Source organism: Chenopodium album, chromosome 1 (genome assembly GCF_948465745.1).
Source record: "Chenopodium album chromosome 1, dcCheAlbu1.1, whole genome shotgun sequence".
Lineage (NCBI taxonomy): Eukaryota > Viridiplantae > Streptophyta > Magnoliopsida > Caryophyllales > Amaranthaceae > Chenopodium > Chenopodium album.
The window spans coordinates 36,487,769-36,559,857 of NC_137834.1; the positions used below are offsets into that span (position 1 = coordinate 36,487,769).

A 72,089-nucleotide genomic window follows, 5' to 3' on the forward strand; every position below is an offset into this window, starting at 1 on the left:
TCAAGTTACAGTCTGGATACATATTTTGTCTCAATGGAGGAGCGTCTAGTTGGAAGAGTGCTGTAGACACCTAAATGTGTCTCCCCAAAACCAAACCTAGTGATTAGTACCTTTCACGTCATTTGATTATCGAATAAAGCGAAAGTGTGAAAAGTCTAGTGATGAGGATGTTTTTATTAACATATCTCTTCTTTCTGTTTTTGAAAATATTTCTTTTCTTACCTTATATTTGAAAAACGTGCATTTTAGTTTAGTTTGGTCCATGATAAGGGTCTAATAATGGTTTAGTTGGGTAGGGCTTGAAAAGACATTTCCAACGATATATTATAGGCCCAATTTCGATGAATAATGAGGAAGTTATGGCCAAAATACTAAACTCGCCCCAAACCGGATTTTACCTACGACCCAATGATCATGTGGAGGGTCCAAAGGTTTAATCCTATTCCTAAACTAATAAGGATTAATTAGAAGCTTCTATATGTTTCTAAAAGATCTTAACTATCCTTTTTGAAATGATAAGATTAAAGAATTTGAGTTAAATAAAAACTTTCCTTTTTAAAACTTTCCTTTTTCTTAAATCCTAATTTATTCGAATTTAAAGATGTTCAAAGACAGTTAGATATTATTTTCGTGCCTCATAATATTTATCCAAATTTTATATGGTTGGATAGATCTTGAAATTATCTTTCCAATGATATATTATAATATTAAATTCGAGCTATAACGAAAGAGATATGAATGAGATGTGAAACGCTATCCAAAATTGACACCCTTCCACTTTTTCGGCCATATCTTTTTAATCTGATTCTAATTGGGTTGGAAAGTAGACTTCAAGATATTTCTAACGACATATTATATGCCTTATTTGGACTTTTGGATCAAAAGATATGATAAAAACAAAAAACGCGTGAAACTGATTATTAGCGCATGACGACAAGCATTAGCGCCTGGCGCTAACCTTCAGCGCCTAATGACCAGCGTCTGGTGCTAATCGTGTTTTATTCTCGTTGAAACTCTGATTCATTTTTTTATCCATCCGACTGATTTTCTCTATAAATAGCCTCCTAAAACCTCTGTTTTCAATCATCAATTCTTCTCATCAACTCTCATCAAGAATTTCTTTTATGTTAGTAACTTCAAGGATTAAACTATTGCTTTTATGTTAGTCAGAAAGCGCACATAAATACGATCAGAACAAAGTAGAGGCTTATTATTAGGGCATGTTCAATATCTTTTAGATTGAATTTGTACCTTCATCCCCGAACTACCAGTCATGGTTCTAGACCTATTGGAGTTGACGATCTCCTGGATCGTTAAGGGGTGTAACCTTCACCTCGTGAACGGTTTACAAGTTCCTAAAACTTGTTGGCGACTCTTTTGCTCTATCTTCTTTCCCTTTAGACGCCACCGTACTTTAGTGTATGATCACAGTGGGGTTCAATTTTGGGGTAATGCTTGAAATATTCCCTACAAGTGCTAAGCAAAGCACAACTGCTGATTCTACAACTGAAGCCGAATACTTAGCAGCATCTGAGGCAGCTAAAGAGGGAATTTGGATTCGCAAGATCATTAGGGAACTTGATGTTGTACCCTCCATCAAGGGTCCAATAGATCTCTATTGTGACAACAATGGGGCTATTCCTCAGGCAGAGAGCCACGAGAACATCAGAAGGTCAAACATGTCAAAAGGCAATATCACATGATTAGAGAATGGAAATCAAAAAGTGAAATCAGAATTTGCAAGGTTAGAACGGATGATAATGTAGCCGATCCACTCACTAAACCTTTATCTCAAGTGAAGCACAACAAACACGTTGAGACAATGGGAATCAAGCACATTGGAAACTAGCTTTGATATCCTTATTTTAGTGTTTTAATTAAATTTTGGACAATATTGATGTAAAACACTATTGTAAAGCATTCAGTTTAAAGTAATTAAATTTTCATGCAATTTAAATCACTTCGTTTCTATTTAATTGAGGTTTAGAATTAAATAATAAGTATGTTTGATTTAAAGAATATTCAAAATAGGGTATCAAGACCAGTCTTGATAAGGAAACACCTATTAAGTGAACGTTGAATATTTTCATCAAAAATTATCCCTAATCGAGGTCATTTAAACAATGGACGATTATTGACCATTTGAGATTAGTGTGTAGTTAGATTTATAGCACCGTTTCATGTGCTACAAGGACATGATTGTCATGAATCATTTACACAGGTATTGGTTTAGAACCATACTAGATCGACCTATGAGAATACTTTAGGAGATTCAAAATCGTTATAAGTATATTTCTCATTATTGTTATCGGATTTCTTTTCCTTGACCATAAGTATTGTGAGGTCTCTTGTTTGAGTACTAGTCCGTTTTTAATGTCGGTCAAACATCTGCCGTAATTGGGGATTGTAACGACGGCTATCAGGCGGCTAGGCCCTCTTAGTAAGAGAAGCTACATTACAAGACAGGGAATGTCCCCCTACTAATAATAGGGAACATGTCTTGTTGCTTACAAGGCCTCTCGAAGAGCGAGACTATGAAAATACATGGTCGTGCTCAGATGGATTTTGGAAATCATCTGCTTATTGACAGTCAAACTTGGATTTCAAGAAACACTTCTGGACGTAACAGGGATGACGAATAACCTTACCCTGTAGTTCATGAAGAGCATAGGAAAGGGCTATACATTGAATGCTCACTTGTCCGGAAGGACAAGTTGGAGATTGAAAGGAATGGTGTCCTTCAAACAAGTGTATTATTCTAATAGTGGGTTTAGAATTATTAGAAAGCTAATATATTCAGTAAGGTCAAGTGATCGGAATTCCTAGGTGAAGGTCGTTTTCGATCAGTAAAATTATTGTATAATTAATATTACAGCTTAATCTTGACTGAACCCTTCGGGTCACACCCAAGCAATGAACGAACCGACTCGACGAATTAATTCGGAAGAAATTAATGAGTCTCCCGAGTATTAAATATTTAGACGTCGGAAAATCGAGCTTAGAGCGTCAAAACTGAGCGTCGGAAGTCGAGTCAAAAATAGTAAATGACAAGACGCGCAAATAATAATAAATCGACAATATTTCCCAAAATACCCCTAGCATCGGTATGCCCCAAGCATCCGAGTGCTAGGGGTATAATGCGTAAGCATGGTGGCTATCATTCACACCAAGCAGAGCCTAGGCTGGCTGGTGCGTGCTAGCAGCCGCGACATCCAAGGGCAGCAAGCATGCTAGTAGCAGCCCGCACTTGGAGTGCGTGGATTGCTAGCTGCAAGCAGCAACCCGCATCTCCAAGTGCGGGGCTGGGCCGTGGCTGGGCATGGCGCAGGCTAGCTAGGGCCGTGGATATAGGGAAGCATGTGAGGGGTGAGAGACATGTGGCACAAGGAGAGAAAGGAGTGGGGAGCAAGTTTGGTCCCCCCTCTCCAAGTGCTCCTCACTTCCCTTTACATGTATTAATTACACTTGTAGATTTATTATTAGTTTGCTTATTTATTTTATTTTAGCTTTAAAATAAATTGTGGAATTTCTTAGTCCCACATTGATAGGATAGAAATTCCCACTCTCACCATTCCCTATAAATACCCAACTTGGGTTTTTGGGAATGGTGCTTGAGTAGGAGTTCAATAGAGCATTGCATTTGCAAAAACTCTTAAACGCATATAATATTCGGGTTTTGGTCGGACCTCTCTAACCTCGAGGTAACGGACCTAAAAGTTGGTAGTCGTTTTTGCCGGTGGATCTCTGTCGGAGGATCTCATGTTTTCTGGGCTAAGTTTCAAGTAAGAGCCCATTCGGTCGGGCGAAGCACGCTCCAAAAGGTAATCGTTTTATCTTAATCTTAAGTTTAATTTAATTATGTTTATGGTTTTATTTTTTGCGAGTGCGGTCTTGTTTTCGGGTTTGTTTCCGCGGTTGGTCGAACTCACCAAACCCCAAAAATTGGGATTTACTGAAGTAGGGAATGCGCTTTCCCCTTCACCCTTTTGTCAGGACTTTGTTACGGGAGTACAACTTAGCCATTTGCAATTTGATGCCTAACTCCTAGCTAAAAGAGTACTCTTTTTTTGCGGTTTGTTCCATGATAGGGCAAACTCCGACTTTGAGGCTTTGGGGAAACTTGTTCAAATTGATTCCCTCTAAGGAAAATTTCGTTGTTGGTTGGTGGGCATTTTGCATCCGCAATAGCTTCAAAGTGGTGTAAAACCAAAGATCAAACGTCAAAAACTGGCGTGGCCAGTTTTTGTTTGTTTATTGTCATACTTGGGACATCCCATTGGTTCCGACTTTAGAGGAACTCAATTTGAGTTTGAATTACGACATTCCTTCTATGACGACGGAGGAGGATGTAGTTGCCCTTTGTCTGGAAACTAAGGGTCTCGTGATCAATGGCGACTCGGTTCAATTAACCATGACCTGGATACCCGACCGGGCCTTTCTAGAGGATGAGAAGAAGCTTTGTACAATTGACCTTGGCTTCCACTCAGAGGGTATGATTGAAGGGGTATTCCGCACGTATTATAATTATAGATATCTTTGCATTGTTGTTCTAACTCTTTTCTAACTTTCGTGCAGGATTCATGGATACAGATGCATTGAACAATCAGAAAGTCCTGGCCCTACGAGTTGTCGCGATGAGGAAGCTACTGAAAAATGAAACTAGGGAGATACCTCCTCCACCTTTGGTAAGTTTTCTTTCTTAACTCCAAATGCAATTGATGGTTTACATCTCATTGATCCGTAGGTTTTGCAGAGGACCTAGGGAAAAGTTACCTCAGCTCAGGTCAAGATACCAAGGCAAAGCTCTACTATGACTCATGAAGATCAACAATACCATCCTTCAACAATGCAATAAGGCAATGACCAGATGGTTCCATCCCCTCAGCGTCCGCCAAGCCCCAAAAGGAAGAGGCGCGATGACGGTAGTAGTTCATCTAGTAGGGCCTCTTTTTGGGACCTAGACAACTCCGGTAAAGAGGCGCGTGATGGGTCAGCCTTGAGTTACCTTTATTCGAGTGTTGACGCGGATCATTTTAAAGACTTGGATCACGATAATGAGTTTAAGATCATGCAGCAGTCATGGGCTGAGGTTTGTGACCCTCTTTTTCCTTATTTTTACTTTTTATTGTTGTGCTGCGACTAATATGCCTTTGCTTTAGTATTCGCTACGGGCCGCCGCATTTGTGCTACGTGTGCTTACTTTGACACATCCCTCTCGTGATTTTTCTATCAAATGAATCATCCCATGCTGGAAAATTGAGAAGATGGTTGGTGTCAATAAGCAAACCTTATGTCGTCTTCCAATCCTATCCAAGATGACATTTTATTACCCCTGCAGAGTATAAAGACAGTACGGCCTTACTCAAACAATTCCTTCTGGAGATCTTCGTCGTCCTTATGAATTCCCTGTTTCACAAAAAGTAGGGAGATTTGACCCTTATTGGAGTGCTAGGCCTTTATGGGAAGTGGTTAACCAAAAGGTTACACCTTCTTTGTCCAAGGATGGGAAGCATTGGCTACGTAATAGGGCTAAAACGGACAAGAAGAAAGATCAAAGTAGAACCAATTTGAAGAATTGTTTGGGAGACAAGATAGCTCCTATTAAGGAACTCTTAGGTGAAAGAGTTGAGTTCAAAACACCTATGATGCCTAAGAATAAAGACACTATTAGAGGCAAAGAGAAAAGGAAAGCTGACTTTGCAGAAAAGAAAATTTGGGTAGAGAAGAAACATGGTGTACTAGCTAAAGGAGAAACTATTTACTCCAAAATTGAGTGTAGATCCTCTAAAGGATGCTTACTAGCTAAAGTAAGGGACGATGAAGAAGACGCTCACAAGAATTGGAAAAGAGCAAAGAAGGAGAAAAAATATTAAAGCATTGCTTAACTTTCAATTTATTAGACAAATTTAATTTTTTTTTAAGTCAATTTATTTTCTATTAAGCTTTTATTTAAATTCCATCAATAATGTAATTTTACTTTATTTTATTAATGCAATTTTTATATTTTTAAATTAATTGTGGATAGGTTAGCCATGATTTGATATTTGATTGCTTGGATGCCTTAACATGAGTCAATTTTGTCCAACTACTTGTGAATATAGTGCTTGACTAGTTGATTTGGTTAGGAATTGTGTGTTAGTTCCTAGTACGTCAATGAATTGAGTATTGGTTTGCAAATTTGAGTAATGTTTGTATGACTCATTATTATGCACATTGAGGAGGATGAAGGCATTTGTTCTTTAGATAGCCTTCAGATGAAATTAGATACATTTGTTCCCTTCTTGCTACCAATGTTGTTACCTTGACTTTTTGTTGTTTATTAGCTACATTACAAGCCGATTTGCCCCATTAGTTACTAGTCCCAAGCTTGGCTTGGGAAGAGCTATTAGTGAGTGAGGTAAGGGAGTTTTATGGTGTGCTTATTATTTGCACAATTTGGGTGGTTATGAGGAGTTGTTTTGTTCTTAATTGTCTTTTATTTTTGATGATATTGAAAGTTAAATTTTCTTGAAAAAATAAAGTGTGATGATATGAAGAAAAAAAAAGAGAAGTTCAAAGGTGACGGAGGGAAAACTAGGTCGTTATCTAATCTTCCCTTAGTCAAACTAAATTTATAAACACTTAACAAACCTAAATACGAGTATAGAGGCAAGTCAAGGGTCGAACCCAAAGGAACGCTAATGTTCAAGCACTTTCAATTATGCGCCTAAGCTAGGTCGAAGACGAAGGTATGAGGGAATACTAACAACTAACAAAACAAGTAACCTAGGAAATAATACACTAGGAACGGGGATCAACAAGTAATCATGTCAATTGCAACAACTTGGGAAGAGCATGCCAACCAAAGGTTGTGAAGACTAATGATAGGAGCAATCAATTGGAATCAAAGAGCTATCTCCTAATTGTTAAGCTAGGGTTCACTATGAATAACAAACCAAGAGAATCACAATCAAAACCACTCGATAATTGCGATTCCTAAATCAATTGTTCGTGTCATTAGCAATTACAATGCAATCTAGCGAAATTCTCAAGGCCTAATCGAATTACACACATGTAAACCTTCATTAATCACTTTAATCTCAACAATCAATCAACACAATTCCCAAATAAATCACAATTAATCAATCATACAAGTTTCACCCAATTCCTAGCCAACAACTACTCAAATATCATCATCTATCAAAAAACAACAAAGGAAATCAAGAAACAACAATATATCAAGAACAATTACACTAATCAAGCATCAAACATCAAAATTAAACCACACAAACATGAAATTAAACAAATCTATAAAGTGAGATAGAGTTAAGAATGTTCATTGATAATAGAGATGATCCTCAACACAATTGTTACCCTTGTATCTTTAATCTCTCAATCACCATTGAAATCCTTCACTTTCTCTGTCTAAAACTACTCCTAATCTAGAGAGAGAACCTCCTAATCTAACCTAATCCTCCTTAGAGAAGAGAGAAACTACTCTAAACTAAAGTATTTCATGTGTGAATAATAAAGAAGGTCGTACACTAAATATACAAAAGGAGGAAATAAAAGAAATTGCGAGTAAAACCCTAAAAGCCGCGCCCGCGGAGAAATCGTCGCGCCCGCGGAGGAGAATAGCTGGAACAGAGCAGCTCTAGGCCGTGCCCGCGGCCAGCCCTCTCCAAGTTCCTGGTCGAAAATGGGGAGAAATAGGTTGCAGCAACCCCGCGCCCGCGTGTACTGTAGCCCGCGCCCGCGGCAGATTTACAAGGCCAACTTCGGAAGGCTGTGACTCACAATCTAGGAATCGTATGAAGGTGTGCGACCTATCATTGGAAAGCTCTTCAAGTTTAGTTTCCAACCTGTAGACACCCATTTGTGTCTCCCCAAAACCAAACCCGGTGATGAGTACCCTTTCACGTCGAATCATAATCGAATGAAACGAAAGTGTGGAAAGGTCTAGTGTTGCGGAAAGTTTTATTTCTTTTCTTTTCTCTTCTCTCTGTTTTTGAAAACTTTATTTTAAGAAAATAGTCAATCCAGTTTGGTTGGTCCATAATATGGGTCCAATAGTGGTGTAGTTGGATGGGGCTTGCAAAGACCTTTCCAACGATATATTATAAGCCCAATTCCGATGAATATTGAGGAATTTATGGCCAATTTACTAAACTGGGCCCGGTTTGAGTTTTAAGTACGGCCCAATGATCTAGGGGAGGGCCTAATATGATTTATCATTCCTAATGTAATTAGGAATGGTTTTGGTCTTCTAGAACATTCTAGAAGGTTCTTATCATTCTTAATTCAATTAGGACTCTTCAGAGTTTTAATCAGATCAAATAGCATTTTCGACTGAAATTATATTATTTTATCTTCCAGTACGGGAAATTTATCAGATTTTCGAAAACGCGTTGAAATCCAAATTGGCGTCCAACCCCAGGCCTTGGCGCCTGGAATCAGGATTGGCGCCTGGCGCTAGCCACTGGTCCTAGCGCCAATGAGCCAGGGCTGGCGCCAAGGTGGTTTTGTGGTCTTCAGACTCTGTTTTGTTAAATTATCTTTTTTGGATGATTTTCTCTATAAATATCGTATCAAAAACTCCGTTTTCATCATCATCTACATCTAAGATTCACCAATTCTCTTTATTCTTAAGTCTTCATCAACTCTTAATCATTCATCAAATTCTTTGAATTCATTCATCTCTTTTCATCAACTTTCATTAACATTCATTCATTCTTCCTTTAATACTTTGCTTTTTCATACAAAATTCCGCATTCGCAAGATCTAGAAACACCTAGCCATATTCGAAGTTGCCTTCGCCCTAGACGTGAAAGGTTTTAATTTCTGAGGGTTTGGTCCCAAATCTCTCTTTCAATTATTTAATTTAATTGTTTGTTTATTATTTTCCTTGAAGTTACTAACGTGTGTATTTTGTTATTAGAAAGAGGTACGAGGCATCCAAGTAAGTACTTTAATTGATTTATTGATATTATGATGTAGATATCATGTCTATATTGTTATTATGATATTCCTAGTATCATGTCTAGGGTATTTTTAATATTAAATATGATTGCTATGATGCCTTTTATTCTCTTCCTAATATTAATTCATGTTAGTATCATGTTAGGGCTAAAGATTTGATTTTTATTGTTTAGTGACATGCTAGGGTTTGTTATTAATCTTGTTAGTATCATGCCTAGGATCTTGCTATTTTTATTATGCTTTAATATTAACATGAACATGATTATGATTATAATCGTTATAATTTTGATTATGAATATTATTATTATTATTATTATTATTATTATTATTATTATTATTATTATTATTATTATTATTATTATTATTATTATTATTATTATTATTATTATTTTGATGATAATTATTTTATTTATGATGATATTATTATTATTATAATTATTATTCATGATATTGATTATTTATTATGTTGCTTGATATGCATTATTTTTATTTATTGCTTGATCACCTTTATTGCATGTTAAAGGCAATTTGTACTTGTAATCGCGCTTAATAAGATAATTAATAATCTTGTTAGGTTAATATGATTATAATTCAAGTGATCGCCAATGATAGTTTATTTGTGCATTAAATTCAACCAACATAGATTAAACAGGTTTAGGGTTAATCCTATTGATTGTATGTTAATCAGAAAGCGCACATGAATACGATCAGAATAAAGTAGAGGCCTATTATTAGGGCAGGTTCAATCTCTTTTAGGTTGGATTTGTACCTTCATCCCCGAACCCTTATTTGGTTCATGACCTTATGGAGTTGACGATCTCTTGGATCGTTAAGGGGTGTAACCTTCACCTCGTGAACGGTTTACAAGTTCCTTAAAAACTTGTTGGCGACTCTTTTGCTCTATCTTTTTCCCTTTTGGACGCCACCGTACTTTAGTGTATGATCACAGTGGGGTTCAAGCTAGTGGAATTTTAAAGGCTTGAAATTATTCCCTACACAACCCAACTTAAATGTTCTCAATTCGATCAGTAGAACTCGAGATATGTCTAAAACACTGCACAAAGGTCCTTTTTGATACTTTGCAAGCCTTCAATTTCCTTTGTTTCTAACTCAAATTCAATTCCAAAAATTGCATATCAATCCTAGTGGATTCTATTTTCAATTCCCATGCATACAGCTCGCGACGCACCTACAAAACAAGACAAAGAAACGGAGAAGCGAGAGAAATAGCCGAGAAATGAATAAAATAATAACAAAACCATTAAAAGCATGCATTTCTCTAAACTAACACAAAAACACTCAAATCGAGCATTATTCTCTAAAAACACGACACAAACAACTAAAACAAGCAAAGAAATATAAAGAAAACATAGCCTAAAGGTGTCATAAATGGCACGGACCAAAAGGAAAAAAATAGGAAAAAAAAAAGAGTAAAAAGAAAAAAGACCTTGGGTTTTATTAGGATTTGGATCCCTAAAGCATGGCTTTACTCTCACATTTTCCCAAAGTTATCCTACTGATGAGTGTCATTTATGGCACTCATTTGGCTTCCTTTAGGATGATTTTCATACTCTTGTATAGCTTTTTTGTTAGTTTTCCTTAGTTTTGTTCTTTATTTCTTTAGTTTGTGCTTTCCTTAGTTAGTTTTCTTTCTTTGTGAATTTCTTTGTTTATTTGGTCTTTTTCCCTTTTATTTGCTTGTTTTCATGTATTTTCAGGTTATGATCGTTTTCCAAGGATTCCCGAGCCTTCCTCTCATATTTCTCATCATTTTGGATGCCTCTTGCTTGTCATTTAGAGCTCAAGTTTGAAGGAGTGCAAGGAGCAAGTTCATGAGATCGGTGCATGCATGCGGTGGGGGCATCATTTTTGGTGTGAACCCACCAAAGAAGCCATTTCAAGACTGCATACCTTAGTGTTCATCATCATCACAAAGACGAGCGCACGAGGATGAGCTAGGACGAAGAAAAGGAAGCCTCCAAGTGCGGGCGCACCCGACTGAGGTGCGGGCGCACCACCCCTTGGTGCGGGCACACCACCTTGTGCCCCTGTTTCCGTACCCATTTTCTCGCGGCCGCGCTCTTCCGGGTTTCTTTTGGACGATCTAACTAACTCTTCCTTTGTAATTCTTCCTTTATATAGTTTTTCCTTCTATTTTTAGAAAGAGGAGAATGATTAGAATAGAATGGAGAATTAGTTTTAGATCAAATTAGAGAGATTTTAAGAGAGGAAAACTCTAGGTTTTAGTGAGAGAATTTCATGGTGGATTGTTGATGATTGAAGATTTCTCCATTTCCTTTGATCTTTGATCAAGTTTGTAAGGATTCCTTTTCTTTAATTCAATCTTTAGTTTGATCTTTAGTTTGATTTCAATTGTTTTATTGAATGTTCAAGTTTGATTGAAGTTTGATTGATTTGTGATTTTATTTTAGTTTTTTTAATTTGATCATGATGAATTTGTTGTTTAACTTTGTTTTGATCTTGATTTCTATGGATTATGAGTAGTTTGATTGCTAGGGTAATGGTGAAGCATGTATGAGTAATGGATTGATGTTAATTTGGGGAAATTGATGGAGTTGATGACGTGATTAAATTGGTTAATTGATTATGGGCATGTGTGTGTTTGATTTAGGCTTGATCACCCTAGTTATTCACACTAGATTGCATTGTAGGTTCACATTGATGCGGACCATTGATTTGTGGCTTGCATTTAACGATTGAGGTGTCTTGTGACGTTCCTTGCTAGAGTTTATCGTAGTTGACGCTAGTTAGACCTCTAGGAAAATAGCTTGATATGCTCTTTTGGTTGCACGATTGGTTTTCCCTCGCATCACTCGACTTAGTCAACTATTTCCCAATTAGCGGAATCCGTTACAAGTATATGTGGATCCCGAGCCCTAATGCTTATTACATTTGTCCCAACCTAGCTTGTTAAGTTGTTTAGCATTCACACCCTTACCTCACCTTTCCGGAATAGCTTGACTTGACAATATAAGATCGCCCTCCATTCCTTAGTGGTTCGACCCTCGATGTACCATTATAATTGTATAAGGGTGTGTTGAGAGATTAAAAATTTTGTTTGGCCTAGGGTAGGGTTAGTTTCAACGACCTAGTTCGACCCTTGTCAAAATGGCGTCGTTGCCGGGGAATGGCGTTGTGATTGTATATTGTTGTTGAGTCGATTCCACCTTATTCAAAAACGCAAAAAGATTTTCCTTTAGGCTACATTTTTAGCTGTGCTACTAATAATTTCGTTTGAGATTGTGTGTGCAAGAGAACATGGGAGAAGCTCAAAGGATCACATTGAAAGAGTTGGGCACTCCGGGTGCTTACAAGTATGAGAGCGGGATTGCTCCTTTATTGATTCCGGATGGTGCTTTTGAAATCAAGCCGCCAATGATCACCTTGATCGAAAGGAAACAATTCGGTGGTACAAAAAATGAAAGCCCTCTCAACCATCTCAAAGATTTCGAGAAGTAGTGCAATACAATAATGGAAGCTGGAGTTGCTCAAGAGAATATAAGGCTCAAGTTGTTTCCCTTTTCTCTAATAAGGAGATCCTTAGAGTGGTTGGACAAGGAGGTAAAGCCAAGGTCCCTAAGGACATGGGATGAAGTTACCAAGGCTTTCTTGTCCCGTTTCTACCCACAAAAGAAGACGGCGGAGGCTAGAGCCTTAATCCAAAGTTTCAAGCAATTGCCTAGAGAGAACCTCTATGAAGCATGGGAGAGGTACAAGGATTACCAAAGGGAATTCACTCACCACGGAATTCCAATCTATCAAGTCATACAAATTTTCTATGGTGGTTTGAGCTCTCAAGGTAGATCGAGCCTTGATGTCGGAGCCGGAGGGCCAATTATGAACAAGACGGAAGAAGAGGTTGTGGATGTAATAGATGATGTAGTAAGGAACTACATGAATTGTCATGATGTAGAGATGAAATCGACAAGCACAAGTGGCTCAATCGATCAATATAATGTCGTCAATAATTTGTCCACATTGGTCTCGGAGTTAGGAAAGGAGGTGATTTCTCTCAAGACCAAGCTTGAGAGTCCTTCACAAGCTTCTAGTCTTCCCTCCCATTTTACGGGGAGAGGTACATCTTCCTACTCTAACCCTCTTTTTGCTTCTTGTTGCATGATAAGAGAATGCTTGGTTTGTGATTTATGTGGAAAGAATGATCATGATGCTTCTATGTAATACCCTAAAATTTTCTATTTTAAGTTTCGGGGACGAAACTTGTTTTAAAGAGGATAGATTGTAATACCCGTATATTTTGTATCTTATATTATATTAAAATTAGATTTTATATCATATCTTTTATATTATAAAATATTTATTTGATAACATATTTTAATTTATATGGACTCCACTTATTTGTTTTAGTATATAAACTATGTTAAACCCCAATAATCTCTTTAGTTATTCTAATATTATTATTACTTAAAAAAAAAGAGGGAAAAAAAAGCAGACGTTTGTCGTGGTCGTCATTAACCAAACCCAAAGATTGGTTTCTTGAAAAACTTTTCTATTTCATCTTTAATCTCCATTATCTTCTAATCATTTTATAATGATGCCCACCGTATGTTTGTATATGAAAGGCTGCGTATTGCTACGTTGATCATCATACTTTTAATGTAATTTATTGAAAGGTAATCACACAAACTTATTTTGGAATCGTTTGTATTATATTTCTTATTATTATATATGAATTTTATGATTTATTATTTGTAATCTTGTACATGTATATAATTGATTATTATCTGGTATTATATGATTTGATTGGTATTGAATAATATTGTATTACTTTTGTTGTACTGTATTATATGATTTAATTGTCAAATTGATTATTGTGTTATTCGTGTTAGGGTTTTTAATGTTGTTGTTATAGGGAGTATTGTTCTATCAAGGTTTTAGGGTTGTTAATGCAGAGTATTATTTTTTTTGGGTTGAGATTTGATTACATTTGGGTTACTAGTATGATTATCCTATAAGAGTTGAGATGTTTTTGAATCGAATTGTTATGTTATTTGGAAACCGTGCCATTGTTGAGATATTATAAATTAATTTGTGAATAATTATTTGATCGATATATGAGATCAAAAGGTTGAGAATTATTATTTTGTTATTGGTTTGAGGCTCAACGTTATAGACCTTAGTCCTTGGCATGTTGGTAATGAGATAATAATCATGAGTTAAGAACGAGGTACAATCTTTATTATTTATTTTTCTATGGTCCCCTACAGTGGGAATTGACCCGTATGTGGTCTGGTTCAAGGTGTTTTTTTGGTTATTGAGATTATTTAAGTTTTTATACTTGTTGGTTTTATTCGAATTACCCATGTCCAAGGCTAGGTATAGAACAACGAGCATGACACACTTATGGGTTATATGAGTTGATTGAGTAAAGGTTCGTATTATTATTCGAGGTTGAGTTGATAAAGGTTATTTTTCAGAGTACAATGTGTAATGTAGTTTTGAACTACATTGTTTAATTGAGCTAGTATGGTCTATTATTCAATTATACTCTATATTCTGATTTGTGGTGATTACTCAGCTTTTGCTGACGTGTGTGTTATTTTGTTTTGCTACTTGTGTTTGCGGCCATGTCTTTTTCTTATGGTGGCCCTGCGACGATCTATTTTTGGAATTTGTCCTTAATGGTGGGCACTCAAGTTTGTCTAGATAGGTTGATCAAGTGGTTGTAGCTAAAGGAGCTCAAGTGTTTTGATTAGTTTGCTATAACAAGTTTGTAAAGTTGTATAAATAGCTCACTTAGATTTATTGGGTTGTAATTATTGGGATTTTTGTAAGCCTTAACACTCGACAGGTTGTTGAGTGTGGCGGTAATACCTGCGATTTAGGTGTATGCTTCCGCAAATTTTATTTAAAGGTCGTTTATTTTCCTTAAATTCTTGTTTATTATTAATTAGTAAATCGGAGGTGTTACAATGTAATTGCTCCAATGTTCCTTGTGATGGATATGAGAATGTGCATGGGAATAGTGTTGATAATAATGATTTTGGAACTAGATTTAATGCTCAAAAGAATGTTGGGAATAGGAATTATCACAATCATGGGACCTATGATAATTATAACCAAAATAGTGGTTTTGGTAACCATGTGACCCAAGAGTTTTGTGGTAACCATAACAACTTTGGTTGTAATGATCAAAGCCATGGCAAAGATTATGGGGATCATAACCAAGGTTATAGTAACCATAATCAAAATTCCGGCCAAAATCATGGTAGGGGTAATTTGAGTAATCAAAGTAGGGGAGATTTTCAAAATGATGTTCAAAGAGGTACCCCACCCCAATTTACTCCAAAGACTCAAAACCAAGGTGATGATTTCTATGCTCAACAATCTCAAAAGAATAGGCTAGAGAATTTCATGATGGCTCAATCCGAGAAGTTGAATGAATTCACATTGTCTTGTAACAAAATGTTTGAGGTCCTATTTACTCATGGAAAGATGCTTGAGAACCAAATCATTTAACTAGCCAACCCTTTTAGAGATTGTGCTAGTCCTCCTTCTTTACCATCACAAGAAGTTGACCTTAGGGATCCGATGTGTGCTATCACCACTATGAGTGGTAAGGTCCTTAAAGAGAGTGTTCCTAGGAAAAGTAAGGAGGGTGAAAAGGAGAGTGATTTGAGTGAAGGGAATAAGCATGAAGAGTCTAGCAAGATGAGTGAGAATTCCAATGATAAGCCTAAGGAGAAAGAGAGGAAGCAAGATGAGGTTTACAAACCTAGACTTCCTTACCCCCAAAAGCTCAATAGGCACAAATCGGATGAGCAATTTGGACAATTCATCGAGATGCTTAAGAAGATTCATCTTAATATTCCTTTCACCGAGGTCTTGGAACAAATGCCAAACTATGCTAAGTTTCTTAAGGATATTTTGAGCGGTAAGAGAGATTGCAATATGGTGGAACCGGTGAATTTGGGGGAATGTTGTAGCGCCTTTATTCATAATGACTTACCCCAAAAGTTGAAAGATCACGGAAATTTTTCCGTACCTTGCAAAATCAAAGGAAAATTGTTCCAAAATGCCCTTTGTGATCTTGGTGCTAGTGTTAGCATCATGCCTTATTCCGTTTTCAAGAAACTTAAGCTAGGTGAGCTCCTTCCATCCAACATGACCCTTCAATTGGCCGATCGGTCTATTAAGTTTCCAAAGGGGAGAGTTGAGGATGTTCCCCCTCAAGATAGGAGAGTTCACCATTCCCGTTGATTTCATTGTGCTTGAGATTGCGGAAGATGACCATATCCCTATCATTTTAGGAAGACCTTTCTTAGCCACTTCGGGAGCCTTAATAGATGTCAAAGAAGGTCGTATTACCTTGAGAGTTGGTAAGATTGAGGAAATTTTTGAGCTAAAACCAATGCATGAGTCTTTGTCTCTTGTGAAAGGAACTATGTGTGTTAATTCCCCTCGCCCTATTGATAATGCATGCATGATTTATTCTTCAATTAACAATGTTCTTAATAATTGTGATGATGTGCTTTTGAGTTGTGATTGCAAGAAGGTTAGTGAAGAGAAAACGAAGCTTCCCAAGCTTATGGACGAGGAGGAAATTGACATTCCTCATTGGTTTGAGCTCTACCCTCAAGAGGAGGACGATGACCCTAAGAGTGTGGATGATGTGAAACCATCTACAAAGAGGAACAAGACAAAGAAAAGAGCACGAGCTTCTTGGAAAAAGAGAAAGAGAATGAGATTATGGAAAGAGAAGCTTGCTTTTGAGGAGTTATTGAATGAAGTCTCATCAAGCAACAATGAGAAGTTGCTAAAATTTGAAGAGGAATTCGCTCCTTCCGCCACTTTGAAGAAGGTGGTGTTCTTTGACCCTCCATGATTTGGAGGAAGGGTCGAGCTTAGGACCATAAGCAAGTGCTTCCCGGGAGGCAACCCGGACATTTCTAACCCTTTTCTTTCTATTTTCACTTTTTCTTAATTTTCTTTCTTTTAGTTTCTTTTCTTTCTTTCACTTGTTTTTCTTTTGGATTTATAGGTTGGATTCTTGGAGTTGGATTTCATCAAGTGAGCACGAGCAATGGGAAGGTGCTTGCGGCTTTTGATGTGATTGAGCTTCTTTTGATTTCCTTGTTCTCACATGGCTTTATGATGATGCTAATGATTTTGGAGCGCAACAAAGGTGGTTCTTTCTATCGCCTTTCTTTATTAGCTAAGCATGGATAGCCCGGTGAGACCTTTCTAATTTTTCTCTTTATTTTCTTTGGATGCATAGATTAGGTTTAGTTTAGGGGAAATTGAAGGGTTTGAGGATGATTGCTTGTTAACAATTAATGTGTTTGGGATCGATGACGATGTTGTCATTTGATCAATTGTATGTCGATTAGGTTTAATGTGTTTAACTTGTTTTCTAGTTCCTTTCTCCCTTTTCCTATTCTTCCTTTATCTATGGCTTTCCTTTTCTTTTCTTTTCTTTTTATTTTTCTTTTCCCTTATTTTTCCTTTCCCTTATTTTTCCTTTGTTCTTGTCTTGGTATGTGGTATGCTTTTGAGGCTTGTTTTTCACCCTTTATTTGTTTTTCTTATGAATTGGACCTTGTACATTGGACTTTGTCTTTTGAATGAATTTCTTCCTAGGTAGTAAAGGTATGTACGGTTTGAGAGTATGCTTGGTTGACTCTAGGATAGGTGTATGATAAGGAAGTTGGTTTGAACTAGGAGGATCATAAAGCCGGATTCTACTTGTTTGTGGCATGCTTGGTAGTTGCTCCCTATAGTTAATTTGATACCGCTAGTGAGTTTTTGCTACATCCATGTGAGGTTCATTGTTTTTCAAGCCTTCAACCTATTTTTTATGAGCAGCGTGGATCCTTGACTATTGTGGACCTAATCTATAAATCTTGATTTATGATCCTTAAACCCGAGACCGAGCTATCTAGGGAGGACAAAAGCATCTTTTCGGGGTGGTATTTTTTATTTTTAGGATAGTTTGTTTCATCTTTGTTTTTGGGTTTACATTTTCCTTCTTGCAACCATTTGAGCCTATTACCTTCTTTTCAAGCCACATCTTTAGATCTTTGGTCTTTTGTTTCATTTTCTTTCTTTTCTTGTTTTTGTGAAGCAATTGATCATTCTTGATGGAGTTTGTGGTGGAGAAGTTGGGATATTTGGTTTCTTTGAAGCAAGTTTGTGTTATGTTTTCAATGTGAATAATGGCAAATGTGTTTGAGTAAAAGTCGTCCTAAGTTATAAAAGGCATGGACTAATAAGTGCAAAATTGAAAAATCCGTCCAAAGTTAAAAGAGGCGAGGACAAAGCACTATTAATAAAAAAAAATCCAAAAATATTTTGATGTGAGTATTCTCCCTTTTTGAGCATTGAGGACAATGTTCCATTTAAGCTTGGGGGGAAGCATTCTCACGCTTATTGTGTATATGTTTGTGATTTATAGCTTTGAATAAGCTTGGGGGTGTTGTTGTTTTTGTTTGGTGATTACTTGGTTATGGTGTAAGGAAATGCACAATCTTTGCTTCACAATTTAGGTAAACCGCTAAATTTTAAATTTTAGCCTACCTTCACCCTTCATGCCTTACGTTACAACCTTTGGGAAAGCCCTTTCGACCTAGAAGTTGAGTCACTATTCGGGGGAGGGAATCATGGGTCATTTCCTAAGGAAAGGGGATTCATAGTCAAGATGTCGAGTAGCCTAAATAAATCTCTTTTTCCGGTTCCTTCGAGGAATCATTGGGATGCTCGCTAAGGGGAGATTTGAGACTAGTGGGGAGAACGCGGTAAGATTTATTGGGATGAACGTGGATTGAGATGTCTAGTTCCTATGATTAGCATACCCTATGTTTCAATCAACCTTGGATATCTTGAAACGTGCATACCTTGATTTCTTGAGAAAGATGTTCATTCATTTGTAGTGTAGTCTCTTTGTAAGTCCATTTCGCAAAGGTTTTGTTTTCCCTTTTCTTTTCTTTTCATAATTTTGCCTCTTGGATGTTGGGCGAGAGTTATGGGTAAACTCTTAGGATACCCTTACGAGAGCATCACTCATCCTCTAGGGCGATCTAGCATCACTCAACCGTGATTCCTACGACAGTGAGTCTTAGTGTATATTCTCATCTTGTGTCTTTCTTTTTCTTTTTAAATAAGTCTTTCATCCTTATTCTTTCTTGCTTTGTTTTGCTCGAGGACAAGCAAAAGTTTAGCTTGGGGGAATTTGATGAGTGTCATTTATGGCACTCATTTGGCTTCTTTTAGGATGATTTTCAGGCTCTTGTATAGCTCTTTTCTTTAGTTTTCTTTAGTTTTGTTCTTTATTTCTTTAGTTTGTGCTTTCCTTAGTTAGTTTTCTTTCTTTGTGCATTTCTTTGTTTATTTGGTCTTTTTCCCTTTTATTTGCTTTTTTCATGTATTTTCAGGTTATGATCGTGTTCCAAGGATTCCCGAGCCTTCCTCTCATATTTCTCATCATTTTGGATGCCTCTTGCTTGTCATTTGGAGCTCAAGTTTGAAGAAGTGCAAGGAGCAAGTTCATGAGATCGGTGCATGCATGCGGTGGGGGCATCATTTTTGGTGTGAACCCACCTAAGAAGTCATTTCAAGACTGCCTACCTTAGTGTTCATCATCATCACCAAGACGAGCGCATGAGGATTAGCTAGGAAGAAGAAAAGGAAGCCTCCAAGTGCGGGCGCACCATTCCATGGTGCGGGCGCACCACCTTGTGCCCCTGTTTCCGTACCCATTTTCTCGCGGCCGCACCCTTCCGAGTTTCTTTTGGACGATCTAACTAACTCTTCCTTTGTAATTCTTCCTTCATATAGTTTTTCCTTCTATTTTTAGAAAGAGGAGAATGATTAGAATAGAATGGAGAATTAGTTTTAGATCAAATTAGAGAGATTTTTATAGAGAGAAACTCTAGGTTTTAGTGAGAGAATTTCATGGTGGATTGTTGATGATTGAAGATTTCTCCATTTCCTTTGATCTTTGATCAAGTTTGTAAGGATTCCTTTTCTTTATTTCAATCTTTAGTTTGATCTTTAGTTTGATTTCAATTGTTTTGTTGAATGTTCAAGTTTGATTGAAGTTTGATTGATTTGTGATTAGATTTTAGTTTTTTTAATTTGATCATGATGAATTTGTTGTTTAGCTTTGTTTTTATCTTGATTTCTATGGATTGTGAGTAGTTTGATTGCTAGGGTAATGGTGAAGCATATATGAGTAATGGATTCATGTTAATTTGGGGAAATTGATGGAGTTGATGATGTGATTAAATTGGTTAATTGATTATGTGCATGTGTGTGTTTGATTTAGGCTTGATCACCCTAGTTATTCACACTAGATTGCATTGTAGGTTCACATTGATACGGACCATTGATTTGTGGCTTGCATTTAACGATTGAGGTGTCTTGTGACGTTCCTAGCTAGAGTTTATTGTAGTTGACGCTAGTTAGACCTCTAGGAAAATAGCTTGATATGCTCTTTTGGTTGCACGATTGGTTTTCCCTCGCATCACTCGACTTAGTCAACTATTTCTCAATTAGCGGAATCCGTTACAATTAAGTATATGTGGATCCCGAGCCCTAGTGCTTATTACATTTGTCCCAACCTAGCTTGTTTAGTTGTTTAGCATTCACACCCTTACCTCACCTTTCCGGAATAGCTTGACTTTACAATATAAGATCGCCCTCCATTCCTTAGTGGTTCGACCCTCGACTTACCATTATACTTGTATAAGGGTGTGTTGAGAGATTAGAAATTTTGTTTGGCCTAGGGTAGGGTTAGTTTCAAGGACCTAGTCCGACCCTTGTCACCTACCTTTTACCCTAGCCTTACATTATAAGCTTTAAAGACCTTTCGACCTTTGTGCATAGAGTTGTGTGAATGTAAAAATAGTTATTTATCAATGCGAAGAATAACTTGACATATTCCGAGTCGACTATTAGGTTGAGTGCATGTTTTCTTAAACACACGAGAGTGTGAGTTGGGAGGGCATTGTTCACATAAAGAGGTTGGGATGGAGAGCGATTGAGTACATCTTTTATTCACCGCATAAATGAGAGTTAAGTGTGTGAGCACTAGTATTGAATTCTACATGCTCTTGTGGTTTGCCCTATTAGACAATTGTTAGGGAGCATAAGTGATTAGATGGATGAGATTGGTTGATGTTGATGCATGCTTGTTAGATTTGCCTTGAAATGGTTGTTCTTGATTTTGATTATTTAGGGTGAGGCATGTTTTATTTATTCATTGATGAGCTCTTTGCTTAGGGACAAGCAAAGGTTTATCTTGGGGAGTTTGATATGTCTATTTTATATAGTGTTTTATCCCCGTCCCTTGGTCATAATTAGTAATGTTTTTGGCTCTTTAGAGCCACTTTTATTACTAATTGGTGTTTTCTAGTGTTTTCATAGTTTTGGTTGAGTTTTGTAGGGAATTGCACATTTGGAGCATTTTCCCGGGATTTTATGGAGCAACTACGAGCATTGGGGAGCACGACCACCTTTCGTAGCCTAAGGCCGGTTAGAGTCATTAAACCGGTGATTAAGGGCTCAACATATGAGATAATGAGGCATTGGACCGAGTATTAAAGCCCCAAAAGATGAAATCCGGATTGGGCCGAAGAATCGAAGCCCAATCAAGAGTCTAAGAAATGCCCAAGTGGCCTTGCCCGACTCAAGGGTCTCCTCCCGAAGGCGCGCCCGGCTGAGTGGGGCGAAAGAAGGAAGGGAGTTGATTCGCCCGATATCGCGCCCGACCGGGCGCAAGAGATGCTTCAAGGTTCAAAAAGGCGGGCCCGGTCCGGTGGTGCCTCTACCGACCGGGCGCGTGTTTTGGAGGAGTGTTTTTTGACGATTTTACTTAGTTTCTAATTAGGATATTTTGGAGCTTTGTATAAATACGTTTTAGTGTTTTTGATACAATTTACCTCTTCTCTTAGTTTTTCTCTCTCTATTTAGTTTTTAGATTAATTCTCTCTTGTTTTTCTCTCTCTACAACTCTAGAACTTTGTTCTTAATTCAGTCCATTATTTCCGTTAACTTTGGTAACGATTTCTTCCTTATTAGTTTCAGAAATTAATTTCTTTAATTCATCATGTCTTGTTTATTTGCTTTTATTAGTTTAGATTTAGTTATGTGTGAATAGTTTTCTTTCTAGGGTTTGTGGGGATCCATAAAATATGAAGGGGTAATTTATTATTGTTGATTGTCAATTCTTGATTAATTTCCTATTGATTGATTTAATGCTATGCAATTAGATTAGGCCTGGTTTAATTAAATGAGTTATGAAATATTGATTCGAGATTCGAGAGATGAGAATTGATGTTTAGGCTTAGTTTCAATAGGCGGACTAATTTATCAATGGTTAAGTCGAGATTCGAGATATGAGATTTAATGCCGGTAAATTAACTCTGTGATTGTAATACATAGTAAAAGCCCTTTATGATCTGATTAATTTGATGCATTGATGATTAATTATTATGTTTTACCCTGGAATATTATTTATTGGTGAACCTATACCCCAGGCTTTTATTAATTGATTTCTCCATACTTTTATTCTTCCCTACTTTTATTCTCCTTAGATTAATTCCTTGATAATTGATATCACCCTACTTTTACCTCCCTTAGTTTGATTTCATCATATCTATAATTAGTTTCTTTATAATTTAGATTATATTTACTAATTAGGAATAGGAAGAATTGTTTCCCTGTGGTTCGATCCTTCTTACCTATCTGCATAGTTAGAGGAACTTAGGAATTATTTTTTACTAGGTGATACGACTTTATCCTATCAATTAAGCTAAAAATCAAAAAATTAAACTAAACTAATCTAATCTTGTAAAACGTTCTAAAAAGGGCCTTATATACCCCGTACAAAATTGGCTTAAATCGAGAAAAGGTCTGGTCGGCATCTAGGTAAGTTCGGCCGAACCAAGGGTAGGTTCGGTCAAACCTCCCTGCTCCTAGTCTGGTCGAACTTTTGGGGTTCGAACTCTCCTACAAAAATGTTGAAAACAGATATGACTCTGCCAAAGTTCGACCTCTCCTACAAAAATGTTGAAAACTGATATGACTCTGCCTTCGAGATTCGATTGGACACTTGAGTAGCTTCGGTCACACCTCAATTTGACTAAACCTTTGAGAGGTTCGACCACACCTCCTCTTGAACTTGCTTCCCTTCTCCTCTTTGAAGACCCCGGTTCCTACAAGACACAAGCAAGGAAATCAAAGTAGAAAATAGGCAAAGGAGGTAAAATCTAGGAAATAAGACAAATAAAAGAAAAGAGAACTAAGTATAAGAAAGAGAGTGCAAACAAGCCACAAGTAGGGGAAAAAGCCGTTAAAATGAGCCTTAATCGTGGCATAAATGCCACTCATCAGCTGCTGCCTAAAGGAAGAAGGCATCTTACCCTCAAGCTCCTTTCGGAGCTTGCTCAAGGCAAGCTTAAGTTAACAACAGTAGCTGGAGGATCCTTGGCCTAAGGAATGCTGAATAGCAACCCTCTCTCCAAGATACATAGCCGCTCCATAAGTCCCCAAGAAATAGCGACGCTCAGCAGAATACTGCGCGGCTAACCCAGGGACTGCCAAGTCGACCCACGGTCGGTACAACACCTCAAGCTCCTGCAAAGAGCGTCAATCAGGAAAGAATCTATCTAAGGCATCACAAAATGTCAAATAAGAAAAGAATCATACCGAGATGATCCAATCTCGGACATATGCAGTGGACATCCCCACACGGCGGCTTCCCCAGGAAGCACTAAATGGAAGCCTGCGTGGCGACGGTCTCGCCAGCGCAGCTTAGGGGAAGTACTCGTAGAACCAGATCTACAAGAAGCTAAAGTTATCAGTAAGTGCTAACTAAAATGTAGAGCTAAACTTTATAGGAAATAAAGTATACCTCTACGACCCTCCAAAAGCCGGACAAAGCAACATTCGACCCAAAGGACCGATGTCGACACGAGTCCCGCAGCGCTCGAATGAAATCAGCATAGGCCAAGCTGGCCCAGTCATAAGTCCCGATCCGGTGTAGATCGCGGACGGCAGGAAGGTAGTAAAGCAGCGCCCTACTACCCTTGTCAGGGGAGAACGTCCCTGACAGCAAGATAAGTGCAAAGATGCGCACCCGCTGCTCTCGGGTAGTCGCATCATCGTCAAAAGCCGCTACTAGAGTCGAGCGGCGAATCCCCCTAGCGCTGAACTGAGTCGACTCTACCTCAGCTCGAGCCCGAATAGCAATCGGATCCAACAGCTCCTCGACCTCAGGAGAAAAGACGCCGATCCCGCTGTCGAACGGCAATGGCACGGAGCTAAACTCCAGTCCTGTGATGAGACTGAAGTCGGTAGGAGTGACCATCATCTCACCCCAGGGGAAGTGGAAAGTGTTGGTGGTGTCCCAAAAGAACTCCATCAGAGCACGAACTACATGGTGACCCCCGCTAGAGGCAACCATTGCCTCGAAGGTCTCGAACAACGCAGTAAGACCACAAGACTCCCATAAAAGTCTCGTCTGATCATCTCTGGCGATGTACATCTTGTACAGATCGCCCAAGCCGTCATAATCGGAACCATGACAGCGTGTCCGCCCAACAGTGATGCCCCGTCTCACCCTCTCAGAGATGTGGTGGACAGGAGAAAAGTACAAGGTCCGCTCATCCCACTCAGGGAGTCGGCTGAGCGAAGTGGACGGTTCAGCATCGTCCTCTACGGGCTCATGCTCCCGTCAAACGTCTCGGGACCGTGAACCAGAACCTCGTTGTCTAGCCATGCTACATTGTGCAGAATTATCATAAATTAAGGTTCTATGGTATCTAAGGTTCGCCTAGCCGCATGATTTTATGTTCGCAAAAAAACAGAGTACGTAGTACTAAAACAGAGCACAAATTCAAATTGAGCATGCACGACATTTTTCAAGCAATCAAACAATTTCTTGCAATACTATAGTAATTATTATGACAAATTGGACAACAATTGCTAGCAAAAACATCAAGAACAAGCCACATTGTTTTCCCGGCCTTAAGAGGTTCAACAATGGTGATTCGTTCATTTCTTCACCAAATTGAGTCAAACAAGTCTCAAATTACTCCCAAGGCAATATATAAACATAATCAAGCAATTTCATGGCATAAAATTTGGTAAACAAAGAGAATTAAGCATTCTAAATTTCGAATTTTCAAGAAATTTGGGAATAAACACATCCAAAATTCATTAAAACCGATGTGATTTTGAAGGAAACTTACATAGATCGGGAAAATGGATGGAATGAGCTTTGATTTGCAACAAATTTAAGCGAATTTGGTTGAGAAACGAGCAAAAACGGATCAAATGAAGTTCTGGAAATTCTCGAGCAAGAAACGCGAAGAACAGCAACGGAAATGAGGAAGAGAAGGGTATTTAAGGAAAACCCGACTCTAGCGCCAAGCGTTAGACCTTGGCGTCAGTCGATAGGCTTTAGCGCCTAGCGCTAGCTCCAGCGTCTGGCGCTACAGCCAGATAATCGGCGCTGATGTTATTTCAGCGGCGCCAGAACATTTAGCCACTCAGTACGGATGTTCCAATCTTTTGCAGTATATTTTGGGTTCCTTGGTACGCCAATTAGCCCCTCGAAGCAATTTGACATGATTTTTAGTAATCGGCTTGATTACATAAAGTGATCGACCTGATGAAAGATCGTCTCACTTAGCTTAAAGCGCCTAAGCATTGGCTCATTCGGAAAGGCACCGACATACTGGTTCGTAATTCAGCAAAAGGCACCAACATACAGGTTCAAAGCTGTAAAAGCGCCGACGTATAGGCATAGCGGAAGCAAAGTTCAAGTGAGCTTTTTAAAGATCAACAAGCGGGGGTCTTCGGTAATTTTCTTTGGAATATTATCGCAACAAATGAGGATAGCTTCAAGCGAGGGTATCTTCGGCAGCATTCCCTAGCTTGCGGAGAGTTGTCACAAACAACTGAAGGTGATTTCAAGCGAAGTTGTCTTCGTCGTGTTCCCTAAGATGTGGAAGATGGTCACAAAGCGGAAGAGGATCGTTTCAAGCGAAGCAATCTTCGATAATGTTCCCTGGCTTGTGGAAGATTATCATGGTGGAATTGGAGGCAGTTACAAGCGTAGCAGTTTTCAAGCGGGATGGCATTCTCTAGCTTGCAGGAGGTCATCAAATTAAATACAACAGTAAAGCAGCAGCAAATCGGTTACTTTCAGAGACGTGTGCTCGACGGTGCAAGATACGCGTTTCTTAACTCTTTTATCTGTTTAACTAACGCTAGTTTGCAGGTATCGGCGTTGCAAGAATGATTTAGGATTGCAGAACGTTCTGAATCATTCTCCGTCCCTATCGATACTTTGACTTTTGTTTTCAAAACTTGTGTTTCTCCAAACTCAGTCAAAGTGGGGGCTTCTGTAGACACCCATTTGTGTCTCCCCAAAACCAAACCCAGTGATGAGTACCTTTCACGTCAAATCATAATCGAATGAAGTGAAAGTGTGGAAAGTTTAGTGTTGCGGATAGTTTTAATTTCTTTTCTCTTCTCTCTATTTTTGAAAACCTATTTTAAGAAAACAACCAATCCAGTTTGGTTGGTCCATGATATGGGTCCAATAGTAGTGTAGATGGATAGGGCTTGAAAAGATCTTTCAAACGCTATATTATAAGCTCAATTCCGATGAATATTGAGGAAGTTATGGCCAAATTACCGAACTGGGCCTGGTTTGAGCCTTATATGCGGCCCAATGACCTAAAGGAGGGCCTAATATAGATTTATCATTCCTAATGCAATTAGGAATGGTTTTAGTCTTCTAGATTCTTCTAGAAGGCTCTTTTCATTCCTAATTTAATTAGCATTGATAAATTGACTTTTGTTGACTTTTTAGAGTTTTAATCAGAATAAAAGAACTTTTTTAAGGAAAATACGATTTTATCCTCCTGTACAGCAATTTCTATATGATTTTAAGAAAACGCGTCAAAAACTTAGTCAGCGCCAAACGCCAGCATTAGCGCCTGACGCTAAGCTTGGCGCCTGGCGCTAGCCTTAGCGCCTGATGTCAGCGTCTGGCGTTAACCTCGTTTTACGCGTCAGAACTCTGTTTTGATTTTTTATCTTTTTGGCTGATTTTTCTCTATAAATAGCTTTCTAAAAACTCCGTTTTCATCCACCAACTCTCATCAAGATTTTCTTGATTACTCTCTCTCTCTTTTCTAAACTAGCCTTCTCTCAAATACAAAATTCCGCATTCGCAAGACTTAGATACACCTAGCCATATTCGAAGTTGCCTTCGCCCTAGACGGGAAAGGTTTAATTTCTGAGAGTTTGGTCCCAAATCTCTCTTTTAATTATTTAATTTAATTGTTGTGTTTATTATTTTCCTTGAAGTTACTAACGTGTGTATTTTGTTATTAGAAAGAGGTACAAGGCATCCAAGTAAGTACTTAATGGTTTAATTGATGTTATTATGTAGAAATCATGCTTAGGTTGTTATTATGATTCCTAGTATCATGTCTAGGGTAACTTTAATATTAAGTATGATTAAAAGTATGATGTTTCCTATATTCTTCCTAATATTCATGTTAGTATCATGTTAGGGTTAAAGCTTTGATTTTTATATGCTTAGTGACATGCTAGGGTTTGTTATTAATCTTGTTAGTATCATGCCTAGGATCTTGCTATTATTATGCTTTAATATAATTATGATGATTATTATTTTTATGATTATTTTTGTTATTATTATTATTGTTGCTTGATGATATTTATTGTTATTGTTTGATCACACCTTTTATGCATGTTTAAAGGGAATTTGTACTTGTAATCACGCTTAATAAGATAATTAATAATCTTGTTTAGGGTTAATTTGATTATAATTCAAGTGATCGCCAACAATAGATTTATTTGTGCATTAATATTCAACCAACATAGATAAACAGGTTTAGGGTTAAACCTATTGATTGCATGTTAGCCAAAAAGCGCACATGAATACGATCAGAATAAAGTAGAGGCCTATTGTTAGGGCATGTTCAATCTCTTTTAGGTTGGATTTGTACCTTCATCCCCGAACCCTATTTGGTTCAGGACCTTATGGAGTTGACGATCTCTTGGATCGTTAAGGGGTGTAACTTTCACCTCGTGAACGGTTTACAAGTTCCTAAAAAAACTTGTTGGCGACTCTTTTGCTCTATCTTCTTTCCCTTTGGAAGCCACCGTACTTTAGTGTATGATCACAGTGGGGTTCAAGCTAGGTTAACGCTTGAAATATTCCCTACAATACCTCTTGCTCTCTATTACTCGTATATAGGTTTAATAAAATCTTGATGATGCTTGACCAAATTATGGAAGGCGTAATTATATAGTTCAATTTGACCACATTGATATTTATTCGAATTGAACTTAAACCAAAACCCAACTCAACACTAACCCAAACCCGAATGTACCATCTTATTAACCCATCCAAACTCAACTCAATACAATCTGAACATGAAATTGAACCCGATCTGAATTTGACTCGAATTATTGAACCCGACCTATATTCGAAAAGGTGAATGACTCGCTATAACTTGAAATGAAATTGACTCGGCCCGAACTTGAACCTGATCTAAAGCTAGATTGACCCGACATAACCTGATCTTAATTTAACCCAAGTTCTGATTTGACCTGACCCGAACCCAACTTGAATACCCGAAATAACAGCTCTAATATTGATTAACTTAATTATTTCCACCAAAATCATACCCCTTCCATCTAAATTCATACTCATCTTCATTGACAACCACCACCACCGATCTCCAGTCTCTGTTCATAAACCTAAAAATTTCTTTCTCTGTTCATCCCCCCTCAATTCGACCGCAACATTCTATGGCGACCACCACCACCGTCGGAAATCATTGTTTTTGTCCCTTTGCTTGTGGCCACCTTCGTTTTCTCTCTCTTCCTCTTCTTGTTGTTTCGTCATTGCCAATGAAGCACATATTTGAAGGTTTTATGGTCAAATTTAACCATGAAAACTCTAGATCTAGAGTTTTCATGGTTAAATTTGACAAATTAAAGCTTTAATTGATGATTGAGAAGGCAATAGTTTCGTCATTGGGTTCGTCGTTTCGTGGATTCTAGGTTCGTGGGTTCTGGGTTTAGGGTCCGTCGATTGTAATTTTGGTGCTTATGGGTTCGTGGGTTGTGGGTTTGGAGTTGTGGGTAGTGGTGGGTTGTAGTAGGTTCGGTGTTTCGTGCTGTAGGGTTATTAGTTGGTTTGCACTACTAAGTGGTGGTGTTAGGTGGTTTCATGGTGCTAGATGGTGGTGGTGGGTTGTTTCGTGGCGCTAGATGGTGGTGTTGGGTGGTTTCGTGGTGCTAGGTTGTGGTTTGTGAATTCAAGTTGCTGGGTTGTGAACTTTAATTTTTTTTTTTTTTTTTTTTTTTTTTTTTGAGGTTGGATCAACACTTAGTGTATGCCCTTATTTTTCATTAATCATGCTTTCAATATTTTTCCTAAGAGTTCAAAATCCCCTACTTTGTAACGAAGGGAGTATTATTAATTCAAAGGTGTTTGTTGCAACTCTAAACTTGGCTCTAGCTTATTAATATAATCTTATTTTAGTGTGTTACAAAAATATCAACGAGGGCAAATAATAAGTAAACAAATATTGTTTTTAGGGGTGTAAATAACCATATACTAAGAATTTGCTTAACTTGTGTCAAAAAAAAAAAAAAAATAAATAAATAAAAATAAAATAAAATAAAATTGCTCAACTGTTTTAAAGGTAGAAAACTCATTGTGGGAATATTTCTTACCTATTTTTTAAGACTCCATATTCATTTGCAATTTAGAACTAAAAGTTTCATATGTTGTGTAGAGTTAACAGATGACAATTTCTGGGAAACCACCCACATAGGCGCACACTGAAAAAAATAGAACTCTAAACACATTCATAGGCATTATAGCTGGTTAATTCTATAGCTAGGTCTTCCCATTTAAATTTCCCACCAAAAAAATGAAAGCTTTTGACATGATTCTCAAATACAGATGTATACTAGGATAATAATTTTTCACATCTTAAAATTAGTAACAAAAAGTATAACTGTACATTGACCTCTCAAAAAAACAATGCCTCAGCTACTTTTTAAGCAGCAGGTTCCTGAATTCATCATTAGATTTTGGTTTCTCATCATCTCCTTCATCTTTTGGCTTGATGGCTTTAAATCCAAGAGGCCTGACATTGCGCGGAACTGCAAATGTATTCTTTCCTTTGAGTTGGACTCTATCAATGTCATGCCCTTTACTAGAAGATGACTGATCAACAGATGGCTCAGAAGAACGGTTTTTTTCGGTTCTTGCTTGATCCCCAGATGGAATCTTTGAACCTATTGAAGCAAGGGGGAAAAAGGCAAGATATCATATAAGTGAGAAGCAAATGGTCAAATAAACATCATTAAGGAAAGAGAAGTATTCCCTCCATTAAATACATCATTAACGACACTTTATTGTAATCAGTGGTGTAAGTTACAGCAAAAGAAAGAAGGGCAATTATTGTAATCTCTTAATAGAGCTGGCTAATCTTATTATAAATCCGATAAAAAGACTATTAGTAACTTCCAAATGATGAATCCTATGAAACTCCTCTACCATCCTCCAGTTGTTGAGGCAAGGTACAAAAGTACAAATCAGCTAGAACTTTTAAGAACCTCCTACTTGAGAGTTGAAGGAGGAAAAACAGAAGATAACATAATTTTTTTTTCCCTCCAAAGATCTTTATAAAGTTCACCAAATAAAAATTCCCAGACATGAAGTGCACTTAAGATTTAGTCACATCATTACATGGGTATAATTAGGTAACAGGATAGAAAACAAAAGTAATCATTTTTTACAAAATTAAATAGAGACCCTTCATAATTTCTTAAGATTGATGAAGTATAGCACAAGTTCAACAAACATATGATATAGAAAAAGATAAAGAATGCACACATTGATTACAAACTCTATGCTTCAAAGTATGTACAACACTTTATGCATCAGATGAGCACAAATAATATGAATACAAAGGCAGTTGACAATGTAATGAAATAAATAAATTATAGAAACTAAAAAAAAAACACACACATGCGTGCGCGCACACACATATTATAGTCTCGGTATTACTTTAACTATTAAACTGTGTTTTTGTTTATTATACAAACATCAATTATTTAATACTAATACCTTTATTTTCTAAAGTTCTTAACATAGTTTTTTGCACACAAATTTATAGTGGGAGTGAAAAAGTGGATAATTTAAGAGAGTATAAAAAGGTGGATGGGTGTAAATACGATGAATGTGGTAAGGTCTAGATATCATGGGTTAAGAAAGGTAAGATAGTACTCCCTTTGTTTTTTGTTTTTGTTCGATTTGATGTGTTCTTTATTTTATCTTCCAATTTTTGCTTTATTCCTTTAGAAGGTGTTTGTTTGGAGGGATAAAAAGAGGAGGATAGGGATAAAAAGAAAGGGATTTATATATTCTTTTATTTGTTTTGGGGGATGGGGATAACTAAGGAGGTGAGGATAGGGATAAAAATGCAAGTTATCCCTCCAAGAATAGAATTAATGAGGCAAAATACATTTTTACCCTTAATGAAGGAAAGGAGGAAGAAAGAGGAGAAATATGGGTAAGGGTAGTTAAGTAAATTTCTTGCTTATCCCCATATAATTCCCAATCCATACCAAACAAAGGATAACATCATTTTTATCCTTATCCCACCTACTGATCCTCCATCCTTGTCCCACCCTTTTATCCTCTTTATCCCTATCCCTCGTGCCAAACGCCCCCTAATGATAAAGAATATTTACACTTTTGTCTCTTCTTACAAGGAGGCAAGGGTGTTCACCTTGAATGGGAAGATTGTCCACGGTTTTGATATCTGGGATCTTTTATTCAAAAAGCTGAAAAATTAAATGCAGATGTTGCTCACAGGATCAAAGCCAGTTGGTTGAAGGGAAGAATGCATTGAGGTTTTTATGTGATCCCAGCATGGCTCATAGATTTCTACTGAATGTCAATTAGGCCTGGTTTGCTAAATAAGTACAGAATAAATGTTAGACTATGGCATATGCATAAGATGAATGTAGCGTAAATGCAGCGAAGGATGTGTGGTCATACAAGAAAGGGTTAGTTAAAGAACGAGATAATTTAGAATAAAGTAGGGGTTACATTGATTGAGTACAAAAAAAGGGAGAACCGCTTAAACGGTTTGGCCATGTTAGAAGGAGCCCAAGTAAGGCTCCAGTAAGGATGCTTGAATGGTTACAAAGTGTTGGGATCGTGAGGAGTAGGGAAAGTCCTAAGAAAACTTGGAAGAGTTTGATTGAAAGTGATGGGTGCTTTGGGGAATAAGGAAAATATAGTTTTGGATAAGGCGGTTGCAGAGAGAAAATTCACATCAAAGAGGTGTCATGATTATATATACATACTTTAGCTTATTTTATCTTAATAAATGCTTTTATTATTTTACCCAATTCGAACTGTATTGATTTCCTTTGCCAAAGTTTTCTCAAACCTTTATGTTTTTAATTACTCGTATGATTTTACTACTTCTCTAAAATTTTCTTAAATTTTATTCTTGGTTCTCTTTTAACACTCTTAATTTTTACTTGGATGCTCTTTCTTTTTCTCACTTTACACATCTTTCATTCAAACGCTTCAATTGATATTTTGTTATGTCCCTTTTTCTTTATCAAATGGCTCCTTGGACGATTCATGTTAGCTGACCCTAAATCATTTTGGGACTAAAGCTTTGTTGTTGATCACTTCTAACCTCACTACATAAAATATAATAATACCAAAGTTTATAAACAAGTTTCTCTCTCCTACCTAAAGTTACAAAGGGATCACTTTCCAATTATTACTTCATTTCATATGACCTGTAGATAGTTTGATTAAAAAAATATACATTTTTTTTTTTTTTTAAAAAAAAGGAAGAAGAAGAGAGGGAGTAAGAATAAAGTAAAAGTTTCATGAACTTTTTGATACGGGCTAAAACATAAGGTGTTAAAAACTTTTAGAAATGAAGGTAGTATATTGATTGTTTACCACAATGTAGCATAATACTCGTAGTTTTAAATAATAAGGTTAAAGTGCATATCTCAAACTGAATATTTGATTTCAATCTGAAATTAAGTAATCAATATTTGAATTGATATCTGAAACATTTTGGATGCTCGTCCAAAACAGTCCACATATCGTGTTGTATATTTGGATTTTCAAATACTTTTGCTCATCCCAACATAAAAAATTATAATTGTTGCCTCGACAATATATGAAAGCATAATCTCAAAGGCTTAAGCAGAAAATGATGCATGGAAATGAATAAACTTTGACAAACACCAGGATGATTTGGTTAAGTTTAGATGACTATTCAACTTCAAAGTCTTTCCTCTTATTTGGTAAAGTTTCATGCACCTGGACGATTTTCTCTTTCTTATTGGGCTCAATGAGATAGAAGAAAGGGGGCGGGTGAGGATGGGAGAATAATAGCACTATAGAATTCATACCATCTCTGTCAACTTCATGGCGTATGGCTGATTGATTTTTGTTTCTAGAAGGATCTGATCTGGCAATACTTAATTTCTTCTTCAGTAACCACTGTCTGTTCTTCCCCACAGCAGCATCAAGGTGTGCATCATCACTAAAATCCACATATGCAAGACCCTTGTACACATTGAGTGATATAATTAGATAGTTTCCATCATAAATTGTAGTATATAAGGGAAAGTAAGCAGCATTCACTTTATTTTTTACCTTATCCCAGTATATAATGATTATAACGTATGAGAAGAAGTAGCATATAACAAGTAAAGAAGACAGAAAATTACCCTTGATTTCCCAGTATCCCTATGCTTTAATATTCGGATAGATTGAACTCCACCGACATCACTAAAGAATTTGCGAAGATCTTCATAATTTGCCTGCACAAGTTGTTAACAATTTGACACCACATTTCTCAAAACATTTGATGTTCTCATGTGGAACTTGAAGGCGACGGGAGAAAATGAAAGCATATATAGATAGAAAAGTATAAAGGATAGGTATAACGGTATCAACTCACTTTGGGATCAAGGTTAGATATGAATGCTGTGCATTGATCTGTGTACATTGCCTTTCCATGCATGGTTTGCTTCATAAGCTGTTCATTGCTGCTAGTGCTATCCATTTTTTTAATATTTGCTTCAGTCTCTTCCACTGTGGCTGTTCGAGAAACATCTTTGTTGTGACTTTTTTTTGTCCCTTCCTTGAAGGCTTCTTTCACGTCTTTCAGTCGTTTTGAAGGAGATTGATCCTCCAACAAACTTGAAGTTGATTTTCGTTTTTCACGAGCATTTTTCTTGGAGGAATGTTCACTAACATCTCCAGCAGTCACAAAAGTTTTGCTATCTTGCTGCAAGTTAAATACCTGCAATTCCTCCAAACGTGGTGAAACCTGGAGCAATGCATAGCCGCATAAATGAGCAAGCAAGTAAAGCATTGCATAATTCCTTAATATATATAATATGACATAAAATAAATCTATAAACTCCACTTGTTCTAGATAAATTTTCAAGTTGCTCAGGGAGATGTACCAGTAAACTAGACCAGAATAAGGTAGTTGAAATTGACAGATTAACTAAATTCAATCAATGAAGCAGACAAGCCATGAGAGCACATGATTAGACGAGCACATGGGGAGAAGAACGTGAAAGGGCTTAAAATTATAACCGGTTTTAGAATGGAAATTGTAATAACAAAGCCCAAAATTTTAAATGGAATATCAGGGAAGCAGTACTGGTCACAGAAAACAGGAAGGCAATCCAAATAAGGGTTTGTTTTCGTAGGAGGGGGGGGGGGGAGGCTTTTCTCGATCTGCAAAAGAAAGCATTAACGAAATTTTCTGTCCCTATAAAATTTTAGAAAACTTCTTAGCTCATGTACAATAAGGATTTCCAAGTAGTCATATCTTAAACTTCACTAGTGCACTTGACTTCTTCACTCTCCTTCGCCTAAAATCATTTGGCCAACTCACATGAAATCATACAGTGTAAGATTTCACTTATTTTTGAAGCCAAAGATATGCCTTTGCTATCTGCTTTTGTCACTCCATTCCACCTGTGTATGTTATCATTATGTTGCCTTCCATTTAGGATATTCTTCAGTCTGTTCAGAATACGCAGTTTTCAATTATAGGTCATTCCGCCACCTCAGAAGCTATGCTGCCCTGACACTTTACTGCAGTCATCTGACTTCAGACTCAACAATCTTTTAAGTTGCTGTACAACTGTCATGTTCGTTTGATTTCATGTTTTTATTTTCCAATTTTACACAGTACTCCATACGTCCCTTTTTTTTATTGTCCCATAAAATAAATTTCACTTTTTCATGAAACAAAGGCAAGAATTGCGCACATAGGGTTGCACGTGGAGTTGACGAGGAAAGAGAGAAACAGAGCAGGTGAGGTTGCAAATTGCAAGTGGGATTATTTATTTAATTAGGTGATGGAGCAATCTTAAACGGACACCCCAGAAGGAATACAAGGCAAACAAAAAGGGACAAAGGGAATAAAAAGTTGTGTGGGAATTTTTCTAAAAGGTTTGTTTAACATCTTTCAGCTAAGTGATCATGTCTAAATATTCCAGATTATGGAGCCTTTTCTTTTCATCCATAGGCCTTATACTTAAGGTGGACAGGGGATAGGGTTTCATGATGCTTCTTTATCTCGACTTAACGGAATTTAGGCAATGATATTACCCAGCCAAACACCCAGACCTAGGGGCTACTAGTGCAACATTAACATAGTCTTATTTTTAGCTAGTTTTTAACAGCTAAATACATAACAAGTGAATGAGTTTGTTTTCAGGGCAAATGGCCAAAAAACAAAATGACCATTTTCCACTTAACAAAAGAATGAGGATACTCACTAAAGAAGAGAATCTGGCCAAACGCTGTTAATTGATAACTTAATATGTCATCTATGCAATAATATTACCCAGTCAAGCACCCAGACCTAGGGGCTCTCTGTCCACCATGAAAACAGTCAAAACAAGGGCTATCTGATCATTACACAACAAGCAAATAAATAAATTCTAGGACAACTGGCCAAAGAAAAAAGAGCATCTGGCTCTTCACAAACAATCAAGATAAAAATTGAAAGAGCTTGGTTTCTAACACAATCAAAATGTGAAAAGTAATGCACAAATTTTCACTAACGATTAAACAACATTAAATTGAAGAGCAAAAAGAGAGAGAAACTTGCCTTCTGAACAGCATAGTCATAATCCGCCAGAGTTCCAAATTCCCTCTCAAACCGTAACCAAGATTGGCATATGTCCTGGATAAATAACAGACACTCTTATTCGGACAGAGAGCATGTATATTTCCATCCACTACAAAGGGATCAAGCAAACTATACAACCAACGAGATTACAAAAAATAAATATTGAAAGCAAAAAAACTTAGCAGTAAGCTATTACAGAAGTACTTTTTTTGAGAAAATTCTACAACACTACTTACATATAATGTGCCTGCTAATTAGAAATACAGATACGAATTGGTATACTCGTATTCAGAGACGTTATATAGATCCAAAATCCAGAAGATGTATATTCATATTTTAGGTTTTTCAAAAATAATAGAATGATTAGTGTGATGTGCCTATTTCAATTTCTGGAAAATGAATGTAGGACGTGCAGCAGATGATACACGAGAAATATTTTCATGGCAAGGGTTTTGAAGTGATGAAATGGAAAGGAAGAACTGCCAGCAACGGCAGACTCCTCTGACAGCAAACTTGGTGGCAATTTAAACCTCATTCTTCCTTCTTGGGCCTGAGATTATAAAGGAAAGGAGTTTCTGGTACCTTGGCTTGAGAAAGCAAGACTAGACTCAAAAGACAAGATAGATTATAAATAGAAAGCATAACACTAACAAAGTTAAAGGGTAAAAATAATGTGCTGCAACCATAAGCCTGGATCAAGGTTAAATTGTTTGGCCAGTAACTGTTCCCCTTAATATGAGGGTAATACATCACCATACTCTCCCCCCCCCCCCCCCCCTCTCCCTCCAAAGGATTTAAATTGCCCATGTAAGAGCTCAGCCTCAACCATCAGTCTCTCCACTAACCTCTCTCATTTTTTTCTCTTCCTTCCATATAAAAAGTCAAAATTAATCACCATGCCTTTTGTTTCTAGATATGAAAATTATAGAATTTTTGTAATATGTAGCTAAAGATATTTAAATTACTATAACATTGGAAATTGTGCAAATACCAAATGGAACAAACATTAAAAAAACAGGGAGCAATAATTTTACAGAATAATAGCTGGCAAAAACTGACACGACACGACACGATAACACGACATGAAAAAAGCGGGTAGTGTTGAGCGTTTCCGACCCGTTTAATTAAGAGGGTTGACACGACACGACACGACTAGTTAAACAGGTTGGGTTAGTGTTGAAAATTATAACACGAAAGTAATAGGCGGGTCATGTTCGGGTCAACCCCATTTACCTGTATACCCGTTTAACCTGTTTAAAATCATAAAAAATCAAATACTTCAAAATGGCCCCAAAAATATTAACCTAAATTTACATTCTACCTAGTACCTAGCCGTCATATATAAGGTGTTTCACTGTTTCATACTTTCTCCGTCATTCTAGTATTCTACCCTTTTCTCAATATCTCACGCACAAACATCTCAAGGTAATTGCACAAACATCTACTTCCTTATTTTAGTTGATAATTTCTTGTATGATTATCAATTTATACAACTTTTCAATTTTATGTTCATCTATTAGTTAATTTAGTTTGTTCATCATTTTCCTAATTTGCTTCCGTAATCTCATGTTTCATTCTTAGATGGAATGTGCCTTAATCCACTCAAATTGATGGAGAAGAAGATGACCCAAAGCTTGAAATTGTTAAGGAGACACGGATAAATCCGACTAACAAAGAAAAGGGAAAGAAAATCGGGCTAAGTTTTTTAACACGAACACGACCCGTTTTGCTAAATGGGTTACACGTGTTAAATTCATGTTACCCGTTTAATAAACAGGTCGTGTTCGTATTTAGCCTCTCTGACCCGTTTATTAAACGGGTCGTGTCAGAGTTTGGGGGTCTTCAACCCGTCTATGATTGACCCGAACACGAACATGACACGACATGACCCGTTTGTCAGGTCTACAGAATACAATACAAGCATAGAATAACCTACAGCAAGTCAGCAACACAGTAATAAATTGGAGATCAGAAATATAGAACTGAGGTACAAGTGAATTTGGGGATATTTGGTAGGACATTGTCATGTTGATGCATTTAAACAAACAATTGTTTTTACAATCCCAGCTTTAGAGTGGATAGACAGTAACTAAAGCTAAGCATGATAAGACAAATAAAATCAAATTCTCCATCAATTTTCATCATGCTTTCTCTTTCCATAACATCTTCTATTGATAGACTAACTCCCACCCTTTGTTTTGTTGCTCAAGCTTCCTCCAACTCAAGTCTAACAACTAACTATATATCGCCTAGAATACCCCCTCTTCTCCTTAGGCTAATATATTACAAAATATCTATTGGGAAAGAGGAGGGAGGGGGTCAGTGGCAGATCCAGGATAAACTTGGTAGGGCACCATCTAATACAAAATTATACAACTCAGACACTAGCTCCCTTAATTTTGGTTATCTAAAATTTATTAATAGCCTATATTTTATTATTGTAACCACGTAAACCAATAGCGATGTATCTATAAATATTAGTACGTGGGTCCGAAGTCTTCAATGGAAAACCACAAAATTGATTGAATATTATAAAATGCAATACATTAGTCCAAATTCCAAACGACAGCTAACAACAACAATCAGATTAAGGGAACCGACTTGGATGAAGCTAATAATCTTACTAAAGCAGATATTTCAAGAAAAGAATAAGGATCAGCTTCATGGTAGGGTAATCTTAGTAAAGCACTAAAGCATTTATCCATCAAAAAACTTCTTAATGAAGAAAGCCTGATATACCAATTTCCTTCAAGAAACTTGGATGATGAATCACATACTCATCAAATTTACAAGACTAACCAAATTTATGTAAGTCAAAAGAGAGAAGAAAGTTAGAGGAAACTAGAAGCACGTTCATAAAAATGAATAAATAAATAAAGATAAATATAATGCCACTTACTCATCACTCTTTGACAAACAATGGAGCAGTCAGAAATGCCTGATTTGAAACAGATCCTAGCCTATAGTAATCTTCATGTTTACTAAAATGTTTTTCCTATAAAGGATGAGTACAAGAAGGAATTCTGAATGTCCAAGGAGAAAAAAATATACCTGTGAACCTGAACCAGGAAATCTCTTCGTATAGCACCTCCGATATAATGATCTTGCTTCATTCAGATTTCCCTTGTCAATCTCCATCTGTATATAACCTTGCCAAGCCTCAAGCATGGTGCCACTGTACACAGGAGATGTCAAATGCTGTAAAGGAAACAAATAACTTCACAACTTACAATAACTTACGCCCCCAAACATGGGATATACCAACCTTATTTTCAGCAAGCTTTCCCAAACTCCGCGAGCAGCAACTATATCATTTGCCAGGGTCAGCTCCAAATGAGCCCAATAAGCATGAAGACGCAACAAAGCATCTGTGCCTTTTAGATGTAAAGATAAGTAATCTGATGCACGCTGGACATAGTAGCAAATTGTGTCAATCGGTGGCACTATATACACAAAAACCAAACCTCAAAAAGATGGAAGGGATGTATACTTGCATAGGCTCCCTAGGAAGCCAGGAAAAAGATCGAGATTAAATAAGTACCATAAGCAACAAAAGTTACTAAGACCAGGAAAAAGGCATTACATAAGAAAATTTATTTTACCAAAAGAGAAAATCTTGTGGAAACATGACAACATTTAACTCTTTAAGGTAGTGACCTTTTCACCTAGATTTCACTTATCTTATCTTATAGAACCCTAAACTTGTCTTAACAGAACTTATCAAATTGATAAATTGGCCTAAACGTTAATACGGTGAGGAAAACAGAGTATGTGATCCATGCAACCCGTGAAATAAAATTCCAAGAGATAGATACAGCATTATCAGATGAAGAAATGACAAACACATATAACAGGAAAAACCTATGAAGAAAAAATATGGAATAACCTGTCTGCAACTAATTTTCATAGCATAGAGACCTAAGAGTTCACTGCACATCAACAAATTTGATTTCTAACAGTTTTATGACAAATATTAAATTTTGAAGTGAAACAAGCAAATCATAAAAGTCATATTTGCAAGGAAAATTATGATCACATGATAATGTGAGATGCAAATGAATCATAATGAGAGGAAACATGTGACTGGTGGCTAAACAAACCTGAAACACATCTCTGATAACAGCATAATCCAAGACCTGCAATTCACCAGATACTGAAATTCTTCTCCGCAAACCATCAATACGAGTAAGAAACAATTCCAGATACTACAAAAATATTCTTGTGTCAGAACATCATGAACAGAAAATATGGTAGGACATCTTGTGTGAGCATGAAAGATGAAATTATTAATTTTAAAGGACAAATACAGATACCAAACAACAAGCATGATGAACGAAGCCCATGCACAGCACCACCTGGCCGACGTGCCAAGTTGTGATGTGCCATAGGGATCATGAAGTTTCTTTAGGTGAGAAGGGTGAGAAGTAATCTCAACCAGCAGATATTGATATCAATGGTCAAGATTGTAGGATCTGTAAGCATTTGTTAGAGAGGAAAACGCACGACTTATTATAAGCTACTTCTGAAAACTTTTAATTGGATCAATTAGCTCCAATTTATGGTTATCTGTATCTCAAATCGAATTCTTCATCTTTCTTCATTTTTCATATCTCTATTATTGAAATACAAGTGTTTATAATTTCAATTTTTTTGAAACAAACTATTTAGCTTTCCCCCCTCATCATTATCTTCTTCATCTAAGCTACAACAATAAAGATTTTGAACTTCAATCAATAAAGTAAGGTAATTGTAGTTTCTCCCCTCTCAATTATCTTCTGTTTTTGGTATCAAGCTTTCGGATCTTATTATTGTGGACAAATTCATAATTAAACTACTAATATATACTTTAGCAAGATTTGTCGAAGCTGCAATACCTGACTAGCATATCTGAATAATTCTTCCAAGTTCTCTTTACTATTTGTGGATTAATCCCAATCGTCAATTGACATTAAGGTTTTTCAATTTTAAATACTTTATTTATCCTAGTCATAGATGACATCTACTTGATGTATTTGCACTTTAAGTTTGATGTATCTACAATGGTTCATTAATGTATGTATTTTTGATCTTTGATGTAACTGTGAAAGAGCATAAAATATATAGGATGTTGGATGTTTATTTGCAAGAATTCCGTCACTAACTTTTAAACAATGGGATGTTGGATATTTCAAAGTTTTTGGTATAAATAAGAAAGAGAAGTACATAGTTATTGTTTTTATTTTATTTTTTGGGCATGCATAATGTATTTATGGTGTAGATAAACTGTATCCTTAGTGTATATCTAATGTATCTATAGTAACACTTGAATGTACCTCATTTTCTCACGCTTCTCACATTAAGCACACTTCTCATCGGACCCCAATATATATACATATATATATATATATATATATATATATATATATATATATATATAGGTTGACCCGTCATGCTTGTATCGAGCTCATCCCAAAATTTGAAAATTATGACCATGCACAGCCCATGGCCCACTATCATTTTTTTTTTTCGAGCATTGAGATCTAGTGATATACTTTACTGTTCTTTCTGACCAATGGTAATATAATTCTTTTATATAACAAAATAAATAATAATGAAGTAAAAGAACATAGAAAATACCTCCTCGTAACTTGAAATTGAACATTGAAGGGCCTTCTCAAATACCTAACAATGGGAAAAAAAAAAAAAAAAAATCATATTGTAGCTTTAAGATACTCAACAATTGCAATCAATCATTAAAACAAAGAAGCAAACATACTATGGACTTTCAACAAAATCCATCGAAAATGACAATATAATGAAAGTCAACAAAAGGTCAACGAAACTGAGAATATAATGTAAGTGTCAACGGATACATCAAGCAACAAAGCTTCCTTTGCAAAACTCCCAGTGATTCAGAAGTAGATAAAAGCTTAATTGCTCTACGATTAAATTTATACATCATACATTATAGTCAAGATTATGTCTTCATTATTCTTCAATAAGTTGACACGGATAAGGTCAACATCCAAGAAAGTGGGAAAAGCTGTGACCAGGATAATTCACTTTTCCCGGAGAAGAAAATCTAAGAATAACTATCCCAGGTACAAATCAAGAAGCCTTTTTAAGCATTCTAAATAATAGAATGAAGGTTTAAATAGATATGGGTAGGCCGGCCAATTCAGTCAAATCTACTGAAAGATGAAACGGATCTCAATAAATGAACATTACTATAAAACCACTAAGCTGCAGTCAACAATCACTAAGCTTTTTTTTTTAAAAAAAAATTCGATCTGTAGGAAGCTGTAGCAAGAAGGTTCATCTTGACTTCTGTCTCAGGATTCTTTACAAGCATGGAAAAAAAAACGCGGTCATGGTCGCGTTTGCGGTAACGGTCGCGTTGTCGAGGAAACGGCTTGTAACGGTTGAATAGAACAGATCGCAGATTTCGCGGCATGAATTTTTTTAAAAAAATTACACAAGTAGAATTTTGAGCTTATTAATTCACCTGCTTTGTATCTATACCATATTATGCCCAAAACTATTACAAACATTAAATTTCAATTCTGATTAGAAGCCCCCAGACTATTTATTAAAAAAAGGGGTAAAGAGAGGTAGTTAATGGGTCATAGCTCACCATAAAGGTAAAATAAATAAATGGGTAAAAGAGATGATGGAACAAAGTTGTCACCAATGATGCACGGGTACGGCTCTGGGCTGCCGTCTCCCGTACCCGAAACGTCTCGGAGACGGGTACGCGACGGGGACGGCTAGGATACGTCCCCAATCCGTCCCCATCAAAAGTGGTACAGCACGTCATTTTGGGGACGGCTAGGGTCTTGATCGGATACGTTTCGGGTACAGGAAATCCAAATTTCCGCCGTACCCAAGAAGCCCAGCCCAATTTTTTTTAAAAAAAAACCCCAAATCAGAACAAAACTTATCTCATACTCGATTTCCCCCAATTCTCACAAACCCTAAAACTTTGAACTCCTTCATCTTCTCCTTCCCTGTGCGATTTGATTGACGGCGGCGACCCGGAGACTCGCCTGGAGGCTGCAACAACCGACGCCTGGTTCAAGGCGGCGCCGGAGACCCACCTTCTTCTTCGCTGGAGACCCACCTGCGAGGCTTCCTGCTTTTCTGAGTTCTTTCTTTCTTTCTGACTCTCTTCTTTCTTTCTTTCTGTAAGTCTTTTGTTTTCTTTTTTAATTGTTTTTATTTGTTGTTGATAATATAGTGAATTGTAGTGACATTAAATGAGAATGTCAGTAGGTAATTTTTTTTTTTTTTTACATTGTGCAGTTGAATGGAGTCTCAAAATGTTGGTAGTGGGTATGGTAATTTATTTTTTTTTTTTAATGGATTTATATTTTGCTGATTTTTTTTTGCCGTATCCGAGCCGTACCCGTATTTTGAAAAAAAAAATTTGCCGTATCCCGTCCCCGTATCCGTACCCGTTTTTGTCCCCGTATCCGTATCAGTGCAACCTAGGCTGTCACAACTGCAGTAAAAATGTTGAAAAAAGACAAAAAGTGGAGCAGCATGTGACTATTTGACTCAACTTTTTTAATTACTTTTTCATAAATTGTACTTCCTTCGGTCCCCTGCTCCTCACTTCTTCTCTTTCTCCGCCATGTTAGCATTAATACGAAGAAATGTGAGGCTGTTTCTGAGCATTTCAGCAAGCCCAAAACGATTACTCGCTAAGTAACGGTTTCAGAACGGCGTTCTACCGTTACAGAGCGGCTAACTCGCCGATGTGGGTGTGAATTTCAACTCGGCGTTATATAACGGCCTTTTTCGGAACGGCAATTCTGAAACCCGTTACAAAGCGGGCGTTACATAACGGAACGACCGAGTTTTTTTTCCAATTACAAGTGGAGAATAACTGTAGTAAATAAAGTAGACCAACTAAATAATGCTAAAAACATCACAGTCATAACAACACCAAAACAAGAAGTGTGATGTTATTGACATAACGCTTCAGATCCAACATCACTGAATAAATTGTTTACAAAAATTTGAGAACAAACAAGCTAGCAAATATCTCAATCAAAACCATTCAAATGAGAATTACACCATATCATACATCCATACCAGGGAAATTTCATCCTCTGAAGCGTGAGCCCGTTCCAAGCAAAGCAACTGCCTCACCCAGAGTTCGCCAATCCAAGGGCAATTACTTGTGGCTCTACTGATAACATTATTTACAACATTTCCAACCTGAAATAAACAGATATTAATATGATCAACTAATTCAAAAAATGGAATAAGCCTATCATGATTGAGAAAGTACCTTGAGCGTTTTCTCTAAATATCGAGTATAGTCTATCCACAAATCACTGGATATAGGAAACTCGGTTATCAAACGTTCATATAGAATCTGAACTCGTGCAGGGTCACCTGCAGTCTCTTCAAATTTCAAGTATTTCTGTGGAAACATAACAAAATACATCTCAAAACCAATAAATGGGGAATATAAGTTTTAAAGGGAGATAAACAGAATAAAAATTATAGTCCTTACATTCTACTAAAACCAGATATGAAGCATCATTTGGTCACAAAAGTATTGTCAAGCACATCATAAACCCATTAGTCAAATACAAAGGCAAGATAAATGAACATTACTATATAAACACTAAGCTGCAGTCAACAACCCAAGAGTTTAAGTTAGCTTAGCCTTTGTGTAATTAACGTCAAAGCTAAGCTAAGACCTCCGAATCCATAACTTATTTCATTCAGTTCCTTTAAAAGGGAAAATAAATTAAAACATTGGATGAACAAAGTGACTAAGAAAAACAACAATGTCAAAGCCAAAATTCCAGTAGGATAAAATTGTTTTTACAATAAAATTACATTTTTACAGAACTTAACGTTACCGGTATAGTTATGATTTTATGAAGATATTACGACATCATTATCTTGATTCTTGAGGTTGTTTGCAACTGTGCCTTAACCCTTGTGCAGTATCTTTAAAATTTTGGAAGATAAAAACTGAATTTAACCGTTATAAATCACCTAGCACAATAAAATCACAAAAGATGCACTCACACAAACATTAACTTGGGAAAGAAGCTATGGAATTAAGAAACCTCATGGCGATATATGTCCAATATCGTAATATTAACACCTTATAAGGAACTTGTAAATAATAAACAAGAAAGTCGAGAATATAGCAACTAAAAATATAGTTTTTCTGCAACTTGAAATCCTAAGACTCTCTTCACCTGATTTTCACTTAACTTGAGTTTAACTCGGGAAAAATTGGAATAAAAAATCTCTAACTATAGCTGATATTCTTATAATAATCCCAACTTTGGATTATTATGAAATAATCCCAACCCCACCACCTGCAAGGATGCAACCACAACCTCCCCACCCCCACCCAAATATGGCACCCAACCCAAGCCCCACCACCTGAAACCGACCCCGGTCCCTATACCTACCCCAGAAACCGCCCCCTCCTAAACCAACTTCCCTCTCTATCCCCACCGCGGAAACCTCCCCCCTCCCAATCCCCCATCTCAAAACAGCCCCCTCCCTAACCCCTAACCCTAACCTCGAAACAGCCCACTCACCACCCAACCGCCCCTTTTTTCTCTCATTTAGGGGAGGGGAATCCGGTGATAGGGGAAGGCAGCCAAGGGAGGGGGGTGGGAGGGTTCGTGTAGTAGGAGAAGGGGAGGTGGTGGCTGGGAGGGAGGTCAATATAGTGGTGGACTGGTTTGGTTGTTGACCAAAGTCAAAGTGAAGAAAAATATATTTTTTTACTTATTTAATAGGTTAGCAATCACTTGGGCTTAATAAAATGAAATACCTCTAAAGTTCAGATTATTCTAAATAATTCAAAGTAGGGATTATTTAAAGAAAATCGGCCAAAAGTGGAATTATTAAAAACAATTTTTTCTTAATATTATTTCTATCAAACCAAAATTATTTTTATTGAAAAAAAAAATTGTTGAGCTTAAATTATTTTTACTGATTAAAAATTATATTTACTATTTCAAATTTGACTTTGTTCTTTGAATTTAATGATTTTACTGATTAAAAAATTTATTTTAAATGAACTAAAATTATTTTTACTAAACTAACTAAACTAAAATTATTTTTACTAATATCATTGTGATAAGGTGAAGAGAATAGGGCCTAAGTAGTCAACAAGCATACACATGCAAACACCAGTATCAATTTGCAAACCAAACATAAGTTCCTTTGGTGAGCGTATTTAAGTCTAGGAGATACAACATGTTCCTACTAATGTGTGCATGTACGTTCCATCATCAATGAACATATAAGAAATTAAGTCTAGGAGATACAACATGTTCCTACTAATGTGTGCATCTACGTTCCATCATCAATGAGCATAAAAAAGGTGCACATATTTTCCAACTTCATACCTTGAAGAGTGGAATTCTTTCTGTATCTGGTACATCAGATTTAGAAATCTGTTCTTCCAGAATTTTGCGAGCATCACACATCTCCAATGCCTTCTTATAAGCAGAAGCAACATGAGAAGAAATCCCTTCCCAGTCACCGGAGTTAACATCAAGATCAATTCCCTGCTGCACTTCCCAAACCTTATAAGCAAGAAGCGTTGAATTCATGTTGGCCAAGGGAACAGATAGCTGCCTGTGAAATATATTTCGAACACGCTGAATTTGCTTTTCTTTCCCCTGATCAAAAAGGGGCATTAAAATTATAAAGATGAATTAAAAAAGCAGACTAGGTATAATGATTTAAACTAATTCAATAATATCTAAACAAAGTGTCATTGAACTTAAGCTATAACATTATGGAGCCTCTGCCCTTTGTAACAAAAAAGATAATTGAAACAAGAAATTAACATCCCAATAGTATCATTAATGAACAAAATTAGAGAAAATAAGACACCTATGAAGACCTCAGTTGCACATCAACACATATAGTAATAGACTAAAATATAGAAATCAGTGACTACTGTCATACCCTAAAGAATGGTTATAACTTATGAAACATGAACAGAGCCAAAGAGACATTCCTTAGCTAAACTTTAAATTTTCCCTTGGTAAAGGCTGCTTTTATTATCAACATGCAAGAGAAACAAGAAGAGGGATGCAGAGGCAATATGCCACTTTTCAGCATCACTAAACAAGTAAACAATTATAACGATCTAAATAGCTTGAAACCGGGACAATATGGTACCTTCTATCTACATCACATGTTTGCATCATTCATCTTCATAATTCTATTCCTGAGGTTTACCTATTCTAAAGATATCCACCCTGTGGAATTCATTTTATTGCATAAGCATGTGCTGTTCAAGCAAATAGTGATCTGCATGAGTATGTGACATAATCCGTAGCCACATGAATATTGACATGTTGAGCAAGTCTAAACCTCCAGGTGGTATAAGTGAGGAACAGATACATGTATAAAAAGAGTACAGCAGCAAAAAGTAAATCATGATGTAAGATAATATAAAGATCACAAAACACACCTCGATGTCAGAATCATCAATTGTAAGGCATATAGCTTGCTCAAATTCTTTGTAGGCTTCCCATATTTTACTGCCTTCACAAAAATGCAAGCCAGCAACTGTAAGAGCACGCTCAAACAAGTTCCTTGCCTTTGAAACACCAGAAGCAGAAAACTCGCGGATTGAGATATCATGTTCTTGCACAAAATTTAAGTAGTCACACCAAAGAGGGACAGACTGCAGAGGTAATAAGAAATTACTATCAATTTGTTTGATTCAATACATGTACTACAACTACAGAAAGCAATTTCTTGTGATAATGGACTGTAGCAACAAATGCAGTACTAGTAATTGTCAGTGAAGAAATTTTGTGAAATGATACTAACCTATGTTACATATCAGGCCATAATGTAATGGCATGGCACTACGGTAGGCATGCTTAACATCAACTCCCTCCATTCAAATATATATGCTGCATAACACTAACCATGGAATACTAAGTACGTGACATGTAACACAATCACGATTTTAAAGGAGCCTTATAAGAAATTGGAACCTTCTAAAACTCACATGATAACTCAGTATTAACTTGGGGTATACCCAAAAATCCTGAATAATCACTAAAATTTTACACTAGGTGACAACATTTTTCCAGACATCGTTAAATAGATGTGACTACTGACTACGACTTCCAAACAAAGAGAGTATCATATAACAGCCTCCCAAATATTCACTGAACCAAGCTTCATATAGAAGCAAAACAGCTCACCAGATAATCAGATACACCGCGTTCATATATCTTTTCAATAGCTGGAACAGCCTCCGGCCTAGCAAACAATGGTTAATAATGCAACAGTATAAGCTAGTCAAGATCTTCAGGATTAAGAATAAAAACAAAATGAATAAGAAAACAATCACCAATCATTTCCAATGTTCCACACTTTAAATCCCAAGGTAGTATTGAATAGAGATAATACAACAACAAAGCCTTATTCCTAAAATGATATAGTGCCGGCTAACATGAGACATCATAAGGAACCGGCCGCAAAAAGTTAAAGCAAGTAAACATAGAGAAGTGATAAATTGAAAGTGGACAAGAAAATATCAGAAACATAGTGAGCAAGAAAATGAAGGCGGTGTATAGTGGAAACCCAAGATGAGGATGTACAAATATAGATTGAGGAAGACTTACCTAAGAGGGCTACAGGAGATAAAAAGAGAGGGAAAACCACATGAGAAACAGCATTGAATTTCTTCTGTAGAACAGAGATATGCCATGGAATTTCTTTTGAGTACACATGAGGAATGGAAAGAGACCAAGATTCAAAGTTCATCTATGTATTATGGTAACAAAGAACTTTAGACCAGCCAAAAAAAAGCACTTTATAGTTCACGTTTCTAAACAGATTAACCAAAAATTTAGTATGAAAAATACTGACAGTCAACAATGACACAGATGTGTTAATACAAGCAAAATCAGTCCAGGTTCAATCTCAATGCAACACAAACATGCCTCAATTGGCTAACCAGCCAGGCGTGTCTAGTTGAGCACGGATTTGTTCCCCATATTCCTTTCCAATCCGCACAAAAAACTCCTCTTCCTGCGAGCACAAATGTGCTTCTTGCACCGAAATGCCTCAACAAATCAGAGAAACACGTATTTATTTTTACAAGCCAACCATATCTCTCTATCCCCCTTTTTTAAGTTGTTTTGTTTTTATCGTCCACAAATAGAAACATAAAGGACAATTTTTACCACAATGTGGAGTGTGATGATGGGTGATGGCATGCTCTTCTTTCTTGATTTTTCTCCATCAGCTCTAGTTTATTCATTCACAATTGTGGCGGGGAGGGGGTGTGGGAGGTGGTGTGATGACTTCAAATTGGTGGACATGAAGTTGGTGATGAGTATGCAAAGGAGAGCAGTACTACTACACTTTGGCAATGAGCATCCAACCAGGGAAAAACTAAAAGCCTGTGGGGAAATATATACACATAATCCCCTTGCCTTGCTTAATCGAAGAGATGCTTAAGATAACGTTGACCAGGGGCAACCCAATTATCTTTAAATTGTGACAATATATTTACATCATTACTGCCTACCCAAAAGCAACAAGTACTATCTAGCTCACCAAAATTTCCCAAGAAATAATACTTCTCAAAACAAAGAAAGCTAACACAATTTATCCGGTACTGATTTTGCTCCTACCTCAACGAAATTTGTTTATGGATCAAAAAATTAGTTTCACGAACATAAGAAACTCAGCTCAAACTATTTCAGTAGAAAAAAAAAAATTGAAATACATAAAACCGCAAATGAACCATAAACAAGATTTGATGTACTACATAACAAAAGAGAGAAAAAGGTCCATACCCAGAACACAAAGTAGTTTCATCTTTAGCCCACTCTTGCCACATTGTAGGTGTTAAGGGGAAAATCTGGCTCATTGATTCCCTTGCTTCCCTGAGTTTATCAATCTCGCCCATTTTCCTTAGCAAATTTATGTACTACAAACAATCGCAAAACCCAAAAAAAATTATATCAAAAAATTCGGAAAAAGTTTCAAAATTGTTGAGAAATTAAAATATAGACGATTTTGTTCAAGTAATTATACCTGAACATGAGCATCGTAATTAGAGAGATTACAAGAGAGTTCCGATTCCAGGGTTTTGAGCTCCTGTAAGAGTTGAGCTTCATTTTCATCATCGGAGTCAGAGTCGGAGTTGTCGGTCGACGGTTTAGCTGCTGTAAAATCGATGGTATCTGTTGGTTCACCATTGTTGGTGGAATTTAGCTCTTCGGGATTTTCCGACATCGTTTCGAATTCGGCTGGTTCCGCCATTTCCAGGTTTTAAAAGGAAGGAAAGGGAATCAAAATTGTAACCTGGGCAGAGCAGAATGAGAAGTTTTTTATCCTAGAGAGCGGAATGAGGATTTTTTTTTTTTTTTTTTATTTAGAAAATTTGTAATTATTAATCCTAACTCTCACCGTTTACTTTCATTAATCCCAACTATCTATAATAATCCATACTAAAATAACAATCACTGACATCATCTTTTTAAAAAAAAATTGTACTTGTGTCAACTTCTCCTTAAATTTTGTCCCGCCTAAATTTTTTTTGGGTTTTCTAAGCTATGCCCTTAAGGTATTCGAGTTTCTAAGGTGTACCCATGCTATTTCAAATTTTTAAGTTGTGCCCATCAACTCACTACCATTAATGAATGGTACCCTCCTTGGGACTTCCACGTCACCTAAAGTTAACTATAAATTTAATAAAAAGATGATAAAAGGTAAGGAAATGATACGAGAAAGAAATTTTAACCCCAACAACCCTAATAACAAAAAACTGAAGCCACGAAATCACACTCTCAATTAACTTTTAAATAACTAATAAGGGTACATTTTAGTATTGATAAGAAGTTGAAGGGCACAGCTTAGAAACTTGAAAAAACATGGGTACACCTTAGAAACTCAACTACCTTAGGGGTATAACTTAGAAAAACCTTTTTTTTTCTCTTTCGATTTTCTTTATTAATTTTTTTACGGCTATTTCACCAAATGTCACTGAGTACTTACAAAATTCACCAAATGTCATCAAACTTTTCAAAATTCACCAAATGCCACTGACAAACAATACAATGACACCTCGTGCCACTAATAGCATATGAACGTTAGTTTTCTGTTAATGCAATTTTTATTTCACCAAATGTCATTACTTTGGAAAATCATTTCACCAAAAGCCATTACTTTTTCAAATTAATACATAATAATTATTTATTTTAATGAATAACAATAATACTTTTTTCGATTTTCGTAACGAATATTGTTCGGGTAAGATTTTTGGGGTCATTTTGACCCTTCATGAGTACAAATTAAACTCGAAATTGGCCCGTTTCGCATTTTTTCCGAAAAAAAAATAATGATATCAACATACAAAACGAGGTATATATGTTATTTTTTAGTCAATTCCGAGCTTAATTTGTTCTCATAAAGGATCAAAATGACCCCTAAAACCTTACCCGATCAATTTTGATGAGTAAAAAAAAGACACGCTAATCGAAATATTTTTTAATACACAAAACGGAGTATTTACGTTTTTTTGTCAATTGTGAGTAATTTGTACCTATAAAGAGTCAAAATGACCCCCAAAACCTTAGCCGATCAATTTTGATGGTTATAAAATAATGACACTCTAATCGAAATATTTTTCAACACATAAAACGGAGCATTTACGTTATTTCTTTGTCAATTCTGAGCTTAATTTGTATCCATAAAGGGTGAAAATGACCCCCAAAACTATACCCGAGCAATTTTTGCCACGAAAATGATGAAAAAAAATATTTTATTGATTAAAATAAATAATTAAAATGAACCAATCATATAATGACACATGCCAAGATTTAATCTTAATGACTAATGGAGTTAACAGCCGTTAGTCATTAATGACATTTGGTGAATTTTTTAAAAGCTCGATGACACTTAGTGAATTTTGAAAACCTTGATGGCATTTGGTGAATATTTTAAGTACTTATTGGCATTTGGTGAAATAGCCTTTTTTTAATATAATTTTTAGGAAAAGTTAGAAAAAATAATCCCAACTTTCATCAATTTTGGTAGAATAATCCCATCTTTGATTTATACTAGAATAATCCGAACTTTTGGGGGTCTTCTTTTTCTTCAATCCCTAACCGGTCAACAAAAGTCAATGACCTATTATATTAGGTCACTTGACACGTGTCAAGCCCTGATTGGTCCAAAAATTAGAAAAAAAAAAACAGAAAACCCAGCCAACCTCCCCTCCCCTACCGTCCCACCCTAACCTCCGCCACTACTGCCTAGTCTGCCGCCGACCGTTGACCGCCTTTCTTCCCCATCGATCGCCTATCTCCCACTTTGTTTTCCCCCTTCCTCGAAATACCCTCCAACCCCCTGCGCAACCACCAGTCCACCACAAAAAAACCCCTTTTCTAATCCCGAAAAACCCCAAAAATTCCTCCTCCACCTCAAAACCCGAGCGGCTAGGGTTTTTGATGGTGGGGGAGGAGCTTTTGTGGGTGTTCGTGAGTGAGGGTGGAGGTTTTAAAGGGTTTTCGCGAGTGAGGGTGGAGGTTTAAAGGGTTTTTGAGGTGGTTTGGGGTTTTCGCGAGGTGGTTTTTTGGGGGTTTCGAGTGGTAGTGGTGGCTGGAGCAGGTTGACGTAGGTTTGAGGGGAAATTTGAGGGTGGTGGTTCAAGGGGGAACGACGGCTGGGGTTTTCCGGGATTAGGGGCGGCGGGAGGAGGGTTGTGGACGGCGGGTAGAAGGTTGTGGGATTGTGGTGGCTGTTGTTTCAGTGAGCAATGGGCTGGGTTTCTGATTTTTTTTTTTTTTTTTTTTTTTTTGCTAATTAGCTCTTGACACGTGGCACATGTAAAAAAAAAGAAATTAACCTTTTCAACAAGTAACCGGTAATTGGGATTGAAAAAAAAAAGGCCCCCTAAAGTTCGGATTATTCCAGTATAATCCAATGTTGGGATTATTCTACCAAAATTGATGAAAGTTGGGATTATTTTTTCTGATTTTTCCTAATATTTATTTATTTTGGAAAAGCTAAATATTGACTACAAAACATTCTTATCTTAAGTTACATATAGCTAATCTTAAGGAAAACAAATATTAATCTTGTATATATGTGATTACTCCGTCTAATTACAACTTCCACTGAATTTTGTTGTAAACATGATATTTTTTTTTTCATTATACAGAGTACTATTTTAATTTTTGTAGTTTGGTGTTGATTAATACAAAGGTTTTACATATTTTGAGTGATGATATGACCTGAAATTGCATGTATACAATTATAAATTCTTTCAATTTTATCTGTGCATCGCACGGGAGCTAATCTAGTCGATTATTACTAAATAATCCCAACTTTGGGAGGCATTTTCTTTTATCAAGTCATGACCGGTCAATAAAAGTCAATGACCTATTATAACAGTTAACTTGACACGTGTCAAGCCCTAATTGGTCAAAAAAATTAAAAAAAATTAAAAATTACAAAAATTGAAAAGAAAAAAAAAAAAACAAAAACCCCAACCTCTCCCTTCCGTTCACCGGACCACCATACCTTAACCCCCACCCTAACATCCCACCCACCCTTTTACCACCGTGAAACATAAACCCCCACCCCTAACCTCGTCGGCCACAGCCTTTGGGCCACCAAAATCAACCGATCGACGAACCCAACCCCCAAAACCACCAGCCGCACCACCACGACCCCTAAAACAACTGGTTCACGCGAACCTCGGCCCCCATTACCACTGGGAGCGCGAATCCCGACCCCCATTACCACGAGCAGCGCGAACCTCGACCCCCAAAACCAACAGCCGTGCGAATCCTGACCCCCAACATCACCAGTCGCGCAACCGCGACGCTTGAAACCACCGTCCGCCACGAACCTCGACCCCCTAAACCCTGACTTCCCTCCCTCACTCACGAAAACCACCAAAAGCCCCTTCCCCACCATGTTGTTAGGGTCGTGAGTGGGGGAGGGAGATTGGTGGTTTTTGTGAATGGATGAGGGAGATCAGCGTGAAGGATGGAGATGCGTCTAGGAGGAGTTGCGGTGCTTTAGGGTTGTTTTCGGCGACGAGGGGTGAAAATGGTGGCTTAGGGGTTATTATCGGCGACGGGGGGTGAGGTTGCGGTGTTTTTTAGTGGGGTTGGGGAAGGAGATGGTGGTTTCTGGTGGTGTTAAGGAAGGAGGTGGTGGGGCTATGGTGCTGGTGGGTTTGGTTTTTAATTTTTTTTTTTTTTTTGTTTTTTTAAAATTAACTAATGAATTTGCGAGCATGTAAGGAAAAAAAAAAAAACCTTTTAAACAGATCACCGGTCATTTGACTTGGTAAAAGAAAAAGTTGGAATTATTCAATAATAATCGATAGTTGGGATTAATGAAAGTAAATGGGCGAAAGTTGGGATTAATAATTACAAATTTTCCTTTTTTTTTTTAGGAAAGAAAGCGGAATGAGAAGTTGGTATACTATATCAAGCTTTTTTCTTTCTTTTTTTTTTTTTTTAATTTTGGTTCATAATGTTATTATTGATAATAGAGTGATTTCCCACAATAATGTAAAAAAGAAAACAAATTCCCATTATACATCGTTTTTGAAAATAAACTAGTGTATGGCCCGGGCGATGCCCCAGATTGCTAGTTTGTATTTGTTTAATTTGCTAATCAAATTCGACTGGTTAAATTGTAAGACTTGTTAGTTTCAAGTTCAACTCTTGCGGTAAACATTTTTTAGTTGTCAAACTTAATCATTTCATAATAGAAATAAATAGTATAATAAGACACAAATTAATAAATGGCTAAGATGGTAAGACTCTTAACTTAAGACTTGCTGGTGTTGAGTTCAAGTCTTGTTATTAACATTTTTAGATGCAAACCTAATACATGTGAAAGTGACATGTCATGCTTATAATGACATGTGGTGCATATTGCTGACATGTCGAACTTAAAAGAGGTGACACATGGAACATATTCTGTTTTAGGAACGCTTTTTAATATAATAATAATAATAATAATAATAATAATAATAATAATAATAATAATAATAATAATAATAATAATAAATTATAGATTCCCTAAACACCGTCCACGTAGGATTGGTGTGGGGTTTTATTTTGGTTCACCATAAACCGCTAATAACAACATCGACTTTTGTTTGTAGAATTGCTACTCATATTAGCGGCTTTAAAAAGAGACCACATTTTTATTAGTAACAGGTCTCTTTCCCTCCTTAAATACATTGAACACTTTATATGTGCAAAAAGAGACAACATTTTGAAATAACAGGTTTATATTTTTTTGAGAAAAAACAAACAACAACCGATAAACCCGCTTTAATTGGTTGTAGGTGTCCTTTTCATAATACTAAGAACAAAGAGACCTGTTTTCTATAACAACAGGTCTCTTTGTAACTTTTTTTTTTAAAAAAAAAAACCGCTAACGACATTAGCGGTTCTAAGCTGAACCACAAGCACCGATCCTACTTGGATGGTACCTTGGGAATTTATTTTTAAACCAATGTATAATGGGAATTAATTTTTGATCCAACTATATTGAGGGAAATCACTCTTGATAATATAATGTTATTATTGATTTTACATTTTTATTTTTATTTCAGTTCATACTATTATTAATATTAATAAATATAATGGATCATGGTGATGAGCAAATAGGATTATCGGGGTTACTCGAATTAAAAAATGGGGTTACTTATTTCTAAATTACTTGAGGTTACTCATACATATAATTGAATATAAGGTTAATTTTTAAATTACCACCCAAAATGTATCCATTTTCAAAATAATCACCCGTTAAAATTTTTATTTTATTTTACCACCCCTTAAACTCAAAAACTACTCAGATTACCACCCATTTCAAAATTCTGATGGATTTCTCTTATGTGAGCCCCACCCAACGACTCTTAGTGGTAACATGAAGAAGATGTTCAGTAGTAGTGGCAATTCAAACATCAAGCTCTTGTTTTTTTTAGTTGTTTTCTTTTGATTTTAGGTCGTCTTGTACTCAATAAACTAGTTTAATGGGGAGGTGGAGTGAAGACAAGGCTGATTGTAATACTTAGACATAGCCTATTTAGGGTAAAAATACCCCTTACACGTGGTCCAATCCAGTAGTGACACGTGGCCCAATCCAAGGGTGACACGTGTCCCAATGGGAAGATGACACGTGTAAAAGTTAAAAAAAGAGCAGTTGAAATGAGAGAAAATGGTATTTCTTACATCAGAGCTCAAAATCCCAAAATTACTAAGCTGCAAAACGGTGCCCCCATCTAACACGTGTCATCACTTAAATGCGCAGCCAATCAGGACACGGAAATCTAGGGTACGAACCCTAAAGGGGCCCAAATTCCCACCCTATAAATACCCCAATCATTTATGATGGGAGGGTTGGATTGTGACATAACATTTAATAGATCACTAAATAACTTCAGCTTCTCTCTACTTTCTCTCTCTAGCCTTTTCGATTTCCGGTTACTAACTTGACCGTTGGAGGCGAATGTTTCGGTGACGGAATATTCGTTGTTCTGCAGTTGTCCAAGTCTCGTTGCCAGCAATACGTGACCAGTGTCCCGAGGGATTCCAAAAAAATCCCGAAACATTTGGTGCCGTCTGTGGGGATACTCGTTTGTAATAATGGTAATAGACGGTCAGACACCTAATGTCGGCCCTGGCCTTGGTCAGAACGGTCATGTAGAGGATATAGCCACAACAATCAATTCTAATGATCCTCTAATCACCACATTCCATGAGGTCGAGGATCTACCTGTTACTACTGCCTCCCAAAAGGTCGCTCTGAATAAGCTTCGAAAGGAGTTGGAAGAAAAGAGGTCGTCCACCTCCAGACAGTCGTCCAGAAGGGTGGAGGATGACACTCAGAGAAGAAATCAGAGTAAGGCAACAAACGCCGAAGATGCTGGGAATACCCCTTTTCGTCGGCCGCATGGCAGGTCTCCTGGGGTGCCATGAACGAATCTGTCAAGGCTCCTTAAGAGAACCAAGTCAGCTGGGGAGCAGACCAGACAGCCTCAAAGGGAGGATCCTGAACCGTCTCGACGCTAGAGGGATATCAGGGAGTACATCCGGCACAAGCGGTGGGAACGGGTCCCTCAGTCGGACACGACCTCTACTCCCACAATGTCGGATGTACTCTCTAATCACTCTCTTTCCCAACACACCATCACGACCAGGACTAGCAAGAGCCAAACTGCTTGTACTCTAACTCCCATTCCAGTTCAACCAATTCAACCAGTCCAATATCATATTCCTTAGAATTTTAATGCTTTTCTGCCACACAATCCTAATGTCCTCGGACAGTATGGTCAGTTCGGCCAACCATATGACTAGGTGCCATACGTGGGCGGACTAACCGGGCAACCTCAACCCATCGATTAGCAAATGTGTCTGCTTAATTGTAATACTCCCTCCGTTTTTAAATACTTGCTCCATTTCTCCATGCGCGGAGTTTTAGGAGAAATTGGAGAAAGTAATAAAATATGAAGGTAATGGGATAGTTGAGAAAATAAAAAATTATAAAAAAAACAAAAGTAGTGGAAGAATAGGAGGAGAGAGAGTATTATGTTGGGTCCACTAAGTGTGAGTAATGAATTAAATATTGTAAATGCTTTCCAAAAAAGGAAATGGAGTAAGTATTTAAAAACGACCGGAAAAGGAAAGTGGAGCAAGTATTTAAAAACGGAAGGAGTACCTCGTATTTTTATACGTATTTTAATTAAAATGAGTATTTTGAGAAGTATTTAATTAAATTGAATTGTTTTATTTAAAGTATTTTAATTATTTACTTTAAATAAGTTTGGGAATATTTATAAAAGGAAAGTTTATTTAATTAATTATTTTAATTAAGTTGGGGTTTAATTTAAGGAAAGTTTTATTTTATTAAAGTTTTATTAAGGAAGGGATTAGGAAAATTAAAAGAGGAAAGTTTAGGGAGAAGGGTTTCTACAGAAGGGATATAAATATTCAACACTTGAGGCAAATCAAACTTTGCCCAGAGTGGAGAAAACCCAAGGTAAACTTCTCTCCCTTTTCTCTTTATTTTTCTTTTTTCTTTTTCCCCTTCCCCTTTTTCGGCTCCCCTCACCGCCGATCACTAGCAGCAGCGGTGGCCACCAGCCGCCAGTCGCCGGCAGCAGGCAGCCACCGGCGCTGACAGCAGCCGTGGTGGCTGTCGGCTGCCACCTCTTCTTTGAAAAAAAAATTAAAACTTTATTTAAAAATCAATTTAATCCTAGATCTTATTGTTAATTATGAGTTTTGGGATTTGATTTTTGATGTTTGATTATGAGTATTATGTTAATTAATTTTTAAATTATATTTTTAATTAAAAAGCCCCAATTTTTGAAACCCTAGGTTCTTGAATGATAAATTATTGAAAGGTTATGATCTATAATGGTTTAAACCTTTGATTAAAGTGTTTTAAGACTTAATTACAACAAGTTACAAAAAAAAAAAGTGCTGGAATTTTTGGTAAAGCATTAAAAATCAAGTTTCTTTAAGGAATTTTAATTACCCATTAATTGGGATTAAAGTATGACGTTTTAAATATAATTTTAGCTTATTTTAATTAAATTATGAGGGGTTTTATAATAGTATATTGCTGAAAAACTCCTAATTAATCTCTCTTTTAATGGGTAATTAAACTCTTTATTAAAATCACAATTCTACTACTTTAGATAAAATTCCAGCATGACTCAAAAAAAAAAAAAAAAAAAGAAGATAAAATTCCAGCAACAGTATTTCATTAAATAAAAACTTTATTAAAACATACTTTTATGCCCAATTAGTCAATAGAATCATTAGGCATACAAAAGCCCCAAATCAATTCATGGAAGAACCCTAAAAATCACATATTTGAGAAATTAAAACCCTAACTTTGTAGTCTTTAAAAGTCTGAAAATTAATCCATACTAAAAATATGAAATTATACTTTTAATTCATTAGACCATGATTTGATACTAATTAAATACATTTTTGAAAAATTAAAATCAAAACTCATAATTAATAATCATCAAACTAACTAAAATAAGAAGAGGAGAAAGAAGAGGGAAACTATGGTGGGTGGTGGTCGTGCAGCGGCGGCAGATCGCCGGTAGGGTGGCCGGCGACTGGAGGTGGTCCGGCGGAGGGTGGTGCTGACGTGGCATCAAGCCCGCACACCGCAAGTAGTTCCCGCGTGAAACAAAGAGGAAAAAGGAAAAGAAAGGGAAAAAAAGAAAAGAAATAAAGGGAAAAAAAAAAGAAAAAGGGAAAATGTTTACCTCGACCATTTGACCTTTTGGGTGGCAAAATTTTGGGGAATGAAGGAGTATTTATAATGTAGGGTAGGTTAGGGTAAGTTTTGGGTCTCATAAATAATGGAGTTGAATAATAAAATAGGTAGCCCAAAATACAAAAATAAAATGATTGGGTTTATTATGAAGGGTATATTTGAATTAAATGATTATTGACCCAATTATTAATACTTGTTTTATTTATAAACTAATACTTAAAACATTTTGACCCAAAATACATTAAATAAATAATATATAAAAATACATATATTTAATAATTAAATAAATAATAGATAAAAATACATTAAAAATACGGGGTATTACAGTCAACCCCCCTAAAAAGAAGTTTCGTCCTCGAAACTTAGGTACGAAAACAATAAAAACTCACTTGAAAACAAATAAGTGCTTGCAATTTCTGAAAATTTCCTTAATATTTTTAGTTGATGTACTTTTGTGATACTTAATTTCTACCTCATCTATTCATTCACTCAAACTAGTGTGTCAAAAAGTAACCAACTTACTGACCAACTTACAACAAATAATGTGTAAGATAACAACTTTACTAACAAACTTACACAATATAATGTGGAAACTATTAGACTATCTAACAAACTCACACTAGCATTAGTGTAAGAATTAACTTTGATAATAAACTTACACATCCTAGCGTGTAAGACAATCAAACTTAATAACAAAATCAGTGTAAAACTGACCGAAAAAGCACTTAAAATGCCAAAATTAAGGGAAAAGCGCGTAATTCTATTGCACTCTACCCCCCTTAAAGAAAACGAGTTATGCCCCCGTAACTCCACTTAACTCAACTTTAGAATTGTGTTGATATTTTCTCATTCCATGCTTGGTAAGGTCATAATACTTCTCTGTATGCATTCCTTGTTGTGAACCAAAATTCTAATTAATTCCTTATTCATTATACCAAAAATAATCAATTTCCACCTATACCATCTTTTACCAATCTTCTAGTAAAAGTATGAAGCACTTTGCTATTCAAAACCTTGATTTTGTCTAGCTTTTTCTTAATCAAATTGGTTTCACTCAATAGTTTCCTTTGCAACTCATGCCTTTAGCCAATGTTCTTTCAGCATGTCAATATGTCATATACCTTACCAACGTCCGATAATATGCCAAGTTATTCGCCACTTTACCAATTCTATGCAAATTCATATATATTTCTATATACTTTGGCTCAAATTTTCTTTCTTACCAAAATTCATCTTTTGTCTTATGAGCTACACTTTCATTAACACTCGTGCCTTATCCGTTGTTTAACTTGCACCACTCAGATCAAATCCATTCTTGGATACTTTTCACTTTCTTCTCTTAACTTCACTCGTTTAAGTCCGTAAAATGGTCATCTCAGTTATGTTCCCACTTTTATGGTCCTTTCTATACCAAACTCAAAATGATGCCATGCCAATGCTTACTTGTATGATGACTTTGTTAAATCCTTTTTGAAATTGAATACACATGTTCTCTGTGAAAATTCCCCATGTCAAATATTATTTCATTATTATACCAATGGGTGGATGTTGTAATCGTCCTCAATGTATTACCAAAGTTCTCCTGTAAATCTTCTTCTAGGATTTTGAAAGAAACTAGGAATCTTTATTTGACATGATATTCTCAGGAACTCCATTTAGTCTCACAACGAATTTGATGTAAGCCTTCGCAAGTTGCTTCATCCTCCAAGTCTCCTTCATCGGTTTTTAAACATTGTGGACTTAGACAATCTATCCACCATAATCCGAATGAAACAATCACTCTAAACCCTCAATGTACCTTTATAAAATCCTTTTTGTTGGGGTTTGGTGAGTCCAACTCACCGCGGAAACAAACCCAAAAACAAGACCGCACTCACAATAAATAAAACCATAAACATAATTAAATTAATCACAAGATTAAGATAAAACGATTACCTTTTGGAGCGTGCTTCGCCCTACCGAATGGGCTCTTACTTGAAAGCTAGCTTCGAAAACACGAAGCCTCGAACATTGATCCACCAGCACCAACGAATACCGACAAGGTCCAATGTATTGGGGCTAGCAAGACCCGACCAATAAAACCCGAGTAATTGAGTTTAAAGGCTTTCACTAAATGTGATATCTTTTCCAACTCTTGAGTTCAAGGGTTTTTACTTACTAGTGATGCCCTTTACAACTCTTACTCAAGCAAGTAATCCCAAGCCATGCCTTGGATATTTATAAGGAAAGCTTCCTTGTGAATTCCACTCATCTTTTAATGTGGGACTTTTCACAAAAAATATCCCCCATGGAAAGATTGATGAATTCAACCCTTAGTTAAATAAACCAAGGAATAAGTAACAAGTGTCACATGGTTAGGTGAGGACCACTTTCTCACTTGGTCCCCAAGGAAACTCACATGCATTTTGAGCTAACCATGTGTCACTTAACCTTGAGCCCTAAGTTAGGTTCGGTTGGGCCACTTTCTTTTGGCCCGTGTCCATGACCCGTCACCCGGGTCCACGGCCCCCTTGCCATATACGCTGCCAATGTGGCGCGCTGCTACTTGGTGGCTTCCACGTGCGCTGCCACGTGTGCTGCCACATGGCGTGATGCCATGTGTGCTGTCACGTGGCACGCTCCTATTTGGCGCGCTTCTCTTATTTTTGTGGGGCTAGGGTTTTTGCTTGTTACTTGAAGCATTTTCCCGTCTCGCTAATTCCTAAATTTTGGCTCGACATTTGAGATTCTCCGACGCTCGGTTTTGACGCTCCACTCGAATTTCCGACGTCTAAATATAAATTACTCAGTCGACTCATTATTTCCTTCCGAATTAATTCGTCGCTTCGGCTCGTTGACTGCTTGGGTGTGACCCGAAGGGTACAGTCAAGATTAAGCTGTAATATTAATTATGCATTAATATTACTGATGAGAAGCGGCCTCCACCCAGGCATTTCAATCACTTGACCTTACTGAATATATTAGCTTTCTAATAATTTTGAACCCACTATCAGAATAATACACTTGTTCGAAGGACACTATTCCTTTCAATCTCCCACTTGTCCTTTCGGACAAGTGTGCTTTTAGTGTATAGCCTTTTTCCTATGTCGCTGAATGCCTCTTCATGAACTATAAGGTAAGATTATTTTGTCATCCTTATACGTCCAGAAGTGTTTCTCAATTTCGAGTCCGACTGTTAATAAACAGATGATTTCTAAAATACATCCAAGTACGACCATGCATTTTTACAGTCTCGCTCTACGAGAGGCGTTGTAAATAGCAAAGACACCTTCCCTAATTTTAATAGGGGAACATTTCCAGTCTTGTAATGTAGCTTCTCTTACTAAGAGGACCTAGCCGCTCGAGTGATGCCGTTATAATCCCCTGTTACGGCATACGTTTGACAATCATTAAAGCGGACTAGTACTCAAACTAGAAAGCTCACAATACTCATGGTCAAGGAAAAAGGTTCCGATAGCAATAATTAGAAGTATACTTATGACGATTTTTGATCTCTTAAAGTATTCTCATAGGTCGATCCAGTATGGTTCTAAACTAATACATGTGCAAATGATTCATGACAATCATGTCCTTGTAGCACATGAAGTGGTGCTATAAATCAAACTACACACTAATCTCAACTGGTCATTAATCACACTAGTAGAAAATATAAAAAAGGCACCCCCTAATTGGCACCGGTTCAATCCAAACCGGTGCAAAAAATGGCCTACAAAATTGGTGGGAAGCTGAACCAGAATAAAAGGCACCGGTTCACTTCAAACCGGTGCCAAAAACATAAAGGCCACCGGTTTGAACCGGTGCCTTTGTGAACCGGACCTTTTAATTGTTAAAAAAAAAGCCCTTTACTTATATATAACCCTAAAAAACCCTAAGTTCTTCTCTCTCCTCTCACTCCGCCTCTTTACTCTCTCCTCTCCCTTCTCTCTCCTCTGCTCTCCCTTCTCTCTCCTATAGCTCTCCTTCCCAATCTCTTCTCTTTTTCTTCGCTAATCTCCGCAACAACACCAACAACACCACCGCAACAACAACAACACCACCACCGCAACAACAACAACAACAACAACAACACCGCAAAGCCGCCGCCACCACCGTAACATCAACACCACAAATTTTTCGATTTCTGGGTTAATTTTCGGTTACAATAATCGATTATTAGGTTAATGCATGCGTTTTTGGGTGTTTTTTTTATGGGTTTGTTTGAAGTTGAATATTTTGGGTTAATACAAGTTGATTTGGGTTTGTTCGAAGTTGATTTTGGGTTTAATTGATTTTATGAGTGTCTTCAAAATTTTTTATGGGTTTCTTCGAAATTTTTTGGTTTAATCCACTACGAACACATGCATGAGAAAGGTTAGGGTTTAATTTCTTGATTTTGATTCGATTTTTTTTATTTTCTGGGTTTTTAACTGATTTTCGAATTTTGTTTTATTTTAATCAATTTATTTTTTATTTTAATCGTTTTTAATTTGTTTTTTTTAAGTGATTTTCGATTTTCTGGTTTGGTTAATCAATTTGTAAACTTATTTTAATTCGAATTTTTTTAATTTCTGGGTTTTTTCTCTCGAAATTACTTTATTTTCTGGATTTTTTTCTTTTGATTTTCGATTTTGGTTTTTATTTTAATCGGTTTTTTTTATATATTTTTAGTTTTTGATTTTCTTTTTAACTGATTTTCTGGGTTCAATTCTTTTTAACTGATGTTCTGGGTTTTTGAACTGATTTTCTGGTTTTTTTTTTTTTTAATTTTTTTCGCTGCTAAATCATGTTAATCGATTTCATTTTGATTGTTTTAATTGGTGCAGGTATATGGATTTAGATCTTAAATCGAAGAATCAAGATGCAAGTATATTGATTTAGATGTTGTATGGGGTTTTTTTTATTGTGAAGTTGTAATTTTTTTTTTTTGATTTTTATTGTAATTTTTTTTTATTTATATGTTGTAATTTTTTTTAATTTGATTTATATGTTGTAATTTTTTTATTGATCTATACTGTAAATTTTTTTTTTGATTATATATATACTGAACAGATTTGATTATATTGATTGTGATGTTCAATTTATATTTTGTATTCTCATTTAATTTTAGTTTATTTATTTTTTAAGTAAAAAAAAAAAATTAATTTTTTGGCACTTTTGGCACCGGTTAACCGGTGCCAAAAACAGTGAATTAAAATTTTTTGGGATTTTTTGGCACCGGTTAACCGGTGCCTATTCCGAGTTTTGGCACCAGTTTGAACCGGTGCCTTTTTAACCCACTTATTGGCACCCCCCACATTGGCACCGGTTCAAACCGGTGCCTTAGGCCGGGTTTGAACCGGTGCCAATTTCATTTTTTCACGTAGTGTCATCCATTGTTTAAATGACCTCAATTAGGGATAATTTTCGATTTTAATATTCAACGTTCACTTAATGGGTGTTTCCTTACCAAGACTGGTCTTGATTCCCTATTTTGAATATTCCAAGGATAAAATGGACTCATTATTTAATTCTAAACCACAATTAAATAGAAAACAGAGTGATAAAATTTGCATGAAATTTTAAATTACTCCAAAACCTGAATGGTTCATCTTATGATAAATGGTTTTTCTGAATGTTTTAAGAGTAACACTCTTTATAAAACAATTATAGAAATCACACCCATATCTAATATGCTTGATTTCTTTCATGCAATTGTGAATGTTGTCGTTCACTAATTGCATAGGTTTAGTTATAACTACTTTGCTAATCTTAGCATCTTCATTACTGATCACTTTCATAATAAGATAATAAAATTTGAGAGTGTCATGGATTATATGTGATTTAGGATTTATTGTCCTAGTGATGGCTCCCACTCATTTTCATGATTGAGATATTCAACTTGACAACCTACAATCATTAACATTCAACAATGAACTTTCCATAGAACATCTTCTTTATTATCGCCTGTAAGGCAACAATATTCTCAACATATATTTTAGTAGACTTCTTAATGATGTGACATTTTAGCTCATTCATTTTCACAGAGTCTTGCTAAATTATTTGCTATGTGATATGGTTGAAAGTCTCTACTAGAGTCTTTCTTGTTTGACATAGTATTTAGCCTAGCTCATACTTAGTTCAAACATTTACTTAGTTTTATACATACGGGTCGAAAGTCTTTCAAAGTCCTTCAATTCATGTTTAACACGGTAAACTTTTTTACACGTTCAAACATTTTATTAAGTCTATACAATAGAACTTAATACCTAATACGTACTAAGTATCGTCTTTTTTTTTTTGGTCCATTGTCGAAAATACTTCAAATCTAAGCATTTAGCATTTGATAGTTATTTCACAACAGAGTTCGTAGACTTCTTACTGGACCTTTATATAATTTACTTTTGCTCCCACTAAACTTCTTATTCATAATAATTTCTATGTTTCTCCATGAGTCAATCCTCTTATTAACTTCATGAGAAAACATGTTCCAATTCCTATATACAATACTTGAAAGGAATGGTGTCCTTCGAACAAGTGTATTATTCTGATAGCGGGTTCAGAATTATTAGAAAGCTAATATATTCAGTAAGGTCAAGTGATCGAAATGCCTGGGTGGAGGCCGCTTCCGATCAGTAATATTAATATAAATAATATTACAACTTAATCTTGACTGAACCCTTCGGGTCACATCCAAGCAAAATATACGAACCGACTCGACGAATTAATTCGGAAGAAATTAATTCGGAAGAAATTAATTCGTCGCCCGAGTGTTAAATATTTAGACGTCGGTAATTCGAGCTTGGAGCGTCGAAATCGATCGTCGGAAGTCAAGTAAAAAATAATAAAAAGACGAGACGCGCAAAATAATAATAAATCGACCATATTCCCAAAATACCCCTAGCATCGGAGTGCCCCGAGCATCCGAATGCTAGGGGCAAAAATGTCCAAGCATAGGTGGCTAGCAAGCACACTAAGCCGAGCTTAGCATGGCTGGCTAGGTGCGTGCTAGCAGCCACGTGCACGTGGTGCGTGCAGCAGCTAGCTGCCGCAAGATAGGCGTGCTAGCAGCGCACGCACTAGCAGCCACACTCAGCAGCAAGCCCGCACCAAGTGCGTGGCTTGCGCGCACAGCAGCAGCTCGCATCTTGGTGCGGAGCTGGGCTCGGGCTGGGCTCGTGGCTGGGCCATAGGGCCGGTCACTATGGGGAAGCTTGAGGAATATGGGAGCAAGTGGGTAAGGACATGTGGCACAAGGAGAGTATTGAGTGGGGAGCAAGTATGGTCCCCTACTCTCCATGTGGTCATCACCAACCCATTTCACATGGTAATGCCACTTGTAGATTTATTATTAGTTTGCAATTTTAATTTAATTTAGCTTTAAATTAATTTGTGGAATTTCATGATCCCACATTGATGGGATAGAAATTCCCACTCATACTTTCCTCTATAAATACCAACCTTGGGATTTGGAGTAAAGTGCTTGAGTGGGAGTTAGAAAGAGCATTCCATATTTTGGAAAAACTCTTAAACTCCATTAACACTTGGGTTTTGGTCGGACCTTGCTAACTCCAAGGTAGCGGAACTAAAAAGTCATGTTCGTCCTTTGTGGGTGGATACCGTTGGAGGCACGACATTTGCGGTGCTCAAGGCTTTCAAGTAAGAGCCCGTTTTGAGAGGGCGAAGCTCGCTTCAAGGGTATGATTCGTTCTTCCTTTTCTTGTGCTTATTTATTTATGCTTTATGGTTTTATTAATTACGAGTGGTTCCTTGAGTCGGGGTTGTTTCCGCGGTGAGTCGGACTCACCAAACCCCAACAATACTTCCTTAAATCCCATAACGGATTCCTTGAGCTTGCTTTCAAATATAACATTATTTAGATTTTCAAAACCCTTAGACTATTTTCATAGTCACTTCCAAAATCCTATTTTAGGAAGGCGGTTTTGGTAACTATTTTGCCATATTTCATATGTGCAATTTTGCTTGAAAAATCACGAAAAGACTTGAGCATTCCGATTGGTGAGTAGGTTTTTATTAAAATCAACTCCGTGAATTTAATTGTATCGTTTTCAAGCAATCTAGCTATGTATGCATATACATTTCCACATTTGTTAGTTTTCTCCTTGAAAACTTATTTGCAATCGATGGGTCTTTCACCCTTTATGCAAATTAATCAAGTTTTAAAACATGATTTTCAAACATGGAGTCTATTTCGGATTTTTATGGCCTTTAACCATTATTCGGAATTTGGATTTGTCGTAGCTAATTTACAAGACATTATTCCCTTACTATCTAATAGTAAATAGTATGCTTGTAAGTCTTAGGTTTATTTCTAACTTAATAGAAAATTTATAGGATTCAATCCAAGCCTTTGGTTAATTCTATACCTATACGGGGTTATTGCATCAAACACAGAGTTTCAAGGCGCTTCCAAAGCCCTTTGATTTTCTTGATCTTACTCCAACTTTTCAAAAGTTTTGTGAGAAATTAATTCTCTTTTAAGGCACTTGTAAAGTCCTTTTGAGTATTCTTGATCAAGTATTCTCACGAAGCCCTGTTAAGGTCTTCCGAGATTCTCAATTCTAGTTCGTTGCTAAGCTTAATTCTAGTTTTGGAAATGTGTTACTTTCCAGAAAGACACCACTTAGAGCAACAAACACTATGTTCTCAATTAGGTTGTGGAGGTAATGCCCGTGGTCTCACTTGAATGCTTACAAAGAGACATGTATATTGTCTTTGGGTAAAAGTTTGTTGTAAAACAAACAATTATCTCCCACTTGAGCTATCTTAGCCTTTAATGAGCCATTAAGCTCCCACTCAACCACCTAGCTCTTGCTAAGCCGGTGAGCTACCACTAAGTCACTTAGCTCCCACTGAGCCAATGAACTCCCACTGTGGCTAACAGTTTTAAACATATACTTGAAAAGACATTTAGAAGTTAATTCTATCCATAACTGAATATGGTGTCCTTTCTTAGCTCCGACATTTTATTTAGTGTAACATTAGTCCTTCGCGCAATTCTTAAGAACTTTATAGGAAGGGATATGATCCATCATTGTTCGAGTCATTTTTAAATAGCATCGAGGTCTCCGTGAAGATACACTATGTTCTTTGTGGAGTTATTTATGAAAATTTCAATTTCATAACTTTTTGATGGTCACGCTTGGCTCAAGCAAACATCGCTCGATCTAATCTAGACGTTTTGATATCTTGCCAAGTCGATTCTGTACTTCATTGAACTCTTGAACTATTCAAGGTCAAGTTTGTTCACGTTTGATGAATATAGCCATATTCTTTCAAATTCTTTGTGAAACGTTGAAGTAAATGAATACTCTTTAGCTTTCGGAGTCAATTGTCTATACCAAGAACAATAGCTCTTTACTTTTTCGGTTTCAACAAGTAAGACTTGCTTGTCTTGGAGCGATTCCGAATCGATCAACTATTAAGAGCCTATTTAATAGATCCTTGAGTACGTTCTTGTCGATGTGACATTGCTAAAGATGTTTGGAACGCAAATCATGCCCATGACTTTGAGCTTTTGCCAGTTTATCATGTTAAGAAAATGTTTGTTTATAATCAAGCATTCTTGACTCATGGTTTAGACAAACATGCCATTCAAATAAATTTGCAACTATTGCTCATTTGTTTGAATGTGAGTCTTTCCGTGTGTAAACGAATCAATTGCTGATTATGGAACACAATAACCAATTATTTGTTCCAGCATTAGCTTAAAGGTCTTTAAACAAAGCATACGACCTTACAACTGATGTAGCACCACTTGTTTCATTCTAAGCTTGTAAGTCGATAACTTAGCTTATCTTCAATAGTTTGAGGTCACTTTCAAAGTGGAACACTCAAGCAGTATCCGATACTTTGTGAAGATAATGAGTTGCTAAGTTAACTTCAATAACATGAATTCTTTAGTAAAATGTAATCTCATTCCTTTTCTTTGTTCCTCGTTTCCTATATTTTTTTTATCATACTTTATCTCATAATCTTTAAGAACCATTTCTTTAAGAGTCTTTGACATTTATACTTTGTTAGGCATAATTAAGCATCTAATGCGCCGTAAAACAATGTTCCATCTTTTCCTTTAATTCACGCTTGAATTACTACATCAATGATTCCTACTCATCTATGTATTAAGCGAAAAGATATGTTGGTTGTCAATATTGACAATTTGAGTTTGCAACTCAATACTTCATGTTTTACCAAAACTACCTAGTATTTTGAATACATGATGTCCAACTGTCCTTTCGGACTTTGTTATAAAAGTCATTTATGAGAATTGTATTTTAGAAATGCTTTATTTTTCTTTGAGAACCATTCTCAAAGATTTCCTTTACCAGTCATGAAAAAAATATAGTTTGATTTGGAATTCTACAAATATAAGTGCAAATTATAACAATTTATCAAGTAAATAATATAATAAGTTTGAAAATTAAAAGGTATTCATGCAAATTTTCAATCATATTAAACGTCTTATTCACGCATTAAATTTGTCCCCATTTGGTGAGAATAAGTTGATTCCAAATCCAAGGAAACAAAGAGCGGCTAAGCATGCTTTGGCTTGTCTTAACACTCAATCTCCCAAGGTAAGCAACGCTTTGCTAATGGCTCTAAGCCACTCTTGGTTGAATAAATCGTCGCATCTAATGCTCTCTCAACAAATTATCCACTTTACCACGACATATTAGGACTCCATCACTCATATCGTTGAGTACAACCAAAACCAACTTGCATACCCGGTATGCCTTATGAGTCTAGGGAGTAGTAGTGATGCCTCGCTTTGGCGTAGCCCATCACTACTCTCAATAGGTTGATAAGTGTTGTTTTGGAATGACAATTTTACTCAATATTTAGGGACCTAGGGTTTCTATGTTGGTTTATTTAAGTGAACTTAATTAATCATCACAACATTCGAAATCCTAAACATGAATCTAACATATAATTCATATATAAATAATCATGAATATGTAAAGCATAAGAATTTTGATGCATATTGGTAACTAGCATGACCTCTTAAATTCTTCAAGTCTTCAAAAGGTCTTCTTTTGCAACTTCATGGCTTTGTCTTCCAAGAACCTCCATCTTCAAGACTTGACCATAATTATGCAATACTAGTATCTACGATTAGGAATAATCTAAATATTAAACTCAACGGTACGCAGACCGTATTTAGATTTACAAAAAATACATCACGGATCGGAGTCCGTATTTTCTATCCTAATCGGGCCCCACTAGTTGCCATTTTATAAAACTTGTGAGAGAATATACATTCCATTCATCCATTCACTATTTGTGAATGGCCCATGCATTTTACAACAATAAACATGTAACAATGCATAAACACGCGATAACTAGTAACTAATCTAGGTGGTTAATCCAATTAACACGCATTATTAAAACTAGTCCAAGTTGTTTTAACCAATTGTGTAAATAAGCGCAATTAACATTTGAAGCTCCCACTAAATTCCGCATCCATCTTAATTAATCTAATTAATTAAGTCGGTAAAACCCAATTATTTGCCAAAATAAAATTTGCAAATGCCGCTCATAAAAATCGAGGCCTAGCCTCCAAAATTTATTAAAATAATTAAAACCAAATCAGATTAATAAAATAATTAAAACGGCAAAATAAGCAAACACGAAGCCAACCGTACTCAAGTGGTTCACGCACTACATACGTGCCATATGAAAGTCAAGATTGTCTAACAACCCCTCACTATACAGCTTGGCGCACGTGCCTTCACCACCCCACGTAGCACTAGCTTGGTACACCCTAGTAGCGTTTGCTACGGGTTACAAGGTGCTAGACACAAGGCCACGACTGCTTGCCCCTTTACACCAAGCACATACACACACTAAAACGCTCGCACACCCCATGCACCATAGCAACCATGGGGCTGCGCTACGGCAGCAACACGCACGCACGCCACGCACATGGTCGGTGCTGGTGCGTTGCTGTTGTGGCTGGGCGTGCATGCCACGCACATGGCCGCACGTATCGAGCAGCCCATTGGCAGCCACATGTGGGCTGCTATTTATCCCGGCTAGCCAAGGGAGGCTTTGCCTCGATTTGCGTGCCATAGCCTCGGGATTTTAATCCCAAATTTCGCGTGACAATTTATTAATTCTAAATTTATTTTAGAACTTATTTTCATGAGCAAATTTGAAAATTTAAACAAGTCTAACTTAAATAAAAAATCATCCAAGTGCATGTAACCAAAATTATTTCCAAGAACCATTCTTTAATAAAATTGGTTTAACTTGGTGCAACAAAAATAAGAAGGCAATTACTCACTATTAATTTAATTAATTTAAATTAATCTTGAGTTTTTAACAAAATAAAAGGGAGTTGGAAAAATGAACATAAGTTCAATAAAGATTCCAACTTTAATACTTGTGAATCCTTGAAAAATTATATCTTCCAATATGAAGATAAACAAATTTCTATCACAAGTTTCAAACTTTATGATTCCAATCAACTAAAAAATGATTAAATCAACAAAGTTTAACAAAAATTCATGGAATTTAGTGACTCCAAGTTTCAATCACTTAATATAATTAAAGATTGAATCTTTTGTACTTGGAAGCCTCAAAGAACAACAATTTCACAATTAATGCAATTAATTT

General features: G+C 36.5%; 1 protein-coding gene across 1 annotated transcript; it reads right to left on the minus strand.

The window, feature by feature from the left end:
• Positions 1-29,862: 29,862 nt before the first annotated feature.
• LOC145555435 (uncharacterized) lies at positions 29,863-50,608 on the minus strand. Its single transcript, XM_081617181.1, has 16 exons — positions 50,259-50,608; positions 50,018-50,151; positions 48,413-48,470; positions 47,665-47,880; positions 46,586-46,861; positions 44,485-44,619; positions 44,286-44,411; positions 41,826-41,870; positions 40,310-40,414; positions 39,475-39,617; positions 39,261-39,384; positions 36,189-36,263; positions 34,011-34,382; positions 33,778-33,870; positions 33,457-33,613; positions 29,863-30,294 (listed from the first exon to the last, which is right to left on the minus strand). Exons 1-16 carry the CDS (start codon positions 50,484-50,486, stop codon positions 30,047-30,049), a joined length of 2,535 nt encoding a protein of 844 aa, XP_081473307.1. The 5' UTR covers positions 50,487-50,608; the 3' UTR covers positions 29,863-30,046.
• Positions 50,609-72,089: the final 21,481 nt, after the last annotated feature.

Excerpts from the sequence above, each read along its gene's own strand:
- LOC145555435 (XM_081617181.1), bottom strand. The coding sequence starts at position 50,486 with ATGGCGGAACCAGCCGAATTCGAAACGATGTCGGAAAATCCCGAAGAG. Across the intron at positions 41,871-44,285 it reads CAGAGGATGAAATTTCCCTG|GTATTTGAGAAGGCCCTTCA; the intron begins GTATGGATGTAT and ends TCCCATTGTTAG. Across the intron at positions 33,614-33,777 it reads GGGATACTGGGAAATCAAGG|GGTCTTGCATATGTGGATTT; the intron begins GTAATTTTCTGT and ends AATGTGTACAAG.